The sequence below is a fragment of the Phyllobates terribilis genome, unplaced genomic scaffold (genome assembly GCF_046119375.1).
Source record: "Phyllobates terribilis strain yellow unplaced genomic scaffold, ASM4611937v1 Scaffold_12__6_contigs__length_324123572, whole genome shotgun sequence".
In the NCBI taxonomy this organism is placed as follows: Eukaryota; Metazoa; Chordata; class Amphibia; order Anura; family Dendrobatidae; genus Phyllobates; species Phyllobates terribilis.
Window position 1 is genome coordinate 161,579,680 of NW_027362772.1, and position 72,089 is coordinate 161,651,768.

Here is a 72,089-nt window from a genome sequence, read left to right on the forward strand (position 1 = left end):
GGTTGCCAAGAACGCCAGCTCCGGCGAGCAGCGAGTGCTCCAGAAAGAGATCCGGGCACTGATGCGACGGCAACAGGTGGAACTCTCCGGCGTTCTTTTTAGGAGTCCTTGGTGGATTTACCGGGAATCCTTGTACATAGTTGGAGCGTAACCCAGGATGGACTAAAGACTGTTAAGGACTCGGGGCAGGACAGGCCCCTACCTGGTTACGTCTCCCTGTTTTGGTGAAATGGACACCTTGCTTTTCAAAACTGCACCCGGTTGCGGACACGCCGTAACCATCTTATGTGTTTTTCTTATTGTATTGTTATTGTTATACCTTGTTATGTTTTTCAAAAAAATATGTTTAGTCCCGGAGTACTAAATTTCACTAGGGGGGAATGTGACACCCCAGGGGTCTGGTTGCCACAGTGATAGAGATATTACGTCTGAGAGCAGGTGGGAGGTCCTTTGGTCAGGGATCCTGTGCATGCCACACCTCCTGCCCAGTCTTGGGAGGGGAAGGACTTCCCCTATATAAACCCGGGGCTGAGGCAGAGTTAGTGAGAAAGAAGACAGAACAAGAGTAGAGAAGAGAAGCAGCATAGCAAGAAACATCAGGAGCTCTGTGGGGAGCAGTGTTACAACGAGTCAGGGGCTGGCAGCTGCAGAGCTCGCCCTGACTGAGAAGATTTCTAACCGGACCCGGAGTCCGAGGCTGTGGGGACTAACTCCTACCCAGCAGCAGAAACCGTCCGGCAGAGGATTTCAGGTCCTCTGGCCCAGAAGCCCGAAGGCACGGTCACACGCGTGGGACCAGCACCGCCATCGTGGAGCGGAAGCCATTAGAAGGCCCCGAGTCACCGGCCATACGGGTGAGCACCACACGGTACACTCAGGGACGTGGGCTACTTATTCCCGCCTCTAGCAAGGTAGCCAGAAGAGTACAGTTAGTTGGGAAGGCCTACAACTCCGCCTGGCCAGGGGAAATCCCATCTGCTCAAGGACTGACCAGGCCCCTATCACTAGCAAGTACTCCGGGAGGGTCTTTCTTTGTCACCAGTAAAGACCCTGAACTACACCGCACCGTCTCTGAGTGGTTCCTGCTACCCCCATTATCCACGTCGGCTGCCCTGAGGCCATACCCCTCCCGTTGGGGGTTATACCATCCACGCTGCACCATCCTTCCACCGGCCTCAGCGGTCTGCCCTGCAGCGGCAGCTCCATAGCTGCATTCAACGGGTGGCGTAGTCACCAACCATCTACTGCTAGTACATCGCCGCTCAGTTTGACTCCCTGGGCACGGACCGGGTTGCCGCCACGAGACTACAACCCTCAAGAGATCCGGCTCCGGGTAAGCTCCCGCGTGCGCATCGCAGCGCGACACAGGCCCAGGGGCGCGTCACATACATACATACATACATACATACATACATATGTAGCGCCCCGAGGGTCCGGCCGCTACAGGGGTATTGCACCTCAACCAGAGGTGTGGTATTCCACTCCCAGGTAAGGATGGAGTATGGACCAGGGCTCAGTTAGCTGCATACACCACACACACCCCATTTCCGGGGGACAGCTCTATAGTGCTCCCAGTTATATATTTATGCAGGCACATCTGACTATGACCCTGGCTGGAGTGGGGAGGGGGGAGGAAAACCTAGTAGTGTAGGAGCAGATAGGGTTTGGGTTCTGAGCATAGGTAGGAGCTCATTGGGTGCTGGTCACCTGAGCTCACACACAGAGGAAGAGGTATAAAAGGTGGGCACCATCTTAGTTCAGGAGAGAGAAAGAAGAGAGAAGTTCAGTGGAGAGGTGACAGGGAGCAGAGGCTCTGTAGGAGCTCTGCTTAGAGGCAGGCCTAGAGAAAAGGCCGGGGCCAGAGAGGAGGAAGGAAGGAGAAGTAGGCCTGGAGAAGAGGCCGAGGGAAGGAGGAGAAGAAGGAACAGGAAAGAAGGAGAAGAGTCAGAGAAGTAGAAAGGCTCAGAAACAAGAAGGCAGAAGGGACCCTAAGAACCCACGAGATAACGGGTGAAGGGTCAGGCAGAATAAGGGTACCGGATTCCCAAGTTGGTGGAGGTAAATTATCCCTCAGCCAAAGACCGGAGGTCGTGATCATTTATTGGTGCGAACCACCGCCAAACCTGCTAGGAAGGCACCATATAGGATAGCGGGAAACGGGGCCCACGTTTGCCCGCATAGATCCGCGGCAGCTGCACAGAAGTTTGGTCACTGGTGGGGCATGAGCCAGAGAGAGGACAGAAGGGAGTCCTGTGCCATACTCCTGAATTGCCTGAGGGTTGACCGAGCCCTTCACCTGGTGGACGCAGCACGGCTTGGGCAGTCATTACCTGTACAGAAGTGGCTTGGAGTATACGAACTGTGAGTAAAAGACCCTGGACTGCAACACGTTGTCTTTGTGTTTCTTACCTCGCCAGCACTAACGGTACTGGGACTCCCTGCACCACAACCCCCAACATCTACGCTCACTGCCCTGAGGCTACACTCCTCCTGTGGGGAGTTATACTATTCTCTGCTGCACCCACATCACCAGCCTCAGCGGTCTGCCCTGCAGTGGCGGTTCACTGACCGCAATCCACGGGTGGCATAGTCGGACATTTAAAACCCAACAAATAGACTGCCACAATGTTTGGTCTGACCACCCTGAGCCACGGACCGGGTTGCCACTACTACCCCCATCATTGCCCTGTTGCCCACCTCCGAGTGCCCCACGGCCCAGGGGCGAGTCAGCTTTTGGCATAGTCGGCAGGATTGTGAACAACCCGCCACAAACAGGTATTGCGTGCCTGAAAAGACTGTATACGAACCTTAAAAAGAGATTTCCCGCCATTCGGAGCCATTTCCCGCCATCCGGAGCCGTTTCCCGCCATCTTCAGCCGTTTTCCCGCCATCAGACGCCATCTTTGGGACGCCGCGCAGGAAGAAGAGGGGCATGGACGTCAAAAACGTGCAAAGTCCGAATCCCCACCTCACGCGCTGACGCCGCACAAGGTCCTGGAAGGAGCCCAGCGAGAGCTGACGTTAGCAGCGCGCGACGCCAGGTCCTCAACGTAGACCATCGCCAGCGGAGCCGCGGCCTACAGTAGAGGATCGCCGGAAGGTAGGCCACGGTTAACCAGGGGGGAGGAAGACATCAGGAATGGAGGGCAAGATGGCGGACCGGCAGCAGACTAATCTGCCAAGCATCAGCGGTGCCCCAGCCGTCGCGGGTCCCGACCAGCGCCAGGAGAAGACGCGTGATGCAGGAGCGGTCGCGGGAGCAGGTAAGAGGAGTCTCCCTGTCCCGGACGCTGCCAGCGTCAGCCTGCTCCCGGGCCCCCTGGTGGAGCCGCCGATCCCGGGCGTCATCAACAGCGGCCCTCTCCAGGCCCGGTCGCAAGGCCTGATCTCCCCAGGCGCCTCCCTACCGCGTGCGCCCCTTGTCCCGAAGCCACCACCCCTTGGGACTGACCTGTACGGCCAGCTCGCCGAACCCGGTTATCAAGAGGGCCCGGACGGGTCTGAAGACCACCGCTATGAGGAACAAGGCGCGTATGGAGGGTATCGCTACCAGTGAACAGTAGCATACCATTGTGTATAGTTACCCGACAGGGTATATGGGACTGTTTCAAATTTGAGTGTGGTCCCCGTTGGGACTGTTATAGGACTGTTACCTGTTAAAGTTGTCCCCTTCCCCAAGTTACCTGGCTGAGGACTGAGAACAGCCACTCCCCTCTCCAAACTGGCCGAGGACTGAGAATGGCCACCCCTGTAAATAGTTGCGCTTCCTAAAGCGCCCCCTATTGGTTTTATAAAAAGGACTGCAACGTCTACCTCAGGAGAAGTTTGCTAGACTTTTGCACCTTTAAGAAAAATGGACACCTGGTTGCAAGTTGCACCGCAGTCAGAGCACAAGAAAATGCTTTACTTGAAAATGTTTTATATGAAAAGTTTTATATGCTGCTAAAAGAATAATATGATAGTAAAATGTTTTATATAGTATATGATAAAAGAGTTCCGGTAGTGTTCAAAATATTTTATAAAATCTAGAAAAAGAGAAGTGTTGAAAAGGAGAAAAATGTTTCCCATAAACAGAATTGAATAATGTCGGTCGTTTTCTAAATGTAAAAAGTTATTGAAAAAGTTTTGCATGTCTTGTAAATTAAATGTTTTTGCTCTTTTCCAGCCCGAGGATGTGCTGTGCTTTACCAGGGGGGAATGTAGCGCCCCGAGGGTTCGGTCGCTACAGGGGTATTGCACCTCAACCAGAGGTGTGATATTCCACTCCCAGGTAAGGATGGAGTATGGACCAGGGCTCAGTTAGCTGCATACACCACACACACCCCATTTCCGGGGGACAGCTCTACAGTGCTCCCAGTTATATATTTATGCAGGCACATCTGACTATGTCCCTGGCTGGAGTGGGGAGGGGGGAGGAAAACCTAGTGGTGTAGGAGCAGATAGGGGTTGGGGTCTGAGCATAGGTAGGAGCTCATTGGGTGCTGGTCACCTGAGCTCACACACAGAGGAGGAGGTATAAAAGGTGGGCACCATCTTAGTTCAGGAGAGAGAAAGAAGAGAGAAGTTCAGTGGAGATGTGACAGGGAGCAGAGGCTCTGTAGGAGCTCTGCTCAGAGGCAGGCCTAGAGAAAAGGCCGGGGCCAGAGAGGAGGAAGGAAGGAGAAGTAGGCCTGGAGAAGAGGCCGAGGGAAGGAGGAGAAGAAGGAACAGGAAAGAAGGAGAAGAGACAGAGAAGTAAAAAGACTCAGAAACAAGAAGGCAGAAGGGACCCTAAGAACCCACGAGATAACGGGTGAAGGGTCAGGCAGAATAAGGGTACCGGATTCCCAAGTTGGTGGAGGTAAATTATCCCTCAGCCAAAGACCGGAGGTCATGATCATTTATTGGCGCGAACCACCGCCAAACCTGCTAGGAAGGCACCATATAGGATAGCGGGAAACAGGGCCCACGTTTGCCCGCATAGATCCGCGGCAGCTGGACAGAAGTTTGGTCACTGGTGGGGCATGAGCCAGAGAGAGGACAGAAGGGAGTCCTGTGCCATACTCCTGAATTGCCTGAGGGTTGACCGAGCCCTTCACCTGGTGGACGCAGCACGGCTTGGGCAGTCATTACCTGTACAGAAGTGGCTTGGAGTATACGAACTGTGAGTAAAAGACCCTGGACTGCAACACGTTGTCTTTGTGTTTCTTACCTCGCCAGCACTAACGGTACTGGAACTCCCTGCACCACAACCCCCACCATCTACGCTCACTGCCCTGAGGCTACACTCCTCCTGTGGGGAGTTATACTATTGTCTGCGGCATCCACATCACCAGCCTCAGCGGTCTGCCCTGCAGCGGCGGTTCACTCTGACCGCAATCCACGGGTGGCGTAGTCGGACATTTAAAACCCAACAAATAGACTGCCACAACGTTTGGTCTGACCACCCTGAGCCATGGACCGGGTTGCCACTACTACCCCCATTATTGCCCTGCTGCCAGGCTCCGAGTGCCCCACGGCCCAGGGGGCGAGTCACATACATAAATAGACTTTTCAAAAGCACAGCTTTAATATCAGTATATTACATGATGGTGGCTTGGAGCTCAGTAGATTCACCAGAAAATGGCAAAATGTAGGAGCCTGAGGGGACAAGGAATGACTCTGGGGAGAGCAACAAGCAAGCACAATGCTTTCAGCTTACTAACTCTTAGAGGCCTCATGAATGACATGTGATAGAACGCTGGAAAGCCCAGATTTATATTAACGCAATCTATGATAATTGGTGTCCAGTAGTGATGAGCGAGCACTAAAATGCTCGGATGCTCGATGCTTGGGTCGAGCACATTGAAATACTCGGATGCTCGACCCAAGCAACGAGCCCAATGTAAGTCTATGGGAAACGCGAGCATTTTTCTAGCGGCTCCCCCCAGCGGTCTGCAGAGGGCGTCAAAATTGCCCAAATCAATGGGAACAGTGTTCAAATGATATGGGAACAGCATGGGGAAGACCCCTGGAAGCATTTCTGACTCCCAGGTCACTGCTGTCAACAACGTTGTCAGAGTATTACATCACTTTTACGGACTCACAATAAAACATACAAACACGAAACCAAAATGGATTTTCCTGGGAAATATGTTAAGGAACATCCTTTCCAGGGTAATGACTTGTATATAAGGCAAAATAAATAACCAAAACCAAAAATACTCCTCCACACCTTGGGCTATGTTCACACGTAGCATTTTTGATGCGTTTTTCCAGTTTTGCATTGCTTTCAACAAAGACAAATGCATTCACTGGGAAATGTCATTTTAACATTTTACAACCTTATGTGCCCATGTGGTGTGTGACACATCATCAGACACATGCATACAGTGCTGAAAAGACATGGGAACAGCATGGGGAAGACCTCTGGAAGCATTTCTGACTCCCAGGTCACTGCCTAAAAGTGTGCCCATCATAAGTGATCCTTGGCGCATGCGAAGATGCCTCACGCCATGCACCTGTCATTGCAGACTTGCAACAATCACCGTCCACGTCCTTGTCCTAGTGCAGCGTTCTGTTGTCCCTACACCATTCCTTGGAATGCAAGCGCAAGTGACGCGCCCCCTGGGACATATTCCCTTTTGAGGGGAATACCCGGCACCGGATCAGATGGGGGGTTGTAGTCTCCGAGCCGCTGTGACCCGGTCCCGTGCCCAGGGCGTCAAGCTCAGTGTGATGTGGCAGTTCTACAGATGTTACTAAAGTTCTTTTGTGTCGACTACGCCACCCGTTGTGATGCGGTCACTGTGGCCGCCGCTGCAGCAGGGTCCGCTGAGGCTGATGGTGGGTGCGCAGCTTGGTGGGATAACCCCCAACGGGAGGGGTATAGCCTCAGAGGGGACAGGCGCAGAGGATGGGGGTTGTGGTGGTGTAATGCAGACGGCAGTGAAGACAGAGTCAGGTTGCGCAGTTAAGGGTGTTTACTTACTGCAGATGTTGTACTGGTCACTCCAGCTGCTAGTGACCACCCGAGCCGTGCTGCGTCCACCAGGTCCTGGATCCAGCCAACCCCCAAACAAGTCCGGAGCGTGGCCCTGAGCTCTCCCTCTGTCCTTTCTTCAGCCGTCCCCACCAGTGATCCACCTAGGTCCAGCTCCCTCGGGTCTTCTGTTGGGACACCCTTGGCCCTGGGTTCCCTGACCCTTCATGTGGTGTGCCTTCGGGGTGAATGTGGTGGGTGACCGTGACAGACACTGCCCACGGTCTCCGGTCTCTGGCTGGGGATTGTTTTTACCCCCACCAGCTTGGGTTCCGGTACCCTGATGCTGACTCCTCACCCGGTGCTCTGATTTGGGTTCTTGGGTCCCTTCTCTTCTGTGCTCTGGGTCTTTCTCTTTTCTCCTCTCTCACTCTGGGTCTTGGTCTTTCTGCAGCTGATCCTCTCTGCATCTGACTCTCTGCGTCTGACTCTCTGCGTCTGACCCTGATTCTAGTTGGTGCCCACCTTATATACACCCTCTATGTGTGAGCTCAGGTGACCAGCACCCAATGAGCTCCTATCTTTACCCAGGCTGCTCCCCCTATCTGCCCCTACACTACATGGGATGTACCACCCCCCTCCCACTCCAGCCAGGAACAGGCTCGGTCGTACCTGCACATTTCTAAGTGGGAGTACCGTCGGCCTGCTCCTCTGAAATGGGATGTATGTAGTGCATGCAGTCTACCGAGCTCAGATCCACACTCCATCCTTACCCGGGAGTGGAATATCACACCTCTGGGTTGAGGTGCAATACCCCTGTAGCAGCCGAATCCTCAGGGTGCTACATTCCCCCCTGGTAAATCACAGCACGTCCTCGGGCTGTAAAGACATAAAACACCAAAACATACAAAATTTTCATATAAACATAATAAAACATATAAAACATTATATATATAAAACTTTTCATATAAACATTCTCGTCGTCTCTGGTTTCAGGTTCCTCCTCCGGACACTGTGCAACGTGTGTCCGGGAAAAGTACGACAGTCTCTTAGAAAAACTGGTTTTCTATAAAACCGGTAGGGGGCGCTTTAGGACGCGCAACTATTTACAGGGGAAGTTGGCCGCTCTCAGTCCTCGGCCAGGTAGAGGGAAGGGAATGGCTGCTCACAGTCCTCAGCCTGTAGGATGAAGGGGTTAACGGGTAAACAGTTCACTGGTCCCAACGGGGACTATTTTAGCAGCAACGGTTCACTGTGCCCCGACGGGCAACTATATACAGTCTCTACTCCCGTCCTCAACGACGGCTCCCTCCTGCTTTTTCTTGGTGATATGGTGTTGCTTCAGACCCGTCCGGCCATGTGAGCTGGCTGAACAAGTCCTCCCCCAGGTGTGGCACCCTTGGTTTTACGGGCGCGGGCGCGGTGGTGGTGGCGCCCGGGTTGCCCAGGCCTTGCGGCCAGGCCTGGGGCACCTGGAAGGTGAAGGGCACCGTTAGGACGGCGGCACCCTGGGCTACCTGGCCTTGCGGCCAGGCCGGAGGCTCCGCGGAGGTAGGGGGCGCTGTTGGTGATGCGGCGCCCGGGGGTACTAGGCCTTGCGACCAGGCTGGTGGTACTTCCGGCCTTGTCACGCTCCGGGTCGAGGCGCGTGACGTCACAGGGGTCGCTGCGGCGGCTTCCGGTCGGGGCCTAGTCCATAGCGGTGACATGGCGGCTACGGGCACAGCAGGGGGACTTTCGGGCTCTGCGACGGGGAGCTGGGGCAGGTGGGCGGTTTCACGGCTTGGGGTATAGGCGTCCCCTTTACCTGCCTCCATGCGTTCGGCTCCCTTCTCGGCGCCGTCTCTGGCCTTGGGTCCTCCCGCACCATCCTCAGAGGCGGTTTCCTTCCTCTTCCAGGGTAGCGTGCTCCGTTGACTGGTCTCAGCTTGCTGGGTCATCTCCCGGCTCCACTCCGCCAGTATCTCGCGCTGTACCCGGGCCATCCTCCGTGCGAGGCCCTCCAGGTTAGTCTGTGCACACTCCCGGTCTCGGGGGAGCTGCGCTAAGATCTCCGCTAGACCTAGCGGGGTTGTGGACTCTAGCAGGCTCCTGACCATCGGGTCGGTGCTGCTCTGCTTTTCTTCCGGCAGGCTCCTGGCCAGCGGGCCGGTGCTGCTCTGCCCTCCTTCCTCGGTCTCTAGCAGACTCCTGGCCAGCGGGCCGGTGCTGTTCTGCTTTCTCTCCATCTCCGGGTAAGCTCCTCCGCTACTCCTCGTTAGACCTCTTGCCTCCGGGTGCGCTCGCTCCAGACTGCTCCAGGCGGCACCCATCTTTGCTCTTTTCTTTCGTCTCCTCCCACTTCGAGGGCGGTCCCGGGGCAACTCGGTGACTGTCAGCTCCAGGGGGAGTTCTTTCACGCTGACAGACACCTCCAGCATCACAGTCTCTGTTGGTGGGGGCGGTTTCCACTTTTGGCGCCATTTTCTGTCCTGGCCCACGATGGGAGGTGGCCTCTTGCCCTCCTTTGGCACGCCCATAATGGCGTCCGCTGCTCTTCCAAGGCGGGAAATCTGCGGTTTTGGCGGGAAGCGTCGCCCAGTGGCGGGAAACTCTGCAGATGGCGGGAACAAGCTGGAAATGGCGGACAATCGGCGGGAAACGACTGGTGATGGAGTCCGATGGCGTGGACCCTCCGGAACCGGCGGGAGACTTCTTTCTGAGGTAAACTTGCACTTTTCTTCAGGCACGCAGTACCCGGTTGTTGCGGGCACGTAATCCTGCCGACTACGCCAAAGTTGACGCGCCCCCTGGGACATATTCCCTTTTGAGGGGAATACCCGGCACCGGATCAGATGGGGGGTTGTAGTCTCCGAGCGGCTGTGACCCGGTCCCGTGCCCAGGGCGTCAAGCTCAGTGTGATGTGGCAGTTCTACAGATGTTACTAAAGTTCTTTTGTGTCGACTATGCCACCCGTTGTGATGCGGTCACTGTGGCCGCCGCTGCAGCAGGGTCCGCTGAGGCTGATGGTGGGTGCGCAGCTTGGTGGGATAACCCCCAACGGGAGGGGTATAGCCTCAGAGGGGACAGGCGCAGAGGATGGGGGTTGTGGTGGTGTAATGCAGACGGCAGTGAAGACAGAGTCAGGTTGCGCAGTTAAGGGTGTTTACTTACTGCAGATGTTGTACTGGTCACTCCAGCTGCTAGTGACCACCCGAGCCGTGCTGCGTCCACCAGGTCCTGGATCCAGCCAACCCCCAAACAAGTCCGGAGCGTGGCCCTGAGCTCTCCCTCTGTCCTTTCTTCAGCCGTCCCCACCAGTGATCCACCTAGGTCCAGCTCCCTCGGGTCTTCTGTTGGGACACCCTTGGCCCTGGGTTCCCTGACCCTTCATGTGGTGTGCCTTCGGGGTGAATGTGGTGGGTGACCGTGACAGACACTGCCCACGGTCTCCGGTCTCTGGCTGGGGATTGTTTTTACCCCCACCAGCTTGGGTTCCGGTACCCTGATGCTGACTCCTCACCCGGTGCTCTGATTTGGGTTCTTGGGTCCCTTCTCTTCTGTGCTCTGGGTCTTTCTCTTTTCTCCTCTCTCACTCTGGGTCTTGGTCTTTCTGCAGCTGATCCTCTCTGCATCTGACTCTCTGCGTCTGACTCTCTGCGTCTGACCCTGATTCTAGTTGGTGCCCACCTTATATACACCCTCTATGTGTGAGCTCAGGTGACCAGCACCCAATGAGCTCCTATCTTTACCCAGGCTGCTGCCCCTATCTGCCCCTACACTACATGGGATGTACCACCCCCCTCCCACTCCAGCCAGGAACAGGCTCGGTCGTACCTGCACATTTCTAAGTGGGAGTACCGTCGGCCTGCTCCTCTGAAATGGGATGTATGTAGTGCATGCAGTCTACCGAGCTCAGATCCACACTCCATCCTTACCCGGGAGTGGAATATCACACCTCTGGGTTGAGGTGCAATACCCCTGTAGCAGCCGAATCCTCAGGGTGCTACACAAGTATGCAGCCAGCCACACACCATCCCACAGGCTGCAATATTATACTGCCAAATTTTAACAGCTGCTTACACTTGAAATGTGGCCTTTTAGGCTTGTGGAGATGGAAGCTGTCCACAATCTTATGGCGGCGGCGGCGACCGGGTATCTATTCTCAGTCCCCAGCCGCCACTATTGTCTCCGTCTTCCACAAGCATGGGTCCCACAACATTACCCGTGCCCTCCCCAGTGCACTTACTGGGAAGGACCGCCTAACCACAAACACATGGACAGGTGAATGTGGCCAGGGACGGTACGGAGCCAGTCCACAGCTTTTTTTTGCTGAGTTGCATTTAGCTCAGTGAAAGGACTGGCATAGAGGGAAACCGTATCTACCCTGGGTGTCATTTCTCCCAGGAAGTCCTCTAATGCAGCTTGTTACAGAAGCAATGGCAGCCCATCCAACATCAACTCGCACTTGTCGGTGGTTCTTTGACACACACAAACACACATCTTTGTTTGCGCATTAAAAATCATGACTACAGAGTTGGGCAATGGCCTGATCTGCAATGCGGTTTGAGAAATAGCATGCATAAGCACGTCCAATCCACATTAAAAAAAGCAGCCATAGTGTCTGGGAACCTTCCCTCACACTTTTCTTAGCCAGGGCTGCTTCTCGGCAGGGATGGACAGACCCACCAGAAAACCGGAGACTTCTCCGGTGCGCCTTGGCTTCTCCTTCAGAAGAGTTCATAGTGCCAACGTGAGACCATGATGATGACAGAGTCCACAATCTGCTTAGTTTTCTGTTACTTGGAATGCAAGCACAAGTATGCAGCCAGCCACCCACCTACAGGCCGCAATACTAAACTGCCAGATTTCTGGGCAGCTGCTTGCACTTGAAATATGGCCTTTTAGGCTCGTGGAGGCGGAAGCTTTTCACAAACTCATGCCGGCGGTGGCCGGGTGTCCATACTCGGTCCTCAGCCGCCACTATTTCTCCGGCATCGTCTCCACCTTCCAGAACCACGGGTCCCACAACATTACCCGTGCCCTCCCCAGTGCACTTACTGGGAAGGACCGCCTAACCACAAACACGTGGACAGTGTACCATCGGCGTCTCTGCCCCCTGCCAGGCAGAGACACCGTCCCACTCACCTCCTCGCTCCCCGCGCTCCCCGCTCTGCGTTCTCCAGCGCTCCTCTTCCTGCTGCCGGCACGCGCAGCTCCCCGGGCACTGTGCTTAGGGCGCCCGCTTAAAGGGGCCGCGCGCAGTCCTAAGGAGTCCCCGGCCAATAGCCGAGGGTCCTCCCATATATAAGGCACCTCCTCCAAAATGGAGGTGCCCGAGCAAAGTTGTTGCACAGTGTTTCTTACCTCTGCTTCAGCCCTCAGGTCCCGCTGCTAGCCTGACTACCAGTCCTGCCTGCCAGCCCACTCACCTGGGAGCACTTGCCTGTTGCCTGCCTGTTACCTGCCGTGCCTGCCAGCCCACTCACCTGGGAGCACTTGCCTGTCGCCTGCCTGTTACCTGCCGTGCCTGCCAGCCCGCTCACCTGGGAGCACTTGCCTGTTGCCTGCCTGTTACCTGCCATGCCTGCCAGCCCGCTCACCTGGGAGCACTTGCCTGTGACCTGCCTGTTACCCCCTTGTTACCTGCCGTGCCTACCCGGAGGCTCCTGCCGTCACTTGCTGTGACCGCCTGCCAGACCACCTAGAGACTCCTGCCGTCACTTGCCGTGTCTACCTGATAGCCTACCTGGAGGCTTCTGCTCGCCAGCCTGCCTGCTGTGCCTACCTGCTATTCCGGTCAGTCCCTGCCATCTGTACCGTGGGAGTCACCTGCTCCCTTACAAGGTCGTCCCCAGAGTAGCACCTGGTCCCTCGGCTCGGTCCCTCCCTGGTCACGGAGTCGTTAGCCGCCGTACGACCAGGGTCGGTCCGAGTTGATACTTAGTTACGCCCCTCTGGGTCCCTCCTTGCACCGTAGCACAGAGGTTCCACCTCTCGGACCCGGAACAGACAGGTGAATGTGGCCAGGGACAGTATGGAGCCAGTCCACAGCTTTTTTTGCTGAGCGTTGTATTTAACTCGGAGAAAGGACTGTCATAGAGGGAAACCATATCTACCCTGGGTGTCATTTCTCCCAGGAAGTCCTCTAATGCAACTTGGTGCAGAAGCAATGGCAGCCCATCCAACATCAACTCACACTTGTAGGTGGAGCTTTGACACACAAACATCTTTCTTTGCGCATTTAATTTCATGAATACAGAGTTGGACAATGGCCTGATCTGCAATGCGGTTTGAGAAATAACATGCATAAGCATTAGTGTTGAGCCACCCCCGTAGTGTTCGAGTTCGGTTCGGTTCGTCGAACACCCGTGTGTTCGCCGAACTGTTCGTCGAACTGTTCGTCGAACACCTTCGAACACCGTTAAAACCAATGGCAGGCAAACAAAAACACATAGAAACACATAGAAAACACCTTCAAAGGTGTCCAAAAGCTGACAAACTGCTCAGAAGACACAACTAACACATGGAAAAGTGACAAGTACATATAGTCATGCGAAAAGAAAAGAGGTGGAGGAGTAAAAGGAGGGGGAGACACAGATATAGGCATGTCATGCCCTTCTAAAATCCAAAAAGTGAGAAGCCGAGACGGCCAGTCCGCTCCTGACCGTGCCACCTCCGTGTCGCCGGGTTTGTGCCAGAGCCGCGGTGAACCCTGACGGCCAGCCCCCCTCTCCCAATACTGGTGCCTGTCCGCTGGTGGGTCGAGAGAGCCCCCGTGTGGTGGAGGCAGCTCTAAGCTTTTTAATTTAAATTGTCCCTCTAATTTGAATGAATACACTTTAAATCCATTTACAAGGATCTATTGGAGGGCAAGTCTCATGCCAGCAGCCGCGTAATTCCAGCTCCAGTAGCGTCCACTAAAGCTGCTGCAGTTAAAAAGCTTTTATAAGGATCGAGCTCGGCTGTCCACCGCAAGGCATCCTAGTGCCAGTCCCAGCCCCTATGCCTTAGGGTGCCTCCTGATGCTCTTCACTAAGTATCCCGTGGTCCCGAAGCATTTCCTTTGAAAAAATTAAGTGTCCAAACTACAGGTGGTGTAGCTTGCTTAACAGCCGGGATAATCCGCTGACTAGCAGACACTGCTACTAGGCACAAAGTATTTCCTGGGCTAGATGCAGTTGAAAATTTGTAAGTAGATACTCTCGTTGGATGCTGAGAAAGCATTCCATAGAGTCTCCTGGCACGCCATATATGATTCTCTTAAAAAGCTTGGGGTAGGGGTCTAGGGGACCCTTTTATAGCCAAAATCACGGCCCTGTATCACAATACGTCACCTAGGCTGAAGATAAATGGAACTGTAGCACCGAGGGCTCGGTTGCTACAGACGTATTGCACCTCACCCAGAGGTGTGATATCTCACTCTCAGATAAGGATGGAGTGTGGATCAGGACCCGACACCTGCATGCATTACACCACATTGCCGTGGGGCAGGGCGACCAATATGCCCCTGAGATGGGCACGACAGTCCCTGTCCCTGGCTGGAGTGGGGGGAGGGAACACTGAGGAAGGGGAACCCTGCAGTGCAGGAGCAGGGAGGAAGCAGTTCCTGGGTGCATTGAGAAGGGAGTATAAAAGGTGGGCACCATCTTAGTTCAGTGCAGAGAAGTCTGAGCAGAAGTGGCAGGGAGCAGGGGCTCTGCATGAGCTCTGCTCCGGAGGCGGGCCTAGTAACAGAGGCCCAGGCCTGCAAGAGGGAGAAGGAAGGAAGAGGAGCGGAGAAGGCTCCAGGAACGAGGAATGAAGGGATCCCAGGGGTGCGGACGGGCGAGTCGCCACCGCACGCCCGAATCCACCTGCGTGGAGGGGTCAGGCCAAAGGGGGAGACCGGTCCCCGAACTAGTGGAGGCAGGAAACGACCCTCAGCTAGAAACCGGAGGCTCTGACATTTTATGTGGCGCAGCCCCTTGCTCCACCCGCTAGGAAGGCACCACATAGGGTCAGGGAAACTGGCGCCAAGTTTACCAAGAGGAGGCCCGAGGCAGCCGGACAGAAGTGTTGGTAAGAAAGGCCAGACAAAGGACACACAAAGGGGGTCCTGTGAAGCGCTCCAAAGTTATCTGGGAGTTGTCTGAGCCCCTCACCTGGTGAGCACAGTAAGACGTGGGCAGCCGTTACCTGCAGACGTGGTCTGGATAATAAGAACTGTGAGTAAAGGCCCTGAACTGCATCACTGACTCCGTGTCGTTACTGCTGCTGCCCTGCACCATCACCCCCATCCTCCGCATACACTGCCCTGAGGCTATACTCCTCCCGTGGGGAGTTATGCTACGCTCTGCTGCACCCACAACACCAGCCTTAGCGGTCTGCCCTGTAGCGGCGGTTCACTCTGACCGCAATCCACGGGTGGCGTAGTCGGACATTTAAACATCAAAACCACATAAATAGTTCCGCCACTGGTTTGACCGCCCTGAGCCACGGAACCGGATCGCCGCCACGAAGACTACAACCACCAGCATCCACCAAAAAGGGTCCGGCTCCGGGTGTCCCAAGGCCCAGGGGGTGCGTCAGAACATTTTCATCACCTTTCACAATCACCAATGGGACAAGGCAGGGATGTCCTCTGTCCCCTCTCTTATACATCCTAGTGACGGAGCACCTGCTCTCATCAATTCGCCATAACCCCAATATTAGGTGGATTGAGGTGGGAGGCACCGAGTACAAGTGCTCTCTATTTGCTGATGATGTCCTAGTATATATCACTCAATCACATATATCCATCCCTGCTGTTATGGCTGAAATAGATCACTTTGTTACATGGTAAAATTTTAAAATCAATGCAGCGAAGTCTGAGGCCCTCGATGTCTCCCTCCCTAAATCCATATAGGATTCCATCCAGTCCAACTTTCCCTTTGCCTGGCCCTCACAGGGTATCAAATACTTAGGAATTCCTATTCATAGAGACCTCTCCCATCTATGTTATCTTAATTTTGGGCCCTTTATTGAACAATTCCATACAGACCACGGTTGGCAAGTTAGAACTGTAAGATTCACTACGTGAACCACTGGTGTTTTGTGGAAAAGCACATGTACACCGCGTTCCAAATTATTATGCAAAAAGTGTTTAGGAGTGATAAGGGAAGAATTTGTTTGTTTGTCAGTTAAACTCATTGATGGTGTTGTGTGTCAGGGCTCTTTATATCACTGTAAGCAATTGCAGACACCTGTGCTAATTAGTTTGGCAGGTGTGTCCAATGAAAGGCAAGACTACTTAAGAAGGCTCTCTCACATTATTAAGCAGCCTACATTTTCTGCCAAAATGGGAAAGAAAAAGGATGTGTCGGCTGCTGAGAAGCAACAAATTGTGGAGTGTTTAGGTCAAGGCATGACTACAATCAACATTGTGCGATGATCAGGATGAAGTGTCTTGGCAATCAAGAAGTATGTAGCTGATTCACAGTACACACGTGTGCGTGCTGATAAGGGCAAATTGAGGACTCTTTCCTACAGGCAATTACGTCAGGTTGAAACAGCAGCGGCAAAAAAGCCTTGTCATAGCAGCAGACAAGTTTTTGAAGCTGCTTGTGCCTCCAACGTCCCCCGAACAACAAGATGCAGGGTCCTTCAGAGGTTTGCAGCTGTGCATATGCCATCCTGTCGACCTCCTCTATCCACTTCACACAAGCAGAAACGGCTCCAGTGGGCCAAACATTACATGAAGACTGATTTCAAAACTGTTTTGTTCACGGATGAGTGCCGTGCAGCGCTCGATGGTCCAGATGAATGGAGTGGAGGATGGCTGGTTGATGGACACGCCACGCAAACATGGCTACAGCGCCAACAAGGAGGAGGTGGAGTAATGTTTTGGGCTGGAATCATGGGGAGAGAGATTGTCGGCCCCTTTAGGATCCCTGAAGGCGCTAAAGATGAATTCCATAATGTATGTGGATTTTCTCAAACAGCACTTCCTGCCATGGTTCAAGAAGAAGAACCGTGTATTTCACAGCAAGATCATTTTTCTGCATGATAATGCACCATCTCATGCTGCACATAAAACATCTGCATCTCTGGCTGATATTGGCATAAAAGGGGACAAACTTATGGTGTGACCCCCATGCTCCCCTGACCTCTACCCCATTCAGAACCTTTGGAGCATCATTAAAAGGAGTGTCTATGATGGCGGGAGGCAGTTCACATCTAAGCAACAGCTCTGGGAGGGTATTCTGTCCTCATGCAAAACAATTGAAGCAGAAACCATCCAAAACCTGACAAATTCAATGGACGAGAGAGTTCAGAAGCTCCTTTCGAACAAGGGGTCCTATGTGAAAATGTAACATCACCTAGAATAAAGTTTTGAGTTGAAAACTGTTTGATTTCAGTTTCTAACAACCTGCTAATGCTTATAATTTCAAAAATGACCATTTTTTTGGTCTTTATTAAAATGAAAAGGTTGATCGAAAAGTTTGGGGGATCTAAGAGTGTGGCAACCCAGTAGTCATGATTACTTCGAATTCTGACAATATGAGGGTCATGCTGCAGGTAGTGCAGCAAGAAGGCACTTATGTGTCTTGCGCATCTCGGAGCCCCAAAATTATTTTCCGGGCTAGATGCAGCTAAAAATTATTTTTAATTTTAAATCTGGTGAAGCTTATCATAGATGGCCTAATAGGATCAGTGCTGCACACTGCTACAAAGCCCAAATTATTTTCCAGTCAAGATACAGATAAACATGATTAGTAATTTGAAAGCTTAAAACGGTTGGTAGGGTGATTTTAACCAATCATCAAGCTTTTACTCTCCCCAGGATGACACAGGGGTAGAAAAGTCGTTTCGGATCCATGATTTGTTCATCTTTATGAACGTGAGTCTGTCTACATTATCAGTGGAGAGCCGCGTGCGCTTATCTGTCAGCACACCACCAGCAGCGCTGAACACACGTTCAGACAGAACGCTGGCTGCGGGGCATGACAAGATCTCCAAGGCGTAAGTGGCTAGCTCCGGCCATTTATCCAGATTGGAAGCCCAAAAAGAGCAAGGGTCCAGTGACACAGTCGTGGCTTCAATGTTTACTTGGAGATACTCCTGTACCATCGTCTCTAGGCGTTGACTATGTGTCAGACTTCTTGTCTCCTGTGGCCTTGCAAAGGATGGGCTAAAAAAGTGGTGAAATGATTCCGCAAAATTGATGTTACCAGCAGATACTGTGGTTCTGTTACGGTTTGAGTGCTGAACACTTGACGGTCCCACGGTTGGCAAGTTGGAACTGTGAGATTCACTACGTGCACCACTGGTATTTTGTGGAAAAGCACATGTAAGATTCTGCAACAGTCTCTGCTGATACTCCTGCATGCGTGCATCCCTTTCTATGGCAGGAATAATTTCTGCAAATTTACTTTTGTACCGGGGATCTAACAGTGTGGCAACCCAGTAGTCAGGATTATTTCTAATTCTCACAATTCGAGGGTCATGTTGCAGGTAGTGCAGCAAGAAGGCACTCATGTGTGTTGCGCATCCAGGAGCACCAAGTCCCTGTTGTGTTGGTGGCGAGGTAACAATCATGCTTCCTTCCTCTGTCCTCTCCCCCCAACCTCGCACAACAGAAATGTGATCAAGGTCTCCCTCATCTGATGAGTCTTCCATCAGTTCGTCCTCCACTTCTTCCTGGGCTCCTGCACCTTCCTCACTAGTTTGGCTGCTACCATGCGCCCTGGTAAAACCATCTCCCCCACCCTCACATGCCTGCCGCCTTGGTGCTGCCGACCGTCTGGACCTTGCAGATGTTAGCCCTTCCGCATACAACTCCTCCTCCTCTACTTCCTCCACCTCCTCTTGTGCCACCACCTGACTCCGAATTCTGTTTAACATGTGCTCCAGCATGTAAATCACCGGAATAGTCATGCTGATAATGGCATCGTCAGCACTAAACATCTTCGTCGCCATTTCAAAACTGTGCAGAAGGGTGCATAGGTTCCTGATCTGAGACCACTCCTCCAGCGTGATTTGCCCCACCTCTGAATCTCGTTGGCCCAGGCTATACGTCAGAACGTATTGCACCAGGGCTTGTCGGTGCTGCCACAGTCGCTGCAACATGTGCAGAGTTGAATTCCACCGGGTAGGCACATCGCATTTTAGCCGGTGAAGTGGCAGGCCCAACGACTTCTGTAGAGATGTAAGTCGCTGAGCTGCGGGATGCGAACGGCGGAAGTGAGCACACAGCGACCGTGCCCTCTGCAGAAGGCCATCTAGTCTGGGATAGTGGGCTAAAAATTGCTGGACAACCAGGTTCAACACGTGAGCCATACAAGGCACGTGTGTGACATTGCCCCGGCGAAGGGCCGCACCCAGGTTTGCAGCATTGTCGCACACGGCCTTCCCTGGTTTCAGGTCCAGTGGAGACAACCATTCATGAAATTGGTTCTCCAGAGCTGACCACAACTCCTCAGCTGTGTGACTCACATTTCCCAGACATTTCAATGTAAAAACCGCCTGATGACGTTGAGCCCTACTGCCAGCATAGTAAGGAGGTGTGCAGGATCCCTTCTGCGCAGTTAGAAAGCTTGTGGCATGACCAGACAGGATTTGGGTGCAGGTGGAAGACCGAGAGGAGGTTGAGGAGGCAGAAGCAGTGGAGGAACTTTGACATAAAGAGGATTGACGCACAACTCGTGGGGACGGCAAGACTTGGACAGCAGCCCCTTGTCCTGCTGTCACCATAGTTACCCAGTGCCCAGTCAGCGACATGTAACGCCCCTGTCCATGCCTACTCGTCCAAGTGTCTGTGGTGAAATGCACCCTGTCACACACAGAGTTTCTCAAAGAAGCGGTGATGTTGTGTGCGACATGCTGGTGGAGCGCAGGCACACCTTTCTTTGAGAAGTAGTGCCGACTGGGCATCTGGTACTGGGGCACTGCGACGGACATAAGGTCTCGAAAATCCTCTGTGTCCCCCAGGCGGAAAGGCAGCATTTCTGTAGCCAAGAGCTTGCAGATGGTGAAATTCAACCTCTTAGCTTTCTCATGGCTAGGAGGAAATGGTCTTTTACTTGTCCACATCTGAGGGACCGAGGGCTGGCTATTGTGCTTAGACGGGGTTGATAAGGGTGTCCCCAGCAAACTGCCGGTCTGTGAGGAAGATGCAGGCGGACATGTTAGGTTGCCTTGATCCAAAGGTGGTGCTATCGATGTCGGACAGCGCTCAACACCAGCTGGTGTTACCACCTCCAAAGAAAATGATGACCTGCCAATCACGCTGGCTGTTGAGGGTAAAGAGGTGGCAGGTCTGCGCCCCAAAACAGGTGTGACTGCTGTCCCCCCAGTCACAGAGGATGAAGAGGCCGCGGATGCACAAGATATGGCAGACGGTGATTGGCCCGGCCGGCTAGGCCGCATTGTAGCACACTGAGCTTCCCACTGCAACTTATGCTTCATGTCCATGTGCCGGTTCATGCATGAAGTACTCAAACTATGTATTTTTTGGCCTCTACTTAGCTTTTGCTGACAAATGTTACAGATAACACGAGTTGGGTCATCTTTATCGATCTGAAAAAATGCCCAGGCTATGCAAGGCTTAGCACCCATGCGATCTGAAGAGCCACCACGACTTGTGGTGAGAGGCAGAGTTGTGTTTGAGGATGCAGTTGTTGACGTGCTTCCAGTACTACGTCTCTGTCCAGGAAGGCGCAACCTGACCTCGTCGTCACTAGCATCTTCCTCCACCTCCTCTGCTGACCTCATCTCTTGGCTGACTGTGGGTTGACAGTAAGTGCGATCTCCGACCTCATCATCATCACCCTGTGCGTTATCACACCCGTCGTCCTCAGAGCCAACCTGTTCCTGCCCTGACAAAAAACTAAAGTTGTCGCTCCAATCAGGTATTTGAGTCTTATCATCGTCTTCCTCATTGTCTCCACCAACAGGAGTTACAGTTTGGGAATGAGGGTCTACATTATGGTCAGAACCTTCTGCGTCTGGTCCTGGATCCGACTCATAAAGATTCTGGGCATCAGTGCAGATCATTTCCTCGTCTGGATTCACAGAAGCGCTGGAGTCGACCTCTGATTCCCAGGCTATAGTATGAGTAAACAGCTCTGCAGACTCAACCATCTGTTCTACCTCATACTCAGACGGGCAGCTGGAGATTTGGGAGCTGTGAGGAAGCAAGTGCGATTTGGGTGACACCTTTGAGGACTGGAGTATTTGTGATGTTGAAGTTGATGTGGAGGAGAGCCCACTTAAAGGAGCACTTGATATCCGTTGAAGCACCTGCTGTTTTTGTGCCTCATCTGGAATTTGTAGCGATTGGCGTGGCCGTAAGAAAGGGATCTTATCACATTGTCCGCTAAAAGAAGTAGACATTTTAGTTTGGCTGGAAGATGGTCTTTCTTCTGCACCTACCCCACGGACACAACCTTTTTTCCCCTTCCCAACACGCCTATTCCCCTTTCCACCAGCAGCAGGCCTTTTTCCACTCATTTTGGTGGTTAACTAATTCACAACTCTGGAGTTGTTTGCACAAAAAAACAATGGATGGTAACCGAGCAGAGCTGAGTGGCCAAACTGTGGTATTAGGCCAAAACTATTGGCTGGGCTAGATGCAGAAAAAAATTATTTTTAATTTGCAACCTGATGGAGGTCAGTATAGATGGACTAATAGAACAAGTCCCACACGCTGCTAGAAGCCCAAATATTTTTTCAGAGATAAATGAAGTAAAAAATTATTTTTAATTTGCAACCTGATGGAGGTCAGTATAGATGGACTAATAGACCAAGTCCCACACACTGCTAGAAGCCCAAATATTTTTTCAGAGCTAGATGCAGAAAAAAATTATTTTTAATTTGCAACCTGATGGAGGTCAGTATAGATGGACTAATAGACCAAGTCCCACACACTGCTAGAAGCCCAAATATTTTTTCAGAGCTAGATGCAGAAAAAAATTATTTTTAATTTGCAACCTGATGGAGGTCAGTATAGATGGACTAATAGACCAAGTCCCACACACCGCTAGAAGCCCAAATATTTTTTCAGAGCTAGATGCAGAAAAAAATTATTTTTAATTTGCAACCTGATGGAGGTCAGTATAGATGGACTAATAGACCAAGTCCCACACACTGCTAGAAGCCCAAATATTTTTTCAGAGCAAGATGCAGAAAAAAATTATTTTTAATTTGCAACCTGATGGAGGTCAGTATAGATGGACTAATAGAACAAGTCCCACACGCTGCTAGAAGCCGAAATATTTTTTCAGAGATAAATGAAGAAAAAAATTATTTTTAATTTGCAACCTGATGGAGGTCAGTATAGATGGACTAATAGACCAAGTCCCACACACTGCTAGAAGCCCAAATATTTTTTCAGAGCTAGATGCAGAAAAAAAATATTTTTAATTTGCAACCTGATGGAGGTCAGTATAGATGGACTAATAGACCAAGTCCCACACACTGCTAGAAGCCCAAATATTTTTTCAGAGCTAGATGCAGAAAAAAATTATTTTTAATTTGCAACCTGATGGAGGTCAGTATAGATGGACTAATAGACCAAGTCCCACACACCGCTAGAAGCCCAAATATTTTTTCAGAGCTAGATGCAGAAAATTTTTTTATTCAATTTGCAACCTGATGGAGGTCAGTATAGATGGACTAATAGACCAAGTCCCACACACTGCTAGAAGCCCAAATATTTTTTCAGAGCTAGATGCAGAAATTTTTTTTATTCAATTTGCAACCTGATGGAGGTCAGTATAGATGGACTAATAGACCAAGTCCCACACACTGCTAGAAGCCCAAATATTTTTTCAGAGCTAGATGCAGAAAAAAATTATTTTTAATTTGCAACCTGATGGAGGTCAGTATAGATGGACTAATAGACCAAGTCCCACACACTGCTAGAAGCCCAAATATTTTTTCAGAGCTACATGCAGAAAAAAATTATTTTTAATTTGCAACCTGATGGAGGTCAGTATAGATGGACTAATAGAACAAGTCCCACATGCTGCTAGAAGCCCAAATATTTTTTCAGAGATAAATGAAGAAAAAAATTATTTTTAATTTGCAACCTGATGGAGGTCAGTATAGATGGACTAATAGACCAAGTCCCACACACTGCTAGAAGCCCAAATATTTTTTCAGAGCTAGATGCAGAAAAAAATTATTTTTAATTTGCAACCTGATGGAGGTCAGTATAGATGGACTAATAGACCAAGTCCCACACACTGCTAGAAGCCCAAATATTTTTTCAGAGCTAGATGCAGAAAAAAATTATTTTTAATTTGCAACCTGATGGAGGTCAGTATAGATGGACTAATAGAACAAGTCCCACACGCTGCTAGAAGCCCAAATATTTTTTCAGAGATAAATGAAGAAAAAAATTATTTTTAATTTGCAACCTGATGGAGGTCAGTATAGATGGACTAATAGACCAAGTCCCACACACTGCTAGAAGCCCAAATATTTTTTCAGAGCTAGATGCAGAAAAAAATTATTTTTAATTTGCAACCTGATGGAGGTCAGTATAGATGGACTAATAGACCAAGTCCCACACACTGCTAGAAGCCCAAATATTTTTTCAGAGCTAGATGCAGAAAAAAATTATTTTTAATTTGCAACCTGATGGAGGTCAGTATAGATGGACTAATAGACCAAGTCCCACACACCGCTAGAAGCCCAAATATTTTTTCAGAGCTAGATGCAGAAAAAAATTATATTCAGTTTGCAACCTGATGGAGGTCAGTATAGATGGACTAATAGAATGATGCTATGCCCAAAAGATTTTACTTCACTAGGTGCAGTAAAAAAATTGGTATTCTATACACAGGTGGTATATCTTGCAACACAGATAGGCTACTCCACTGACTAACACACTCTGCAATAGGCCAAAAAGGATTAGCTTTGCTAGATTCAGCCAAATGCTGTGAAAAAAACTTGCACAGCACTGGCACAGACCTGCCTGGCAAAAACTGATAGGAACTGATGTAACCTAGTCCTGAAAAGGACTCCAATTACAATTAGTCTTTACTCCCACAATCTATCTATTTAAGAGCACAGACCTGCCTGATAAAAGTCGTAGGAAATGCTGTAACCTAGTCCTTAAAAGGACTGCAATCACAACTATTCCCTACTCCCAAGCTATCTGTATATTTGTGCGAAAATTGGCTTGAAATTAACAAGGTATAGCGCACACAGCAACAGCGGTGCCGTCTAACACGCAGCTGCAGCAGTGAGAAAATGGTGGCGACGGGGAAAATGGCTTGGTCTTATAGGGCAAGGACATGTGACATACACTGCCAATCACACATGCCCTTGCTTGTGTGAAAAAAAGCACTTCGCTCCGTGTGTGCGCTGCTGATAGGCTGACAGATTGCACCTCCCCACTGCAAATGCGGGAAAGAGAAAAAAAAATGGAGATCTTCATTGTTCCTGCAGAGATCCATCCCCTGCCCCTCCCCCCGCCCCGCTGTACACTCAAACTGCGTATTAACATTAATTTTCATCATTACTGAGAAAAAATCCAGTTATGATTTTGGTGCACGAACAGTTATCGAACATAACCTCGAACAGCCGAATTTTTCTCAAATTGTTCGTGTTCGCCGACCGGCTCGAACACCGCCCAAAACAGCTCGAATTTGAGATTGGCGAACAGTTCGAGTAGAACAACGCTCATCTCTAATAAGCATGTCCGATCCACATTAAAAAAACAGCCATAGAGTGTCTAGGAAACTTCCCCCACACTTTTCTTAGCCAGGACTGCTTCTCGGCAGGGTTGGACAGTCCCACCAGAGAATCCTCTGGTGTGCCCTGGCTGCTACCTCAGGAGAGTTCATGATAGCGCTAACTCTGCAGCTTCTATGGGGCTCTTGAGCGGGGGAGAAAGGTGAGCCCTCAAAATCAAATCCTCTGGTGGGCACAATGCTTTTCAATCTCAAACAGCTTCTCAGTGGGAGTTGTATTTCACCTCAGCCATATTCTTTAGTTCGGTGAAAGGACTGGCATAGAGGGAAACCGTATCTACTCCGGCTGTCATTTCTCCGTCACCAGGTTCCGCCCATTGTCACACACGACTATGCCTGACTGTATGTTCAGCGGTGAGAACCACAGATCAGGCTGCTGTGTTACAGCTTTCAACAACTCTGCAGCGCTGAGCGGTTTGTCACCTAAGAATTAAGCATGTTATCTTCAGCACAGCCTGTTGCTGCTTGGCCAAGCCAGTGCTGCAGTACTGTCAGCTTGTGACTGATGTGGTCATTTCGGAGATGGAGGAGGAGGTGCAGGAGCTGAACAATGTGATTACATTGAGGTTAAATTGGCGGCAATGTTTTTTATACTAAAGAAAGATCCTATTGTTTTGTTTTTTTTACCTTACTTTTTAAGACAAATGCATTCACCCGGAAATGTCATTTTAACATTTTACAACCTTATCTGGCAATGTGGTGTGTGACACATCATCAGACACATCCTGTTTTATTTATGATGGAGGGACTCTGAAAGTCATAAAGCCTATTTTTATAGGGCTATCAGACAGCCCTTACTATTCTTAAAAGGCCAGCAGTCGGCCCTCACTATTGTTAGAGAGCCAACAGACGGCTATGCTTTGTTGTTCCCATTATTAACAAGTGGGTCTCCAATGCTGTTATTGCATATGCAGTGACTGCAAGGGTTGCCAAAAATTTGGACGCAACCCAATACCCCTTTGAAGAGACATAGAGGAGTGTCTCATTAAAAAAAAAAATTCCCATTATAAAGGAGCGGGTCTCCTATAGTGGTAATGCCCATGCTGTGACTGCAAAGGCTGCCAAAATTTGGGAAAAACCCCACTAAGAATTTTGAAGACATATAGAGCAGGGCCACAGTAATGACAAATTCCCATTGGAAAGGAGAGAGTCTGCTACACAGTTATAGGGTATGCAGTGAGTCCAACGGCTGACCAATTTTAGGAAAACCCCACTAAGAATTTAAAGACACATAGAGCAGGGCCACAGTAACGGCAAATTCCCATTAGAAAGGAGAGGCTCTGCTATACAGTTATAGGGTATGTAGTGAGCCCGACGGCTGACTAATTTTAGGAAAATCCCCACTAAGAATTTAAAGACACATAGAGCAGGGCCACAGAAATGACAAATTCCCATTAGAAAGGAGAGAGTCTGCTATACAGTTATAGGGTATGCAGTGAGTCCAATGGCTGACCAATTTTAGGAAAAACCCCAGTAAGAATTTGAAGACACATAGAGCAGGGCCATAGTAACGAAAAATTCCCATTAGAAAGGAGAGAGTCTGCTATACAGTTATAGGGTATGCAGTGAGTTCAACAGCTGACCAATTTTAGGAAAAACCCCACTAAGAATTTAAGGACACATAGAGCAGGGCCACAGTAACAAGTACGAAATGTTCCCATTAGAAAGGAGAGGGTCTGCTATACAGTTATAGGGTATGCAGTGAGTCCAACGGCTGACCAATTTTAGGAAAAACCCCACTAAGAATTTAAAGACACACAGAGCAGGGCCACAGTAACAAGTACGACATGTTCCCATTAGGAAGGAGAGGGTCTGCTATATAGTTATAGGGTATGCAGTGAGTGTGTGACGCCAAACTGCGCTTGGTACCACAGATCCTAGAAGGGTGTATTACTGGAATACTCCACAAGAGGCCCCCATAAACATTCACACATCTCCACCTTCCACCTCAGACCAGCAGAGGGAGCCCGTTAGGGATATAAATAGGGAAGGTTGAGCTAGGCAGTTCAGTCTAGCCAGAACAGAGTTCCTGCTCACAGCCAGAAAGGGACAGAGTTCTCAGTTCGGTTCCTGCAGAAGTCTGTCTGCAGAGGTAGGCCAAGCTAGATTCAAGCAGCTCAAGTAAGTGAGCCCAAGGTGTGCCGACGCCTGTAAGAGCGGTGAAGAGCGGCAAGCTGCCGTTAGTGTGAGTAGCCTAGTGAGGGCCCGAGGGTGGCCGAAGGCGAGTGGAAAGTGAGTAGCAGTGGGGGCAGAGGAGCTTACCCAGCTCACCCCGAAACCCATACCGGACACTGGGTCCGAGCTAACCGGGATCTCTATGACCCAGTAAGGCATAACCGGAATCCCTGGAGAACTACAGGTCCCAGGTTCACCAGAGAGCTGATACGTAACAGAGCCAGGAGACAAATAGGCCCCGTAAGCTGGGAGCGTGCACTCCAAGAGAAGGCCCTACCACAACGTCAGCCGGTGCAGGACAGAGATAAAGTTGGGCCTAGCTTCAGGCAGGTCAGAAACTTACTACGCAGAGGCAAGAAACAGGAGGCCCTACACCCTCTCATTGGGGAGGATCCTGATATGCACCCTTCACCCTACAGTGCTCCGGTATGTGCCTGAATTACCACCAGTAAAAGGTACTGAAGTGACTACTGTGTCCGTCCCTGTTCTTGCTCTGACCCGGCTGGGTCTCGCCTGTCCTGCATCCCCCTCTCCGTACGCTGCCCTGAGGCCTAGCTCCACCTCTGGGGAGCTATACCATTGAGCTGCTTTATCACCGGCCTCAGTGGACTGCCGCAGCGCTGGTGATTCTCACCAGAAACCACAGGTGGCGTCACGAACTTTCATAAAATTTACAAACAATCCCTTTTTAAAAGTTGACCCCAGGGTACGGGCCCGGGAGCCGACCACCGCGACATCCCCAAGGCCAGGCAAAGGCCCGGGAACCAAGTCGTCCCCATCCTCCTGGGCATGTCATCTTTCCTGGCGTCACGAACAGGATCACGTGCCCGCTGCAACGACGGAGTGTTATGCCCGTTGCCACCTGGTACTGTGTGCCTTTAAATAAAAAAACTGTGTACGTTAAACTGTGGTGAAGATTGCCGCCATTGTTGGGCCGCCGAGCGAGAAAAATGGCGTAACCGCGGGAAACTGAGGGGCGTAGCTGCAAAAGAGCGCAAAGCCCAGGACATGCCCCACGCCTTAACGTCAAACCAGGAAGCGTCAGGTCCTGGAAGGAGCGTCGCTGAGCGCTCTGACGTAGGACGCAAGCGACGCAAGGTCCTGAAGACGACCGTCACCTGCGGAGCTGCGGCCTACCGGAAAGAAAGGAAAGTAGGCGACGGTTCGCTAGGGGGGTGCCAGAATGTCCGAGGAACAGCACGACGCCGGAATACCGGTTAACGGCCCTGATGTTCAACCCACGCACGACGCCGGGCAGGAGGAAGCGGCCGCTCCACCAGCAGCGCCTGTAACCCCAGTCATTCCCATAACTCTACCGTACATTCCTGGAGCAAAGTGGCTCCCCCAGTACAACGGCAAACCAGATACCCTGTCTGGATTCAAATGGAAGATATGCGGTATCTTGGACATGTACTCTATGACAGGCAAGCAGAGGGCTGCTGTAGTATTAGGACAACTGACTGGTGCTGCGGAACGGGAAGTAGAAACATGGTCGGCCGCAGACCAGGAGTCAGTGTCCGTAATCTTTAAAAAGCTACAGACTCTTTTTGAGGATCATACTGAGGCGGACCTCCGGATGAGGTTCTACAACTGTCCCCAACAGCCGGAGGACAATGTTCGGGACTATGCCTGGCGTCTACAAGGGGCCCTGGGGGCTCTGAAACAGGTTAGTCCGACCAGCATTGAAAATGAAAACAAAATGCTGAAGGAACAGTTTGTCCGGGGACTGAGGTCTCCAGAGGAGAGCAGGACTGTGCGTTGGTGGTCCTTAGATCATCAAGATGCTACCTTTGACAATCTAAAGGACATGGCTATAAAAGGACTGCAGCCCCTGGAAACAAATGCCATCCAATGTTACCAGGGTGGGGCTACCCCAGTGCCTGCTACACCCACCTTTTCCCCAGTGGCTGCTGAAGCCAAGGTTCCAGCAACGTCCCCTAGAGAGCAGGACAGCCTGCGCTCTGAAGTGCGCCAGTTGCAGCTGCGGACGGAGCCCAAGGAAGGAGGGAAAATCCTGTTAGCCAATAGCCCTGAGGATGTCCCCTGGATGCGAAGGAGGAGAAGGACAACACCACCCTCTACGAGGATCAGTGACCAGCGCCGTCCACAGAAGGACCCTGCCTGCTACCGCTGCCGCAAGACCGGACACACCGCCCAGAATTGTCCTTTAAACGAGAAAACCCTGGGGCCGCGGGCCGACACCCAGGAGTAACTCAGCCAGGCCCATCAGACTGGTACAACAAGTTCGTCGGAGGAAGACCTTTCCTGTCCATTGTGCTGGACAGCATCCCGATGCACGTGTAGCACCCCGAGGGCTCGGCTGCTACAGGGGTATTGCACCTCAAACCAGAGGTGTGATATTCCACTCCCGGGTAAGGATGGAGTGTGGACCAGGACTCGTTTAGCTGCATGCACCACACACACCCCATTTCCGAGGGACAGGTCAACGGTGCTCCCACTAGACAGAAGTGCAGGCACGACAGCATCTGTCCCTGGCTGGAGTGGGGCGGGGGGTGGAATACCCAGTGGTGTAGGAGCAGATAGGGGTGGGTCTCTGGGCATAGGTAGGAGCCCATTGGTTGCTAGTCACCTGGGCTCGGGTGTCAGAAGGAGGTATATAAGGTGGGCACCATCTTAGAGTCAGTGTGTTAAGAGTGAGAGGAGAAGACAGGAAGCAGAGCCTCTGCATGGGCTCTGCTCCGCAGGCAGGCCATGTCAGAAGGCTGGAGCCTGAAAGAGAGAAGAAAGAACAGAAAGGAAAGTAAGAAAGGAACTGGAACAGAGGAGAAAGGAAGCAAGGAACACAGAGAAAGACCCAGAGACACGAGGACAGAAGGAACCCCATATGCCCAGGAGATACAGGGTGAAGGGTTGGCAGAACAGGGTACCGGAACCCAAATTGGTGGAGGCAACAGATTCCTCAGCCAAAGACCGGAGGTTGTTACCACATCTTGGTGCGACCCCTCAATACATCCACCAGGAAAGCATACCGCATAGGGTCAGGGAAACTGGAGATAGGTTCCGCCAAGAGAAGGCCCGAGGGAGCTGGACAAAGGTGGGTCACTGGTGGGAACCGCCAGAGAAAGGAAAGGAAGGGAGCCCTGTGCCACGCTCTGGAATTGCCTGGGAGTTGGTCAAGTCTCTTGCCTGGTGAACGCAGCACGGCTCCGGAGGTCCCTCATGTGCACAAGTGACCAGAATAACAACTGTGAGTAAAGCATTGGAAACTGCACCACAAGTCTCTGTGTTTCATCGCCGCACCAGCACCATCAATACTGGGACGCTCACACCATCACTCCCAACATTCACTCTAGCTGCCCTGAGGCAATACTTCTCCCGTGGGGAGTTATCCCATACTCGGCTGCGCAAACAACATCAGCCTCAGCGGTCTGCAGCGCAGCGGCGGTCCCCACTGACCGCAATCCACGGGTGGCGTAGTCGGACAATTACAATACCAATAGACTGCCACTGGTTTGACCGCCCTGGGCACGGACCGGGTCGCCGCCGCACGGAGACTACAACCCCCAGCATCTTACAGAAGGCCCGGCTCCGGGTATCCCCTGCGCAGCACAGGCCCAGGGGGCGCGTCACATGCTCTGCTGGACACAGGATCTCAGGTAACCATCATGCCTGACGTCCTCTACAAGAGGTTCTGGTCCATGGACGACCTAAGCCCGCCAGCTCCAAATCTTTCTGTTTATGCCTCAAATGGACTCCCCCTTAACCTAATCGGGGTTAAGAATGTGACAGTAAAAGTGGGGAGAGTGGAGCTGAAGGACCAGGGACTAATTGTAGTAGAGACTAATCCTGATGATACCAATCCGTATATGGTACTAGGCACTAACATTGTTGGTAACTGTTTGGGAGAAGTTGTGTTCTTGCTCCAACAGATAGCTGACACTGCCAGACCAGGACAGAGGAGGGCGCAGCAGAAAGAGATCCGAGTCCTGATGTACCAACAGCAAGTAAGGTTAGCAGACGGTGAAATCGGTAATGTGCGGGTGAGGACCCCATACCCATTGTGATCCCCCCAATGAGTGAAATGCTTATCTGGTGTAGAGCCGCCATAGGTCTTAGAGGACAGAGCTACCAGGCGGTAGTAGAACCTCTTTGCTCCGAGCACAGACCCACGCTCTTAACCGCCAGAGGAGTGGTAGATGTACGCAATGGGAGGGTGCCCGTCTGTCTTCTCAACTGTGGGGAAGATGAGGTCAGATTGCCATGTTATGACACTGTTGCCAAATTACATGCTGTAAATAACAACTGCATTCACAAGGCGGAGTCCTTAACCTCACCAGACGAAGTGGAGGATGATAACCCTGCAACCCAGGTGGAGGATTGGTGTCAACAGCTCCATGTTGGGACAGACACCACTTCTGCCCATCAGAAACAGGGTGTACACCGGGTGGTTCAAGAATACGCGCAGGTGTTCAGTAAACATCCACTTGACTTCGGGAGGATTAAGGGGGTTTAACACCATATCCCCACAGGTGACCATCCACCCATCAAAGAACGTTACAGGCCTATACCACCAGCACACTACCAGAAGGCTAAGGAAATGTTGCATGACATGAGAAAGGCGGGGGTAGTAAGGGATAGTTGTAGTCCCTGGGCAGCTCTCCTAGTGCTAGTTAGGAAAAAGGATGGGAGCATGAGAATGTGTGTAGATTACCGACAAGTAAATCGCATTACACATAAAGATGCATACCCTTTACCACGCATAGAGGAGTCCCTAGCTGCCTTAAAGTCTGCAAATTACTTTTCCACCCTTGACCTCACTAGTGGGTACTGGCAAGTAGCTGTGGCTGAGGAGGATCGGGAGAAGACGGCCTTCACTACCCCGATGGGACTCTGCGAGTTCAACAGTATGCCGTTTGGACTCTGCAATGCCCCTGGAACGTTTCAGAGATTGATGGAGTGCTGCCTGGGACACCGCAACTTCGAGACTGTGTTACTATACCTGGATGACGTGATAGTGTACTCCAAAACGTGCGAGGACCACTTGAAGCACCTGGCAGAGATATTTGAATTACTGTCCTGGTACGGGATGAAGTTGAAGCCCTCAAAGTGCCATCTGCTCAAGAGAAAGGTACAGTACCTGGGGCACATTGTCAGTCCGGAAGGGGTAGCACCAGACCCGGAGAAGATCACTGCCATCCAGAAGTGGCCGGAGCCGAAGAACCTCAAGGAGGTGCGTCAGTTTCTGGGACTAGTGGGGTACTACCGGAGGTTGGTAAAGGACTACACTAAGAAAGCAGCTCCTCTGCAAGACCTCCTGGTAGGACAGTCCCCCAAAGGCAGAAATCCCCCATTCCACTGGGGTAAGGAGCAAGCCGAGTCATTTCAGGAGATGAAGGAGATCCTGACAGGCGATGAGATCCTAGCCTACCCTGACTACAGCCAACCGTTCCTGCTGTATACAGATGCCAGCAATGAAGTGCTGGGAGCTGTCTTAAGTCAGAAGCAGAATGGCCAAGAGAAAGTGATCGCATACGCAAGCAGGAAGCTCCGCCCGACCGAAAGGAACCCAGAGAACTATAGCAGCTTTAAGTTGGAGTTCCTGGCTTTGGTCTGGGCCATCACTGAAAGGTTCAAGCACTACCTAGCCTCCAGTAAGTTCACTGCCTTCACTGATAACAACCCCTTGACCAATCTTGAAACAGCTAAGCTAGGAGCACTGGAACAACGATGGATGGCTTGGCTGTCAAATTATCAAATCACAATTAAATACCGGGCGGGCCGCAAGAACGCCAACGCCGATGCCCTGTCCAGGATGCCTCACCAGTCAGACACAGAAGAAGAAGTGAATGACCTGGAAGAGATTGAGCTACCTGCCTTTCACCAGAATGGGATGATCCACGAGCAACGAGCCTCCAGGAGGCAGCGTGGAAAGACGTTAAACCCCCTGCCTCACCACAGCTGGAAAGAGACCCAGGACAGTGACCCGGTTGTAAGACGCATTAAGGAGCTGATAACCCAAGAAGGTTCCTCCCTGGAAAAAGAAGCATCTCTGCAAGCAAAGCAGCTGTGGAATGAGAGAAGCCGGCTGTTTATCTACCGTGAGAAGCTGTGTCGGAGGTACGTCAATCCAAAAACCCATGAGATGGTATGGCAGATAGTGGTCCCCAAGACAGACATCCAAATGGTGTTGGAGGCCTACCACGATCAGGCGGGGCACTTTGGCTGGAAAAAGCTAGAGACCCTGCTGAAGTGTCGATTCTACTGGGTAGGAATGCGCAGCTCCATTGAGCGGTGGTGCCGGGACTGTGGACCCTGTAGCCTCAGAAGAAAAGACTACAGCAGCCAGAAGGCACCCCTGCAACCCATCAAGACGACTCGACCCCTGGAGATCATGGCCCTTGACCATGTCAAGGTGTCCTCCCCCAGCAGGTCAGGGTACTCTTATGCTCTGACCATGGTGGATCACTACTCACGTTTCCTGGTGGTCGCCCCCGTCAAAGACCTGACGGCAGAGACAGCAGCAAAGACGTTCCAAGAGTATTTCTGTAGACCCCATGGTTATCCTGAGCAGGTGCTGACGGACCAAGGCCCGGCCTTTGAGGCTGAGTTGTTCAAGGAGTTCTGCCATCTATACGGGTGTAAGAAGATAAGAACTACACCGTACCACCAACAAACCAATGGTCTCTGTGAGAAGATGAACAACATCATCATCGACCTGCTAAAGACCATACCACTTGAGGAGAGAAATCAGTGGCCAGACCTACTACCTGACCTAGTAGATCTGTACAATCACATACCAGTAAGTTCCACCAACTGTACTCCGGCATATCTCATGCGAGCAAGGCCAGGAAAGCTGCCCATGGACCTCGAGCTTGGTGTTGTAGAACCAGAAGCGGATGTGACCACTGAGGACTGGGACACGGCCAGACAGGAGCAGTACAGAAGAGTACAAGCCTGTGTTGAAGATAGTCTCACTCGGGTGAGGGACAAGCAGGAAGCTCAATACAACAGAGGTGCCCAAGCAGAACCCTTCACACCTGGTGAAGTAGTATTAAAAAGGAAAAGAAGGAACCACAAACTTGCTGACCAGTGGGAGAGAGAACCCTACACTGTGTTAAATTCAAGATTTGATAATAAGAAGACCTGCATAATTAGTAGAGACAGAGGAAGGACGACTGCAACAGTATCCAGGGATCACCTAAAGTTGTGTCCAGATCTGCTAAAACCCCAAGAGGAAGGGCCTCTCGTTATCCTGGAGGAGCCTAAAGAAGCAGTAATACACACTGACTTAGGAGATTTCCCGGCAGATTGGCCCCAACTAGGAGGAGCAGTAATCATCCCTGTAATCACCTTCTACCCAAAGAAAGAAGAGCCTGTAAGTGCTGAAGAGGAGCCAGCTCAAGAAGAATCCCCGGACGAAGGATCCCCAGTAGGAGAAGAGCAAGAAGGCCCAGCCAATGGTGAACTTGTCAGTCCTGTAGAGAGATCAATGCAGCCTTGTAGCCCCTCCACACCTAGTACTGACACATTGGGAGGTAGAGCACCTATTAGTGCCTCACGCATTCCAGTACCACGCAGGTCCACGCGTAGTACTAAAGGTCAACCCCCTGTCAGGTATAATCAGTAAGATAGCTAAACTCTGAAAAATATAGATAGTTACCCCTGGGGTATTGTATAGCATTGAATTAAATTGAATTATATTGTGTGTTTTCGTGCATATGTATATTATTTTGTGCTTTGCTTTATTACTGAACAGTTTAAGTGATATGGACACTTTGCCTAATGACTTCCTTATTTATCTAAGAACTTTGAGGCTGAGGACTATGTGCAGCACAAAAATTATTTCTTGTATATAATTGCGCTCCCTGGAGTGCCCCTTTAGGTGACCTCAGAAGTAAAACCTGTCTGGAGTGGCTCTACTGGAGGTCCAACTCGGGATCTTCATGCCCTGCAGCCACCCCAGGGCCTACGTTGAGGGTTTGGGATAGGTCCCTCAAACCATCAAGTACTCTACCCTGTTAGATGGACATCCTGTCTGGGAACCTCACCATAAGAGACTTGAATTCTGAGGACGCTTTGTACCTGTGTATGTTATTATGCAATGTTTATGAAATGTGCCTCCCATAAAGGGAAGAGTTATTGCATTATTAATGTTTACTATTGTTGTTTTAAAATATACTTCAGCCCGGGAGTGCTGAGCTTTGCTAGGGGGGAATTTGTGCCCAGCTGCGCTTGGTACCACAGATCCTAGAAGGGTGTATTACTGGAATACTCCACAAGAGGCCCCCATAAACATTCACACATCTCCACCTTCCACCTCAGACCAGCAGAGGGAGTCCGTTAGGGATATAAATAGGGAAGGTGGAGCTAGGCAGTTCAGTCTAGCCAGAACAGAGTTCCTGCTCACAGCCAGAGAGGGACAGAGTTCTCAGTTCGGTTCCTGCAGAAGTCTGTCTGCAGAGGTAGGCCAAGCTAGATTCAAGCAGCTCAAGTAAGTGAGCCCAAGGTGTGCCGACGCCTGTAAGAGCGGTGAAGAGCGGCAAGCTGCCGTTAGTGTGAGTAGCCTAGTGAGGGCCCGAGCATGGCCGAAGGCGAGTGGAAAGTGAGTAGCAGTGGGGGCAGAGGAGCTTACCCAGCTCACCCAGAAACCCATACCGGACACCGGGTCCGAGCTAACCGGGATCTCTATGACCCAGTAAGGCATAACCGGAATCCCTGGAGAACTACAGGTCCCAGGTTCACCAGAGAGCTGATACGTAACAGAGCCAGGAGACACATAGGCCCCGTAAGCTGGGAGCATGCACTCCAAGAGAAGGCCCTACCACAACGTCAGCCAGTGCAGGACAGAGATAAAGTTAGGCCTAGCTTCAGGCAGGTCAGAAACTTACTACGCAGAGGCAAGAACCAGGAGGCCCTACACCTGTTCATTGGGGAGGATCCTGACATGCACCCTTCACCCTAAAGTGCTCCGGGATGTGCCTGAATTACAACCAGTAAAAGGTACTGAAGTGACTACTGTGTCCATCCCCGTAATTGCTGTGACCCAGCTGGGTCTCGCCTGTCCTGCATCCCCCTCTCCGTACGCTGCCCTGAGGCCTAGCTCCACCTGTGGGGAGCTATACCATCGAGCTGCCTTATCACCAGCCTCAGTGGACTGCCGCAGCGCTGGTGATTCTCACCAGAAACCACAGGTGGCATCACGAACTTTCATAAAATTAACAAACAATCACCTTTTAAAAGCTGACCCCAGGGTACGGACCCGGGAGCCGACCATCGCGACATCCCCAAGGCCAGGCAAAGGCCCGGGTACCGAGTCATCCCCATCCCCCTGGGCGTGTCAAGTCCATTGGCTGACCAATTTTAGGAAAAACCCCACTAAGAATTTGAAGACACATAGAGTAGGGCCACAGTAACGACAAATTCCCATTAGAAAGGAGAGAGTCTGCTATACAGTTATAGGGTATGCAGTGAGTCCAACGACTGACCAATTTTAGTAAAAACCCCACTAAGAATTTAAAGACACATAGAGTAGGGCCACAGTAAAGACAAATTCTCATTAGAAAGGAAAGGGTCTCCCATAGTGTTGGCTTATGAGGTGAATGTAAGGGCTGCCAAAAATTGGGGGGCACTCCAATGCCCCTTGGAAGAGACTTAGAGGGCCTCATAAAAAAATGTTCCCATTAGAAAGGAGTGGGTCTCCGATACTTTTAATGCCCATGCACTAAGTGTATGGGCTGACAAACATTTACCCCTGGGGGGCTATACATGAACATACTGTATATCCAGTACAGACCAAAAGTTTGGACACACATTCTCATTTAAAGATTTTTCTGTATTTTCTTGACTATGGAAATTGTACATTCAAACTGAAGGCATCAAAACTATGAATTAACACATGTGGAATTATATACTTAACAAAAAAGTGCAAAACAACTGAAAATATGTCTTATATTCTAGGTTCTTCAATGTAGCCACCTTTTGCTTTGATGACTGCTTTGCACACTCTTGGCATTCTCTTGATGAGCTTCAAGAAGTAGTTACCGGAAATGGTTTTCACTTCACAGGTGTGCCCTGTCAGGTTTAATAAGTGAGATTTCTTGCCTTATAAATGGGATTGGGAACGTCAGCTGTGTTGTGCAGAAGTCTGTTGGATATGTGTAACCCTGGCCTGGATGCCACAAGTGTAATTAAAGCTGTGTCTGAGAGCTAGGGGGAGGTTCTCTAGTCAGGGGAACATTAGCATGCAATGCCTCCTGTCTCAGGCCAGTAGGGGGAGCTGGCTGCCCCTATAAAAGCTGGTACTGGGGGCAGGGTTAGGGAGAACTTGATGGCCTGTCTCAGCACTGAGACTTGTCCCAGAGCAGAGCAGGGACAGACAGTTGCACTGCACCTAAGAGAAAGTGTGGCAGGAGGAGAGCCACAAGCCAGAGACAAGAGGCGAAGAGAGCCTGTCTTGGCAGAAAGAGGACTTAATTTAATTTACCAGACTTTGGTGTCTGAGGCTGGAAGGATTCCACATCCCCCAGCAGATAACCAGTCCGCAAGGGACTGTATATTCCTTGGCCTAAGAAGCCTGGAGGCCCTGCCACAACAGAAGGGACCAGCAAAGCCGTACAAGGCTGGGAGCAGAAAGGAACCCACGTCGCAGGCCATACAGGCGAGAATACACGGAAAGCTCGGAAACATGGGCTGTTACCCTATAACGAGGAGATAGCCAGAAGGAGCGCAGAAAGCACGGTAGACCTACACCCTCACCCTGACCAGGGCCAATTTCCCCGTTGCTCTCAGACATCCAGGCCCCTCCTAGCTGGGACTGTTTATGGGTCAGTTTACCTGTTTCAGTACAGACCCTGGACTGCAACTTGTTGTCTGTGTGTTCCTTGCTCCTCCAGCACTCTCAGCACCGGGACTCTCACTACCATCATTCCCACCATCCACCACACTGCCCTGGGGCCGCACTCTTCCCGTGGGGAGTCACACCATCCCAGCTGCATATATCATCAGCCCCAGCGGTCTGCCCTGCAGCGGCGGTTCCTAATGACCGCAAATCCACGGGTGGCGTAGTCGGACATAATCAATAGCACATAACGGATAGAGATGAGTGTTGTTCTACTCGAACTGTTCGCCAATCTCAAATTCGAGCTGTTTTGGGCGGTGTTCGAGCCGTTCGGCGAACACGAACAATTTGAGAAAAATTCGGCTGTTCGAGGTTATGTTCGATAACTGTTCGTGCACCAAAATCATAACTGGATTTTTTCTCAGTAATGATGAAAATTAATGTTAATACGCAGTTTGAGTGTACAGCGGGGTGGGGGGAGGGGCAGGGGATGGATCTCTGCAGGAACAATGAAGATCTCCATTTTTTTTTTCTCTTTCCCGCATTTACAGTGGGGAGGTGCAATCTGTCAGCCTATCAGCAGCGCACACACGGAGCGAAGTGCTTTTTTTCACACAAGCAAGGGCATGTGTCATTGGCAGTGTATGTCACATGTCCTTGCCCTATAAGACCAAGCCATTTTCCCCGTCGCCACCATTTTCTCACTGCTGCAGCTGCGTGTTAGACGGCACCGCTGTTGCTGTGTGCGCTATACCTTGTTAATTTCAAGCCAATTTTCGCACAAATCTACAGATAGCTTGGGAGTAGGGAATAGTTGTGATTGCAGTCCTTTTAAGGACTAGGTTACAGCATTTCCTACGACTTTTATCAGGCAGGTCTGTGCTCTTAAATAGATAGATTGTGGGAGTAAAGACTAATTGTAATTGGAGTCCTTTTCAGGACTAGGTTACATCAGTTCCTATCAGTTTTTGCCAGGCAGGTCTGTGCCAGTGCTGTGCAAGTTTTTTCACAGCATTTGGCTGAATCTAGCAAAGCTAATCCTTTTTGGCCTATTGCAGAGTGTGTTAGTCAGTGGAGTAGCCTATCTGTGTTGCAAGATATACCACCTGTGTATAGAATACCAATTTTTTTACTGCACCTAGTGAAGTAAAATCTTTTGGGCATAGCATCATTCTATTAGTCCATCTATACTGACCTCCATCAGGTTGCAAATTGAATATAATTTTTTTCTGCATCTAGCTCTGAAAAAATATTGGGCTTCTAGCTGTGTGTGGGACTTGTTGTATTAGTCCATCTATACTGACCTCCATCAGGTTGCAAACTGCATATATTTTTTTCTTCATCTACCTCTGAAAAAATATTGGGCTTCTAGCTGTGTGTGGGACTTGTTCTATTAATCCATCTATAAAGACCTCCATCAGGTTGCAAACTGAATATATTTTTTTCTGCATCTACCTCTGAAAAAATATTGGGCTTCTAGCTGTGTGTGGGACTTGTTGTATTAGTCCATCTATACTGACCTCCATCAGGTTGCAAACTGAATATATTTTTTTCTGCATCTACCTCTGAAAAAATATTTGGCCTTCTAGCAGTGTGTGGGACTTGTTCTATTAATCCATCTATACAGACCTCCATCAGGTTGCAAACTGAATATATTTTTTTCTGCATCTACCTCTGAAAAAATATTGGGCTTCTAGCTGAGTGTGGGACTTGTTGTATTAGTCCATCTATACTGACCTCCATCAGGTTGCAAACTGAATATATTTTTTTCTGCATCTACCTCTGAAAAAATATTGGGCTTCTAGCTGTGTGTGGGACTTGTTGTATTAGTCCATCTATACAGACCTCCATCAGGTTGCAAACTGAATATATTTTTTTCTGCATCTACCTCTGAAAAAATATTGGGCTTCTAGCTGTGTGTGGGACTTGTTGTATTAGTCCATCTATACTGACCTCCATCAGGTTGCAAACTGAATATATTTTTTTCTGCATCTACCTCTGAAAAAATATTGGGCTTCTAGCTGTGTGTGGGACTTGTTCTATTAATCCATCTATACAGACCTCCATCAGGTTGCAAACTGAATATATTTTTTTCTGCATCTACCTCTGAAAAAATATTGGGCTTCTAGCTGTGTGTGGGACTTGTTGTATTAGTCCATTTATACTGACCTCCATCAGGTTGCAAACTGAATATATTTTTTTCTGCATCTACCTCTGAAAAAATATTGGGCTTCTAGCTGTGTGTGGGACTTGTTCTATTAATCCATCTATACAGACCTCCATCAGGTTGCAAACTGAATATATTTTTTTCTGCATCTACCTCTGAAAAAATATTGGGCTTCTAGCTGTGTGTGGGACTTGTTGTATTAGTCCATCTATACTGACCTCCATCAGGTTGCAAACTGAATATATTTTTTTCTGCATCTACCTCTGAAAAAATATTGAGCTTCTAGCTGTGTGTGGGACTTGTTCTATTAATCCATCTATACAGACCTCCATCAGGTTGCAAACTGAATATATTTTTTTCTGCATCTACCTCTGAAAAAATATTGGGCTTCTAGCTGTGTGTGGGACTTGTTCTATTAATCCATCTATACAGACCTCCATCAGGTTGCAAACTGAATATATTTTTTTCTGCATCTAGCTCTGAAAAAATATTTGGCCTTCTAGCAGTGTGTGGGACTTTCTCTATTAGTCCATCTATACTGACCTCCATCAGGTTGCAAATTGAATATAATTTTTTTCTGCATCTAACCCAGCCAATAGTTTTGGCCTAATACCACAGTTTGGCCACTCAGCTCTGCTCGGTTCCCATCCATTGTTTTTTTGTGCAAACAACTCCAGAGTTGTTAATTAGTTAACCACCAAAATGAGTGGAAAAAGGCCTGCTGCTGGTGGAAAGGGGAATAGGCGTGTTGGGAAGGGGAAAAAAGGTTGTGTCCGTGGGGTAGGTGTTAAAGCAACAGTAACATCTGCAGAAGAAAGACCATCTTCCAGCCAAACTAAAATGTCTACTTCTTTTAGCGGACAATGTGATAAGATCCCTTTCTTACGGCCACGCCAATCGCTACAAATTCCAGATGAGGCACAAAAACAGCAGGTGCTTCAACGGATATCAAGTGCTCCTTTAAGTGGGCTCTCCTCCACATCAACTTCAACATCACAAATACTCCAGTCCTCAAAGGTGTCACCCCAATCGCACTTGCTTCCTCACAGCTCCCAAATCTCCAGCTGCCCGTCTGAGTATGAGGTAGAACAGATGGTTGAGTCTGCAGAGCTGTTTACTCATACTATAGCCTGGGAATCAGAGGTCGACTCCAGCGCTTCTGTGAATCCAGACGAGGAAATGATCTGCACTGATGCCCAGAATCTTTATGAGTCGGATCCAGGACCAGATGCAGAAGGTTCTGACCATAATGTAGACCCTCATTCCCAAACTGTAACTCCTGTTGGTGGAGACAATGAGGAAGACGATGATAAGACTCAAATACCTGATTGGAGCGACAACTTTAGTTTTTTGTCAGGGCAGGAACAGGTTGGCTCTGAGGACGACGGGTATGATAACGCACAGGGTGATGATGATGAGGTTGGAGATCCCACTTACTGTCAACCCACAGTCAGCCAAGAGATGAGGTCAGCAGAGGAGGTGGAGGAAGATGCTAGTGACGACGAGGTCAGGTTGCGCCTTCCTGGACAGAGACATAGTACTGGAAGCACGTCAACAACTGCATCCTCAAACACAACTCTGCCTCTCACCACAAGTCGTGGTGGCTCTTCAGGTCGCATGGGTGCTAAGCCTTGCATAGCCTGGGCATTTTTTCAGATCGATAAAGATGACCCAACTCGTGTTATCTGTAACATTTGTCAGCAAAAGCTAAGTAGAGGCCAAAAAATACATAGTTTGAGTACTTCATGCATGAACGGGCACATGGACATGAAGCATAAGTTGCAGTGGGAAGCTCAGTGTGCTACAATGCGGCCTAGCCGGCCGGGCCAACCACCGTCTGCCATATCTTGTGCATCCGCGGCCTCTTCATCCTCTGTGACTGGGGGGACAGCAGTCACACCTGTTTTGGGGCGCAGACCTGCCACCTCTTTACCCGCAACAGCCAGCGTGATTGGCAGGTCATCATTTTCTTTGGAGGTGGTAACACCAGCTGGTGTTGAGCGCTGTCCGACATCGATAGCACCACCTTTGGATCAAGGCAACCTAACATGTCCGCCTGCATCTTCCTCACAGACCGGCAGTTTGCCGGGGACACCCTTATCAACCCCATCTAAGCACAATAGCCAGCCCTCGGTCCCTCAGTCTTGCCGTCCCCACGAGTTGTGCGTCAATCCTCTTTATGTCAAAGTTCCTCCACTGCTTCTGCCTCCTCAACCTCCTCTCGGTCTTCCACCTGCACCCAAAGCCTGTCTGGTCATGCCACAAGCTTTCTAACTGCGCAGAAGGGATCCTGCACACCTCCTTACTATGCTGGCAGTAGGGCTCAACGTCATCAGGCGGTTTTTACATTGAAATGTCTGGGAAATGTGAGTCACACAGCTGAGGAGTTGTGGTCAGCTCTGGAGAACCAATTTCATGAATGGTTGTCTCCACTGGACCTGAAACCAGGGAAGGCCGTGTGCGACAATGCTGCAAACCTGGGTGCGGCCCTTCGCCGGGGCAATGTCACACACGTGCCTTGTATGGCTCACGTGTTGAACCTGGTTATCCAGCAATTTTTAGCCCACTATCCCAGACTAGATGGCCTTCTGCAGAGGGCACGGTCGCTGTGTGCTCACTTTCGCCGTTCGCATCCTGCAGCTCAGCGACTTACATCTCTACAGAAGTCGTTAGGCCTGCCACTTCACCGGCTAAAATGCGATGTGCCTACCCGGTGGAATTAAACTCTGCACATGTTGCAGCGACTGTGGCAGCACCGACAAGCCCTGGTGCAATACGTTCTGACGTATAGCCTGGGCCAACGAGATCCAGAGGTGGGGCAAATCACGCTGGAGGAGTGGTCTCAGATCAGGGACCTATGCACCCTTCTGCACAGTTTTGAAATGGCGACGAAGATGTTTAGTGCTGACGATGCCATTATCAGCATGACTATTCCGGTGATTTACATGCTGGAGCACATATTAAACAGAATTCGGAGTCAGGTGGTGGCACAAGAGGAGGTGGAGGAAGTAGAGGAGGAGGAGTTGTATGCGGAAGGGCTAACATCTGCAAGGTCCAGACGGTCGGCAGCACCAAGGCGGCAGGCATGTGAGGGTGGGGGAGATGGTTTTACCAGGGCGCATGGTAGCAGCCAAACTAGTGAGGAAGGTGCAGGAGCCCAGGAAGAAGTGGAGGACAAACTGATGGAAGACTCATCAGATGAGGGAGACCTTGATCACATTTCTGTTGTGCGAGGTTGGGGGGAGAGGACAGAGGAAGGAAGCATGATTGTTACCTCGCCACCAACACAACAGGGACTTGGTGCTCCTGGATGCGCAACACACATGAGTGCCTTCTTGCTGCACTACCTGCAACATGACCCTCGAATTGTGAGAATTAGAAATAATCCTGACTACTGGGTTGCCACACTGTTAGATCCCCGGTACAAAAGTAAATTTGCAGAAATTATTCCTGCCATAGAAAGGGATGCACGCATGCAGGAGTATCAGCAGAGACTGTTGCAGAATCTTACATGTGCTTTTCCACAAAATACCAGTGGTGCACGTAGTGAATCTCACAGTTCCAACTTGCCAACCGTGGGACCGTCAAGTGTTCAGCACTCAAACCGTAACAGAACCACAGTATCTGCTGGTAACATCAATTTTGCGGAATCATTTCACCACTTTTTTAGCCCATCCTTTGCAAGGCCACAGGAGACAAGAAGTCTGACACATAGTCAACGCCTAGAGACGATGGTACAGGAGTATCTCCAAGTAAACATTGAAGCCACGACTGTGTCACTGGACCCTTGCTCTTTTTGGGCTTCCAATCTGGATAAATGGCCGGAGCTAGCCACTTACGCCTTGGAGATCTTGTCATGCCCCGCAGCCAGCGTTCTGTCTGAACGTGTGTTCAGCGCTGCTGGTGGTGTGCTGACAGATAAGCGCACGCGGCTCTCCACTGATAATGTAGACAGACTCATGTTCATAAAGATGAACAAATCATGGATCCGAAACGACTTTTCTACCCCTGTGTCATCCTGGGGAGAATAAAAGCTTGATGATTGGTTAAAATCACCCTACCAACCGTTTTAAGCTTTCAAATTACTAATCATGTTTATCTGTATCTTGGCTGGAAAATAATTTGGGCTTTGTAGCAGCGTGCAGCACTGATTCTATTAGGCCATCTATAATAAGCTCCACCAGATTTAAAATTACTAATCATGTTTATCTGTATCTTGACTGGAAAATAATTTGGGCTTTGTAGCAGTGTGCAGCACTGATCCTATTAGGCCATCTATACTAAAGCTTCACCAGATTTAAAATTAATAATAATTTTTAGCTGCATCTAGCCCGGAAAATAATTTTGGGGCTCCGAGATGCGCAAGACACATAAGTGCCTTCTTGCTGCACTACCTGCAGCATGACCCTCATATTGTCAGAATTCGAAGTAATCATGACTACTGGGTTGCCACACTCTTAGATCCCCCAAACTTTTCGATCAACCTTTTCATTTTAATAAAGACCAAAAAAATGGTCATTTTTGAAATTATAAGCATTAGCAGGTTGTTAGAGACTGAAATCAAACAGTTTTCAACTCAAAACCTTATTCTAGGTGATGTTACATTTTCACATAGGACCCCTTGTTCGAAAGGAGCTTCGGAACTCTCTCGTCCATTGAATTTGTCAGGTTTTGGATGGTTTCTGCTTCAATTGTTTTGCATGAGGACAGAATACCCTCCCAGAGCTGTTGCTTAGATGTGAACTGCCTCCCGCCATCATAGACACTCCTTTTAATGATGCTCCAAAGGTTCTGAATGGGGTAGAGGTCAGGGGAGCATGGGCGTCACACCATAAGTTTGTCCCCTTTTATGCCCATATCAGCCAGAGATGCAGATGTTTTATGTGCAGCATGAGATGGTGCATTATCATGCAGAAAAATGATCTTGCTGTGAAATACACGATTCTTCTTCTTGAACCATGGCAGGAAGTGCTGTTTGAGAAAATCCACATACATTATGGAGTTCATCTTTAGCGCCTTCAGGGATCCTAAAGGGGCCGACAATCTCTCTCCCCATGATTCCAGCCCAAAACATTACTCCACCTCCTCCTTGTTGGCGCTGTAGCCGTGTTTGCGTGGGGTGTCCATCAACCAGCCATCCTCCACTCCATCCATCTGGACCATCGAGCGCTGCACGGCACTCATCCGTGAACAAAACAGTTTTGAAATCAGTCTTCATGTAATGTTTGGCCCACTGGAGCCGTTTCTGCTTGTGTGAAGTGGATAGAGGAGGTCGACAGGATGGCATATGCACAGCTGCAAACCTCTGAAGGACCCTGCATCTTGTTGTTCGGGGGACGTTGGAGGCACAAGCAGCTTCAAAAACTTGTCTGCTGCTATGACAAGGCATTTTTGCCGCTGCTCTTTTAACCTGACGCAATTGCCTGTAGGAAAGAGTCCTCAATTTGCCCTTATCAGCACGCACACGTGTGTACTGTGAATCAGCTACGTACTTCTTGATTGCCAAGACACTTCATCCTGATCATCGCACAATGTTGATTGTAGTCATGCCTTGACCTAAACACTCCACAATTTGTTGCTTCTCAGCAGCCGACACATCCTTTTTCTTTCCCATTTTGGCAGAAAATGTAGGCTGCTTAATAATGTGAGACAGCCTTCTTAAGTAGTCTTGCCTTTCATTGGACACACCTGCCAAACTAATTAGCACAGGTGTCTGCAATTGCTTACAGTGATATAAAGAGCCCTGACACACAACACCATCAATGAGTTTAACTGACAAACAAACAAATTCTTCCCTTATCACTCCTAAACACTTTTTGCATAATAATTTGGAACACAGTGTACATGTGCTTTTCCACAAAACACCAGTGGTTCACGTAGTGAATCTTACAGTTCTAAGTTGCCAACCGTGGTCTGTATGGAGTTGTTCAATAAAGGGCCCAAAATTAAGATAACATAGATGGGAGAGGTCTCTATGAATAGGAATTCCTAAGTATTTGATACCCTGTGAGGGCCAGGCAACGGGAAAGTTGGACTGGATGGAATCCTATATGGATTTGGGGAGGGAGACATCGAGGGCCTCAGACTTCGCTGCATTGATTTTAAAATTTGACCATGTAACAAAGTGATCTATTTCAGCCATAACAGCATGGATGGATATATGTGATTGAGTGATATATACTAGGACATCATCAGCAAATAGAGAGCACTTGTACTCGGTGCCTCCCACCTCAATCCACCTAATATTGGGGTTATGGCGAAATGATGAGAGCAGGTGCTCCGTCACTAGGATGTATAAGAGAGGGGACAGAGAACATCCCTGCCTTGTCCCATTGGTGATTGTGAAAGGTGATGAAAATGTTCTGACGCGCCCCCTGGGCCTTGGGACACCCGGAGCCGGACCCTTTTTGGTGGATGCTGGTGGTTGTAGTCTCCGTGGCGGCAACCCGGTTCCGTGGCTCAGGGCGGTCAAACCAGTGGCGGAACTATTTATGTGGTTTTGATGTTTAAATGTCCGACTACGCCACCCGTGGATTGCGGTCAGAGTGAACCGCCGCTCCAAGGCAGACCGCTGAGGCTGGTGTTGTGGGTGCAGCAGAGCGTAGCATAACTCCCCACGGGAGGAGTATAGCCTCAGGGCAGTGTATGCGGAGGATGGGGGTGATGGTGCAGGGCAGCAGCAGTAATGACACGGAGTCAGTGATGCAGTCCAGGGCCTTTACTCACAGTTCTTATTATCCAGACCACGTCTGCAGGTAACGGCTGCCCACGTCGTACTGTGCTCACCAGGTGAGGGGCTCAGACAACTCCCATATAACTTTGGAGTGCTTCACAGGACCCCCTTTGTGTGTCCTTTGTCTGGCCTTTCTTACCAACCCTTCTGTCCGGCTGCCTCGGGCCTCCTCTTGGTAAACTTGGCGCCAGTTTCCCTGACCCTATGTGGTGCCTTCCTAGCGGGTGTAGCGAGGGGCTGCGCCACATAAAATGTCACAGCCTCTTGTTTCTAGCTGAGGGTCCTTTCCTGCCTCCACTAGTTTCGGGGACCGGTCTCCCCCTTTGGCCTGACCCCTCCACGCAGGTGGATTCGGGCGTGCGGTGGCGACTCGCCCGTCCGCACCCCTGAGATCCCTTCGTTCCTCGTTCCTGGAGCCTTCTCCGCTCCTCTTCCTTCCGTCTCCCTCTTCCAGGCCTGGGCCTCTGTTACTAGGCCCGCCTCCGGAGCAGAGCTCATGCAGAGCCCCTGCTCCCTGCCACTTCTGCTCAGACTTCTCTGCACTGAACTAAGATGGTGCCCACCTTTTATACTCCCTTCTCAATGCACCCAGGAACTGCTTCCTCCCTGCTCCTGCACTACAGGGTTCCCCTTCCTCAGTGTTCCCTCCCCCCACTCCAGCCAGGGACAGGGACTGTCGTGCCCATCTCAGGGGCATATTGGTCGCCCTGCCCCACGGCAATGTGGTGTAATGCATGCAGGTGTCGGGTCCTGATCCACACCACATCCTTACCTGAGAGTGAGATATCACACCTCTGGGTGAGGTGCAATACCTCTGTAGCAACCGAGCCCTCAGGGTGCTACAGTTCCATTTATCTTCAGCCTAGGTGATGTATTGCGATACAGGGCCGTGATTTGGGCTATAAAAGGGTCCCCTAGACCCCTACCCCAAGCTTTTTAAGAGAATCATATATGGCGTGCCAGGAGACTCTATGGAATGCTTTCTCAGCATCCAACGAGAGTATCTAATTACAAATTTTTAACTGCATCTAGCCCAGGAAATACTTTGTGCCTAGTAGCAGTGTCTGCTAGTCAGCGGATTATCCCGGCTGTTAAGCAAGCTACACCACCTGTAGTTTGGACACTTCATTTTTTCAAAGGAAATGCTTCGGGACCACGGGATACTCAGTGAAGAGCATCAGGAGGCACCCCAAGGCATAGGGGCTCGGACTGGCAGTAGGATGCCTTGCGGTGGACAGCCGAGCTCGATCCTTATAAAAGCTTTTTAACTGCAGCAGCTTTAGTGGACGCTACTGGAGCTGGAATTACGCGGCTGCTGGCATGAGACTTGCCCTCCAATAGATCCTTGTAAATGGATTTAAAGTGTATTTATTCAAATTAGAGAGACAATTTAAATTAAAAAGCTTAGAGCTACCTCCACCACAGGGGGGCTCGCTCGACCCACCAGCGGACAGGCACCAGTATTGGGAGAGGGGGGCTGGCCGTCAGGGTTCACCGCGGCTCTGGCACAAACCCGGCGACACGGAGGTGGCACGGGCAGGAGCGGACTGAACGTGTCGGCTTCTCACTTTTTGGATTTTAGAAGGGCATGACATGCCTATATCTGTGTCTCCCCCTCCTTTTACTCCTCCACTTCTTTTCTTTTCGCATGACTATATGTACTTGTCACTTTTCCATGTGTTAGTTGTGTCTTCTGAGCAGTTTGTCAGCTTTTGGACACCTTTGAAGGTGTTTTCTATGTGTTTCTATGTGTTTTTGTTTGCCTGCCATTGGTTTTAACGGTGTTCGAAGGTGTTCGACGAACAGTTCGACGAACAGTTCGGCGAACACACGGGTGTTCGACGAACCGAACCGAACTCGAACACTACGGGGGTGGCTCAACACTAATAACGGACTACCACTGGCCTGACCACCCTGAGCCACGGAACCGGGTTGCCACTACTACTCCCACCGTTTCCCTAATTGCCCGGATCCGAGTGCCCCACGGCCCAGGGAGTGAGTCAGATACACAGCTGATAGTCCTACTGAATAGACTGTTATTAATTGTATTATGGCAAGAAAAAAGCAGCTAAGTAAAGAAAAACGAGTGGCCATCATTACTTTAAGAAATGAAGGTCAGTCAGTCTGAAAAATTGGGAAAACTTTGAAAGTGTCCCCAAGTGCAGTTGCAAAAACCATCAAGCTCTACAAAGAAACTGGCTCACATGAGGACCGCCCCAGGAAAGGAAGACCAAGAGTCACCTCTGCTTCTGCGTATAAGTTTATCTGAGTCACCAGTCTCAGAAATCGCAGGTTAACAGCAGCTCAGATTAGAGACCAGGTCAATGCCACACAGAGTTCTAGCAGCAGACACATCTCTTCAACAGCTGTTAAGAGGGGACTTTGTGCAGCAGGCCTTCATGGTAAAATAACTGCTAGGAAGCCACTGCTAAGGACAGGCAAGAAGCAGAAGAGACTTGTTTGTGCTAAAGAACACAAGGAATGGACATTAGACCAGTCTGATGAGTCCAAATTTGAGATCTTTGGTTCCAACCACCGTGTCTTTGTGCGACGCAGAAAAGGTGAACGGATGGACTCTACATGTCTGGTTCCCACCGTGAAGCATGGAGGAGGAGGTGTTATGGTGTGGGGGTGCTTTGCTGGTGACACTGTTGGGGATTTATTCAAAATTGAAGGCATACTGAACCAGCATGGCTACCACAGCATCTTGCAGCTGCATGCTATTTAATCCGGTTTGCGTTTAGTTGGACCATCATTTATTTTTCAACAGGACAATGACCCCAAACATACCTCCAGGCTGTGCAAGGGCTATTTGACCAAGAAGGAGAGTGATGGGGTGCTACGCCAGATGACCTGGCCTCCACAGTCACCAGACCTGAACCCAATCAAGATGGTTTGGGGTGAGCTGGACCGCAGAGTGAAGGCAAAAGGGCCAACAAGTGCTAAGCAATTCTGGGAACTCCTTCAAGATTGTTGGAAGACCATTTCCAGTAACTACCTCTTGAAGCTCATCAAGAGAATGCCAAGAGTGTGCAAAGCAGTCATCAAAGCAAAAGGTAGCTACTTTGAAGAACCTAGAATATAAGACATATTTTCAGTTGTTCCACACTTTTTTGTTAAGTATATAATTCCACTTGTGTTAATTCATAGTTTTGATGCCTTCAGTGTGAATGTACAATTTCCATAGTCAAGAAAATACAGAAAAATCTTTAAATGAGAATGTGTGTCCAAACTTTTGGTCTGTACTGTATATGTAGATTTTTATGGGCATCATAAACACCCTTTAAAAAAAATTATGTGGGTGTTGCATCACGGACCATGGTGATATGGTGGTGGAGGATGAGGAGAAGGAGGAGGACAAGAGCAAATAGCCAAAATCAGGAAGCGTATACCCATGTGTGGGTGTGAAGAGGTGCATGGGAATACACCTCCCAAAAAAACCCACTGGATTTGAGTTTATGTTACGCTGCTATCATTTGGTGGTGTTGAGAAGTCTGGCCCAATCCAGCCCTTGTTCATTTTTATAAGAGTCAGCCTGTCAGCATTTTCAGTTGACAGGCGGATGCACTTATCAGTTATAATTAGTGTTGAGCGATACCTTCCGATATCGGGAAATATCGGATCGGATTGGATCGGACCGATACCCAAAAAATATCGGATATCGCCTATTCCGATACCGGAAACCAATGCAAGTCAATAGGACACAAATATCGGAATGAAAATAAACCCTTTCTTTCCTTGTAGGTTAATTCTACATGAAGGAAAACAACTAAGAATAATGTAGAATGTATTACATGAAAAGCTGGCAATTCAGCAGCGGCATACACCGGTACCCGATAATTTAGAACAGAAAGAATAGAGCATCACACATAGATTAGATAGATAGAAACATGTCAGTCACATATATAAGAAGTACAGTGACAGTGTTGCTTACTGTACTTGTCATTTAGTGTTAAAGGATTTCTTAAAAAAAATAATAGTGTTTTCATGCACAGTCTCTTTAAAAAAGCTGGCCAGCAATTCAGCATCGGTACCGGACAATTTAGAACCGAAAGAATAGAGCATCACACATAGATTAGATATATAGAAACATGTCAGTCACATATATAAGAAGTACAGTGATAGTGTTGATTACTGTACTTGTCATTTAGTGTTAAAATAAAGGATTTATTAAAAAAAAAATTGGCGTGTGGTTCCCCGTAATTTTAGTCTCTAGTGGAGGTTAAGCAGACGACTGGGGCAGATGTTTGAAGCCTGGGAAGGGGGTAATACCCACGGAACTTCCCAGGCTACTAGTATCAGCCCCCAGCTGAATACCTAGCCTTTACTAGCTATTAAAATGGGGGACCCCCAAAAAAATGACGTGGGGTCCCCCCATTTTAATAGCTAGCAAAGGCTAGGCAGACAGCTGGGGGCTGATATTAATAGCCCAGGAAGGGTGCCATGAATATTGGCCCCCTCTCAGGCTCGAAACACCAGCCGTCAGCCGCCCCAGAAATGGCGCATCCACAGGATGCGCCAATTCTGGCACTTAGCCTCGCTCTTCCCACTGCTCTGTAGCGGTGGCAGTGGGGTAATAGGGTTGGGGTTGATGTCAGCTTATAATGCCAGCTGACATCAAGCCCAGGTTAGTAATGGAGAGGCGTCTATAAGACACCCCCATTACTAACCCCATAGTGAAAGTTAAAAAAAACACAAACACCCAGAATAAAGTCCTTTAATTGAAATAAACACACAATTCTTTATTGTTCTAAATTAAACCATACTTACCATCACGCCCATTCCAGCTGAAGCCAATGTCTTCTGCAATAAAAGTAAAATAATAAAGCAACCTCATCCTTACCTTTCCATGGTTCCCAGGAGAGCTTCAGCTCTGCTACATTCACATGACAGGCTGGATCGCAGCCGAAAGCTGCCATCCAACTTGCCATGCCGCAGACACTGAGAAGCGCAGGCATGCTTGCGCTCCTCAGTGGCTGGCTGTGACGGCATAAAGATGAGCCAAGGTCATGTCCAATGAACTCAGCTCACCTCATGCACGTCACTGACAGCGTGGGAAAATTCTCCTGCGCTCAGCGCTTCAGCAGGAGAATTCTCCCACGCTGGGATGGCATTGAGATGACAGGCTGGATTGCAGCTGAGCACTGCCATCCAGCTTTTCATCCTTCAGAGACACTGCAGAGCGCAAGCATGCCTGCGCTCTGCAGTGTCTATGAAGGATGGCATGCTGGATGGCAGCGCTCAGCTGCGATCCAGCCTGTCATCTCAATGCCATCCCAGCATGGGAGAATTCTCCTGCTCAAGCGCTGAGCGCAGGAGAATTCTCCCACGCTGTCAATGATGTGCATGAGGTGAGCTGAGTTCATTGGACATGAGCTCACCTCATGCTCGTCACTGACAGCGTGGGAGAATTCTCCTGCGCTCACCGCATGCGCAGTAGAATTCTCCCACGCTGTCAGTGACGTGCATGAGGTGAGCTGAGTTCATTGGACATGAACTCGGCTCATCTGGATGCCTTCACAGCCTGACACTGGGGAGCGCAAGCATGCCTGCGCTTCTCAGTGTCTGCGGCATGGCAAGCTGGATGGCAACTTTCGGCTGCGATCCAGCCTGTCATGTGAATGTAGCAGAGCTGAAGCTGTCCTGGGAACCATGGAAAGGTAAGGATGAGGTTGCTTCATTATTTTACTTTTATTGCAGAAGACATTGGCTTCAGCTGGAATGGGCGTGATGGTAAGTATGGTTTAATTTAGAACATTAAAAAATTGTGTGTTTATTTCAATTAAAGGACTTTATTCTGGGTGTTGTGTTTTTTTAAATACTTTACTAGAAATTCATGGCGGTCATGTCTAATATTGGCATGACCCCATGAATTTCGGGCTTAGGGCCAGCTGATAATGCCAAGCTGGCCCTAACCCCTTTATTACCCAGTGAGCCACCACACCAGGGCCCTGGATGAGTTGGGTACAACGCCAGAAGATGGCGCTTCTATGAACGCGCCATTTTCTGGGGTGGCTGCAGACTGCAATTTGCAGCGGTATGGGCCCAGAAAGCTTGGGCCTCCCTGCGCTGCGGATTCCAGCCCCCAGCTGCCTAGTTGTACCTGGCTGGACACAAAAATAGGGCGAAGCCCCGCGTATTTTTTTTAAATTATTTAATGAAATAATTAAAAAAAGGGCTTCCCTGTATTTTTGTTTCCAGCCAGGTACAAATAGGCATCTGGGGGTTGGGGGCAGCCCGTTCCTGCCTGCTGTACCTGGCTGGACACAACAATAGGGCGAAGCCCCACGTATTTTTTTTTTTAAATAATTTCGTGAAATTCATGAAATAATAAAAAAAAAAAAAAGGGCTTCCCTATATTGTTGTGTCCGGCCAGGTACAAATAGGCATCTGGTGGTTGGGGGCAGCCCGTTCCTGGATGCTGTACCTGGCTGGCATACAAAAATATGGCGAAGCCCACGTCAAAATTTTTGGGAAAAATTAATTAAAAAATAATAAAAAATAATAATAATTTAGGGACTGCATCTTTATTAACCCCTCACGTGGAGGGGTTAATAAAGATGCAGTCCCTAAATGTGTTTTTTTTACAAATTTTATTGAATTTTTCACCAAAAATTTGACGTGGCCTTCGCCATATTTTTGTGTCCAGCCAGGTACAGCAGGCAGGAACGGGCTGCCCCCAACCTCCAGATGCCTATTTGTACCTGGCTGGAGACAAAAATACAGGGAAGCCCTTTTTTTAATTATTTCATAAAATAATTTAAAAAAAATTGCCGTGGGGCTTCGCCCTATTTTTGTGTCCAGCCAGGTACAGCAGGCAGGAACGGGCTGCCCCCAACCACCAGCTGCCTATTTGTACCTGGCCGGACACAACAATATAGGGAAGCCCTTTTTTTAAAAAATTATTTCATGAAATAATTAAAAAAAAAAATACGTGGGGCTTCGCCCTATTTTTGTGTCCAGCCAGGTACAACTAGGCAGCTGGGGTCTGGAATCCGCAGCGCAGGGAGGCCCAAGCTTTCTGGGCCCCTCCCTCTGCAAATTGCAGTCCGCAGCCACCCCAGAAAATGGTGCATTCATAGAAGCGACATCTTCTGGTGCTGTACCCAACTCATCCAGGGCCCTGGTGCGGTGGCTCACTGGGTAATAAAGGGGTTAGGGCCAGCTTGGCATTATCAGCTGGCCCTAAGCCCGAAATTCATGGGGTCACGCCAATATTAGACATGACCGCCATGAATTTCTAGTAAAGTATTTAAAAAAACACAACACCCAGAATAAAGTCCTTTAATTGAAATAAGCACACAATTTTTTAATGTTCTAAATTAAACCATACTCACCATCACGCCCATTCCAGCTGAAGCCAATGTCTTCTGCAATAAAAGTAAAATAATGAAGCAACATCATCCTTACCTTTTCATGGTTCCCAGGACAGCTCCAGCTCTGCTACATTCACATGACAGGCTGGATCGCAGCCGAAAGCTGCCATCCAGCTTGCCATGCCGCAGACACAGAGAAGCGCAGGCATGCTTGCGCTCCTTAGTGTCTCTGAAGGATGACAAGCTGGATGGCAGCACTCAGCTGCGATCCAGCCTGTCATCTCAATGCCATCCCAGCGTGGGAGAATTCTCCTGCTGAAGCGTTGAGCGCAGGAGAATTTTCCCACGCTGTCAGTGACGTGCATGAGGTGAGCTGAGTTCATTTGACATGACCTCGGCTCATCTTTATGCCGTCACAGCCAGACACTGAGGAGCGCAAGCATGCCTGCGCTTCTCAGTGTCTGCGGCATGGCAAGCTGGATGGCAGCGTTCTGTTGCAATCCAGCCTGTCATGTGAATGTAGCAGAGCTGAAGCTGTCCTGGGAACCATGGAAAGGTAAGGATGAGGTTGCTTTATTATTTTTCTTTTATTGCAGAAGACATTGGCTTCAGCTGGAATGGGCGTGATGGTAAGTATGGTTTAATTTAGAACAACAAAGAATTGTGTGTTTATTTCAATTAAAGGACTTTATTCTGGGTGTTTGTGTTTTTTTTTAACTTTCACTATGGGGTTAGTAATGGGGGTGTCTTATAGACGCCTCTCCATTACTAACCTGGGCTTGATGTCAGCTGGCATTATAAGCTGACATCAACCCCAGCCCTATTACCCCACTGCCACCGCTACAGAGCAGTGGGAAGAGCGAGGCTAAGTGCCAGAATTGGCGCATCCTATGGATGCGCCATTTCTGGGGCGGCTGACGGCTGGTGTTTCGAGCCTGGGAGGGGGACAATATTCATGCCACCCTTCCTGAGCTATTAATATCAGCCCCCAGCTGTCTGCCTAGCCTTTGCTAGCTATTAAAATAGGGGGGACGCCACGTCATTTTTTTTGGGGTCCCCTATTTTAATAGCTAGTAAAGGCTAGGTATTTAGCTGGGGGCTGATATTAGTAGCCTGGGAAGCTCTGTGGGTACTACCCCTTCCCAGGCTTCAAATATCTGCCCCAGCCGTCTGCTTAACCTCCGCTAGAGACTAAAATTACGGGGAACTCCAAGCCAATTTTTTTTTTAATAAATCCTTTATTTTAACACTAAATGACAAGTACAGTAACCAACACTATCACTGTACTTCTTATATATGTGACTGACATGTTTCTATCTATCTAATCTATGTGTGATGCTCTATTCTTTCTACTCTAAATGGTCGGGTGCCGATTAGAGATGAGCGTTGTTCTACTCGAACTGTTCGCCAATCTCAAATTCGAGCTGTTTTGGGCGGTGTTCGAGCCGTTCGGCGAACACGAACGATTTGAGAAAAATTCGGCTGTTCGAGGTTATGTTCGATAACTGTTCGTGCACCAAAATCATAACTGGATTTTTTCTCAGTAATGATGAAAATTAATGTTAATACGCAGTTTGAGTGTACAGCGGGGTGGGGGGAGGGGCAGGGGATGGATCTCTGCAGAAATAAAGAAGATCTCCATTTTTTTTTCTCTTTCCCGCATTTACAGTGGGGAGGTGCAATCTGTCAGCCTATCAGCAGCGCACACACGGAGCGAAGTGCTTTTTTCACACAAGCAAGGGCATGTGTCATTGGCAGTGTATGTCACATGTCCTTGCCCTATAAGACCAAGCCATTTTCCCCGTCGCCACCATTTTCTCACTGCTGCAGCTGCGTGTTAGACGGCACCGCTGTTGCTGTGTGCGCTATACCTTGTTAATTTCAAGCCAATTTTCGCACAAATCTACAGATAGCTTGGGAGTAGGGAATAGTTGTGATTGCAGTCCTTTTAAGGACTAGGTTACAGCATTTCCTACGACTTTTATCAGGCAGGTCTGTGCTCTTAAATAGATAGATTGTGGGAGTAAAGACTAATTGTAATTGCAGTCCTTTTCAGGACTAGGTTACATTAGTTCCTATCAGTTTTTGCCAGGCAGGTCTGTGCCAGTGCTGTGCAAGTTTTTTTCACAGCATTTGGCTGAATCTAGCAAAGCTAATCCTTTTTGGCCTATTGCAGAGTGTGTTAGTCAGTGGAGTAGCCTATCTGTGTTGCAAGATATACCACCTGTGTATAGAATACCAATTTTTTTTACTGCACCTAGTGAAGTAAAATCTTTTGGGCATAGCATCATTCTATTAGTCCATCTATACTGACCTCCATCAGGTTGCAAATTGAATATAATTTTTTTCTGCATCTAGCTCTGAAAAAATATTTGGGCTTCTAGCAGTGTGTGGGACTTGTTCTATTAGTCCATCTATACTGACCTCCATCAGGTTGCAAACTGAATATAATTTTTTTCTGCATCTAGCTCTGAAAAAATATTTGGCCTTCTAGCAGTGTGTGGGACTTTCTCTATTAGTCCATCTATACTGACCTCCATCAGGTTGCAAACTGAATATATTTTTTTTCTGCATCTACCTCTGAAAAAATATTGGGCTTCTAGCTGTGTGTGGGACTTGTTCTATTAATCCATCCATACAGACCTCCATCAGGTTGAAAACTGAATATAATTTTTTTCTGCATCTACCTCTGAAAAAATATTTGGGCTTCTAGCTGTATGTGGGACTTGTTCTATTAGTCCATCTATACTGACCTCCATCAGGTTGCAAATTAAAAATAATTTTTATCTGCATCTACCTCTGAAAAAATATTTGGGCTTCTAGCTGTGTGTGGGACTTGTTCTATTAGTCCATCTATACTGACCTCCATCAGGTTGCAAACTGAATATAATTTTTTTCTGCATCTAGCTCTGAAAAAATATTTGGCCTTCTAGCAGTGTGTGGGACTTTCTCTATTAGTCCATCTATACTGACCTCCATCAGGTTGCAAATTAAAAATAATTTTTATCTGCATCCAGCTCTGAAAAAATATTTGGCCTTCTAGCAGTGTGTGGGACTTTCTCTATTAGTCCATCTATACTGACCTCCATCAGGTTGCAAATTAAAAATAATTTTTATCTGCATCCAGCTCTGAAAAAATATTTGGCCTTCTAGCAGTGTGTGGGACTTTCTCTATTAGTCCATCTATACTGACCTCCATCAGGTTGCAAATTAAAAATAATTTTTTGTCTGCATCTAGCTCTGAAAAAATATTTGGCCTTCTAGCAGTATGTGGGACTTTCTCTATTAGTCCATCTATACTGACCTCCATCAGGTTGCAAACTGAATATATTTTTTTTCTGCATCTACCTCTGAAAAAATATTGGGTTTCTAGCTGTGTGTGGGACTTTCTCTATTAGTCCATCTATACTGACCTCCATCAGGTTGCAAACTGAATATAATTTTTTTCTGCATCTACCTCTGAAAAAATATTTGGGCTTCTAGCTGTGTGTGGGACTTGTTCTATTAGTCCATCTATACTGACCTCCATCAGGTTGCAAACTGAATATAATTTTTTTCTGCATCTAGCTCTGAAAAAATATTTGGGCTTCTAGCTGTGTGTGGGACTTTCTCTATTAGTCCATCTATACAGACCTCCATCAGGTTGCAAATTAAAAATAATTTTTTGTCTGCATCTAGCTCTGAAAAAATATTTGGCCTTCTAGCATTGTGTGGGACTTTCTCTATTAGTCCATCTATACTGACCTCCATCAGGTTGCAAATTAAAAATAATTTTTATCTGCATCTACCTCTGAAAAAATATTTGGGCTTCTAGCTGTGTGTGGGACTTGTTCTATTAGTCCATCTATACTGACCTCCATCAGGTTGCAAACTGAATATAATTTTTTTCTGCATCTAGCTCTGAAAAAATATTTGGCCTTCTAGCAGTGTGTGGGACTTTCTCTATTAGTCCATCTATACTGACCTCCATCAGGTTGCAAACTGAATATATTTTTTTTCTGCATCTACCTCTGAAAAATTATTGGGCTTCTAGCTGTGTGTGGGACTTGTTCTATTAATCCATCCATACAGACCTCCATCAGGTTGAAAACTGAATATAATTTTTTTCTGCATCTACCTCTGAAAAAATATTTGGGCTTCTAGCTGTGTGTGGGACTTGTTCTATTAGTCCATCTATACTGACCTCCATCAGGTTGCAAATTAAAAATAATTTTTATCTGCATCTACCTCTGAAAAAATATTTGGGCTTCTAGCTGTGTGTGGGACTTGTTCTATTAGTCCATCTATACTGACCTCCATCAGGTTGCAAACTGAATATAATTTTTTTCTGCATCTAGCTCTGAAAAAATATTTGGCCTTCTAGCAGTGTGTGGGGCTTTCTCTATTAGTCCATCTATACTGACCTCCATCAGGTTGCAAATTAAAAATAATTTTTATCTGCATCCAGCTCTGAAAAAATATTTGGCCTTCTAGCAGTGTGTGGGACTTTCTCTATTAGTCCATCTATACTGACCTCCATCAGGTTGCAAATTAAAAATAATTTTTTGTCTGCATCTAGCTCTGAAAAAATATTTGGCCTTCTAGCAGTGTGTGGGACTTTCTCTATTAGTCCATCTATACTGACCTCCATCAGGTTGCAAACTGAATATATTTTTTTTCTGCATCTACCTCTGAAAAAATATTGGGCTTCTAGCTGTGTGTGGGACTTTCTCTATTAGTCCATCTATACTGACCTCCATCAGGTTGCAAACTGAATATAATTTTTTTCTGCATCTACCTCTGAAAAAATATTTGGGCTTCTAGCTGTGTGTGGGACTTGTTCTATTAGTCCATCTATACTGACCTCCATCAGGTTGCAAACTGAATATAATTTTTTTCTGCATCTAGCTCTGAAAAAATATTTGGGCTTCTAGCTGTGTGTGGGACTTTCTCTATTAGTCCATCTATACAGACCTCCATCAGGTTGCAAATTAAAAATATTTTTTTGTCTGCATCTAGCTCTGAAAAAATATTTGGCCTTCTAGCAGTGTGTGGGACTTTCTCTATTAGTCCATCTATACTGACCTCCATCAGGTTGCAAATTAAAAATAATTTTTATCTGCATCTACCTCTGAAAAAATATTTGGGCTTCTAGCTGTGTGTGGGACTTGTTCTATTAGTCCATCTATACTAACCTCCATCAGGTTACAAACTGAAAATAATTTTTTGTCTGCATCTAGCTCTGAAAAAATATTTGGCCTTCTAGCAGTGTGTGGGACTTTCTCTATTAGTCCATCTATACTGACCTCCATCAGGTTGCAAATTAAAAATAATTTTTATCTGCATCTACCTCTGAAAAAATATTTGGGCTTCTAGCTGTGTGTGGGACTTGTTCTATTAGTCCATCTATACTGACTTCCATCAGGTTGCAAACTAAATATAATTTTTTTCTGCATCTACCTCTGAAAAAATATTTGGCCTTCTAGCAGTGTGTGGGACTTTCTCTATTAGTCCATCTATACTGACCTCCATCAGGTTGCAAACTGAATATATTTTTTTTCTGCATCTACCTCTGAAAAAATATTTGGGCTTCTAGCTGTGTGTGGGACTTTCTCTATTAGTCCATCTATACTGACCTCCATCAGGTTGCAAATTGAATATAATTTTTTTCTGCATCTAACCCAGCCAATAGTTTTGGCCTAATACCACAGTTTGGCCACTCAGCTCTGCTCGGTTCCCATCCATTGTTTTTTTGTGCAAACAACTCCAGAGTTGTGAATTAGTTAACCACCAAAATGAGTGGAGAAAGGCCTGCTGCTGGTGGAAAGGGGAATAGGCGTGTTGGGAAGGGGAAAAAAGGTTGTGTCCGTGGAGTAGGTGTTAAAGCAACAGTAACATCTGCAGAAGAAAGACCATCTTCCAGCCAAACTAAAATGTCTACTTCTTTTAGCGGACAATGTGATAAGATCCCTTTCTTACGGCCACGCCAATCGCTACAAATTCCAGATGAGGCACAAAAACAGCAGGTGCTTCAATGGATATCAAGTGCTCCTTTAAGTGGGCTCTCCTCCACATCAACTTCAACATCACAAATACTCCAGTCCTCAAAGGTGTCACCCCAATCGCACTTGCTTCCTCACAGCTCCCAAATCTCCAGCTGCCCGTCTGAGTATGAGGTAGAACAGATGGTTGAGTCTGCAGAGCTCCTTACTCATACTATAGCCTGGGAATCAGAGGTCGACTCCAGCGCTTCTGTGAATCCAGACGAGGAAATGATCTGCACTGATGCCCAGAATCTTTATGAATCGGATCCAGGACCAGACGCAGAAGGTTCTGACCATAATGTAGACCCTCATTCCCAAACTGTAACTCCTGTTGGTGGAGACAATGAGAAAGACGATGATGAGACTCAAATACCTGATTGGAGCGACAACTTTAGTTTTTTGTCAGGGCAGGAACAGGTTGGCTCTGAGGACGACGGGTGTGATAACGCACAGGGTGATGATGATGAGGTTGGAGATCCCACTTACTGTCAACCCACAGTCAGCCAAGAGATGAGGTCAGCAGAGGAGGTGGAGGAAGATGCTAGTGACGACGAGGTCAGGTTGTGCCTTCCTGGACAGAGACGTAGTACTGGAAGCACGTCAACAACTGCATCCTCAAACACAACTCTGCCTCTCACCACAAGTTGTGGTGGCTCTTCAGGTCGCATGGGTGCTAAGCCTTGCATAGCCTGGGCATTTTTTCAGATCGATAAAGATGACCCAACTCATGTTATCTGTAACATTTGTCAGCAAAAGCTAAGTAGAGGCCAAAAAATACATAGTTTGAGTACTTCATGCATGAACGGGCACATGGACATGAAGCATAAGTTGCAGTGGGAAGCTCAGTGTGCTACAATGCGGCCTAGCCGGCCGGGCCAACCACCGTCTGCCATATCTTGTGCATCCGCGGCCTCTTCATCCTCTGTGACTGGGGGGACAGCAGTCACACCTGTTTTGGGGCGCAGACCTGCCACCTCTTTACCCGCAACAACCAGCGTGATTGGCAGGTCATCATTTTCTTTGGAGGTGGTAACACCAGCTGGTGTTGAGCGCTGTCCGACATCGATAGCACCACCTTTGGATCAAGGCAACCTAACATGTCCGCCTGCATCTTCCTCACAGACCGGCAGTTTGCCGGGGACACCCTTATCAACCCCGTCTAAGCACAATAGCTAGCCCTCGGTCCCTCAGATGTGGACAAGTAAAAGACCATTTCCTCCTAGCCATGAGAAAGCTAAGAGGTTGAATTTCACCATCTGCAAGCTCTTGGCTACAGAAATGCTGCCTTTCCGCCTGGTGGACACAGAGGATTTTCGAGACCTTATGTCCGTCGCAGTGCCCCAGTACCAGATGCCCAGTCGGCACTACTTCTCAAAGAAAGGTGTGCCTGCGCTCCACCAGCATGTCGCACACAACATCACCGCTTCTTTGAGAAACTCTGTGTGTGACAGGGTGCATTTCACCACAGACACTTGGACGAGTAGGCATGGACAGGGGCGTTACATGTCGCTGACTGGGCACTGGGTAACTATGGTGACAGCAGGACAAGGGGCTGCTGTCCAAGTCTTGCCTTCCCCACGAGTTGTGCGTCAATCCTCTTTATGTCAAAGTTCCTCCACTGCTTCTGACTCCTCAACCTCCTCTCGGTCTTCCACCTACACCCAAAGCCTGTCTGGTCATGCCACAAGCTTTCTAACTGCGCAGAAGGGATCCTGCACACCTCCTTACTATGCTGGCAGTAGGGCTCAACATCATCAGGCGGTTTTTACTTTGAAATGTCTGGGAAATGTGAGTCACACAGCTGAGGAGTTGTGGTCAGCTCTGGAGAACCAATTTCATGAATGGTTGTCTCCACTGGACCTGAAACCAGGGAAGGCCGTGTGCGACAATGCTGCAAACCTGGGTGCGGCCCTTCGCCGGGGCAATGTCACACACGTGCCTTGTATGGCTCACGTGTTGAACCTGGTTGTCCAGCAATTTTTAGCCCACTATCCCAGACTAGATGGCCTTCTGCAGAGGGCAGGGTCACTGTGTGCTCACTTCCGCCGTTCGCATCCCGCAGCTCAGCGACTTACATCTCTACAGAAGTCGTTGGGCCTGCCACTTCACCGGCTAAAATGCGATGTGCCTACCCGGTGGAATTCAACTCTGCACATGTTGCATCGACTGTGGCAGCACCGACAAGCCCTGGTGCAATACGTTCTGACGTATAGCCTGGGCCAACGAGATCCAGAGGTGGGGCAAATCACGCTGGAGGAGTGGTCTCAGATCAGGGACCTATGCACCCTTCTGCACAGTTTTGAAATGGCGACGAAGATGTTTAGTGCTGACGATGCCATTATCAGCATGACTATTCCGGTGATTTACATGCTGGAGCACATGTTAAACAGAATTCGGAGTCAGGTGGTGGCACAAGAGGAGGTGGAGGAAGTAGAGGAGGAGGAGTTGTATGCGGAAGGGCTAACATCTGCAAGGTCCAGACAGTCGGCAGCACCAAGGCGGCAGGCATGTGAGGGTGGGGGAGATGGTTTTACCAGGGCGCATGGTAGCAGCCAAACTAGTGAGGAAGGTGCAGGAGCCCAGGAAGAAGTGGAGGACGAACTGATGGAAGACTCATCAGATGAGGGAGACCTTGATCACATTTCTGTTGTGCGAGGTTGGGGGGAGAGGACAGAGGAAGGAAGTATGATTGTTACCTCGCCACCAACACAACAGGGACTTGATGCTCCTGGATGCGCAACACACATGAGTGCCTTCTTGCTGCACTACCTGCAACATGACCCTCGAATTGTGAGAATTAGAAATAATCCTGAACACTGGGTTGCCACACTGTTAGATCAACGGTACAAAAGTAAATTTGCAGAAATTATTCCTGCCATAGAATGGGATGCACGCATGCAGGAGTATCAGCAGAGACTGTTGCAGAATCTTACATGTGCTTTTCCACAAAACACTAGTGGTGCACGTAGTGAATCTCACAGTTCCAACTTGCCAACCGTGGGACCGTCGAGTGTTCAGCACTCAAACCGTAACAGAACCACAGTATCTGCTGGTAACATCAATTTTGCGGAATCATTTCACCACTTTTTTAGCCCATCCTTTGCAAGGCCACAGGAGACAATAAGTCTGACACATAGTCAACGCCTAGAGACGATGGTACAGGAGTATCTCCAAGTAAACATTGAAGCCATGACTGTGTCACTGGACCCTTGCTCTTTTTGGGCTTCCAATCTGGATAAATGGCCGGAGCTAGCCACTTACGCCTTGGAGATCTTGTCATGCCCCGCAGCCAGCGTTCTGTCTGAACGTGTGTTCAGCGCTGCTGGTGGTGTGCTGACAGATAAGCGCACGCGGCTCTCCACTGATAATGTAGACAGACTCACGTTCATAAAGATGAAGAAATCATGGATCCGAAACAACTTTTCTACCCCTGTGTCATCCTGGGGAGAGTAAAAGCTTGATGATTGGTTAAAATCACCCTACCAACCGTTTTAAGCTTTCAAATTACTAATCATGTTTATCTGTATCTTGACTGGAAAATAATTTGGGCTTTGTAGCAGTGTGCAGCACTGATTCTATTAGGCCATCTATAATAAGCTCCACCAGATTTAAAATTACTAATCATGTTTATCTGTATCTTGACTGGAAAATAATTTGGGCTTTGTAGCAGTTTGCAGCAATGATCCTATTAGGCCATCTATACTAAGCTCCACCAGATTTAAAATTAATAATAATTTTTAGCTGCATCTAGCCCGGAAAATAATTTTGGGGCTCCGAGATGCGCAAGACACATAAGTGCCTTCTTGCTGCACTACCTGCAACATGACCGTCATATTGTCAGAATTCGAAGTAATCATGACTACTGGGTTGCCACACTCTTAGATCCCCCAAACTTTTCGATCAACCTTTTCATTTTAATAAAGACCAAAAAAATGGTCATTTTTGAAATTATAAGCATTAGCAGGTTATTAGAAACTGAAATCAAACAGTTTTCAACTCAAAACTTTATTCTAGATGATGTTACATTTTCACATAGGACCCCTTGTTAGAAAGGAGCTTCGGAACTCTCTCGTCCATTGAATTTGTCAGGTTTTGGATGGTTTCTGCTTCAATTGTTTTGCATGAGGACAGAATACCCTCCCAGAGCTGTTGCTTAGATGTGAACTGCCTCCCGCCATCATAGACACTCCTTTTGATGATGCTCCAGAGGTTCTGAATGGGGTAGAGGTCAGGGGAGCATGGGGGTCACACCATAAGTTTGTCCCCTTTTATGCCCATATCAGCCAGAGATGCAGATGTTTTATGTGCAGCATGAGATGGTGCATTATCATGCAAAAAAAATGATCTTGCTGTGAAATACATGGTTCTTCTTCTTGAACCATGGCAGGAAGTGCTGTTTGAGAAAATCCACATCTTTAGCGCCTTCAGGGATCCTAAAGGGGCCGACAATCTCTCTCCCCATGATTCCAGCCCAAAACATTACTCCACCTCCTCCTTGTTGGCGCTGTAGCCGTGTTTGCGTGGGGTGTCCATCAACCAGCCATCCTCCACTCCATCCATCTGGACCATCGAGCGCTGCACGGCACTCATCCATGAACAAAACAGTTTTGAAATCAGTCTTCATGTAATGTTTGGCCCACTGGAGCCGTTTCTGCTTGTGTGAAGTGGATAGAGGAGGTTGACAGGATGGCATATGCACAGCTGCAAACCTCTGAAGGACCCTGCATCTTGTTGTTCGGGGGACGTTGGAGGCACCAGCAGCTTCAAAAACTTGTCTGCTGCTATGACAAGGCTTTTTTGCCGCTGCTCTTTTAACCTGACGTAATTGCCTGTAGGAAAGAGTCCTCAATTTGCCCTTATCAGCACGCACACGTGTGTACTGTGAATCAGCTACATACTTCTTGATTGCCAAGACACTTCATCCTGATCATCGCACAATGTTGATTGTAGTCATGCCTTGAGCTAAACACTCCACAATTTGTTGCTTCTCAGCAGCCGACACATCCTTTTTCTTTCCCATTTTGGCAGAAAATGTAGGCTGCTTAATAATGTGAGACAGCCTTCTTAAGTAGTCTTGCCTTTCATTGGACACACCTGCCAAACTAATTAGCACAGGTGTCTGCAATTGCTTACAGTGATATAAAGAGCTCTGACACACATCACCGTCAATGAGTTTAACTGACAAACAAACAAATTCTTCCCTTATCACTCCTAAACACTTTTTGCATAATAATTTGGAACACAGTGTACATGTGCTTTTCCACAAAACACCAGTGGTTCACGTAGTGAATCTTACAGTTCTAAGTTGCCAACCGTGGTCTGTATGGAGTTGTTCAATAAAGGGCCCAAAATTAAGATAACATAGATGGGAGAGGTCTCTATGAATAGGAATTCCTAAGTATTTGATACCCTGTGAGGGCCAGGCAAAGGGAAAGTTGGACTGGATGGAATCCTATATGGATTTGGGGAGGGAGACATCGAGGGCCTCAGACTTCGCTGCATTGATTTTAAAATTTGACCATGTAACAAAGTGATCTATTTCAGCCATAACAGCATGAATGGATATATGTGATTGAGTGATATATACTAGTACATCATCAGCAAATAGAGAGCACTTGTACTCGGTGCCTCCCACCTCAATCCACCTAATATTGGGGTTATGGCGAATTGATGAGAGCAGGTGCTCCGTCACTAGGATGTATAAGAGAGGGGACAGAGGACATCCCTGCCTTGTCCCATTGGTGATTGTGAAAGGTGATGAAAATGTTCTGATGCACCCCCTGGGCCTTGGGACACCCGGAGCCGGACCCTTTTTGGTGGATGCTGGTGGTTGTAGTCTTCGTGGCGGCGACCCGGTTCCGTGGCTCAGGGTGGTCAAACCAGTGGTGGAACTATTTATGTGGTTTTGATGTTTAAATATTCGACTACGCCACCCGTGGATTGCGGTCAGAGTGAACCGCCGCTGCAGGGCAGACCGCTGAGGCTGGTGTTGTGGGTGCAGCAGAGCGTAGCATAACTCCCCACAGGAGGAGTATAGCCTCAGGGCAGTGTATGCGGAGGATGGGGGTGATGGTGCAGGGCAGCAGCAGTAACGACACGGAGTCAGTGATGCAGTCCAGGGCCTTTACTCACAGTTCTTATTATCCAGACCACGTCTGCAGGTAACGGCTGCCCATGTCGTACTGTGCTCACCAGGTGAGGGGCTCAGACAACTCCCAGATAACTTTGGAGCACTTCACAGGACCCCCTTTGTGTGTCCTTTGTCTGGCCTTTCTTACCAATCCTTCTGTCCGGCTGCCTCGGGCCTCCTCTTGGTAAACTTGGCGCCAGTTTCCCTGACCCTATGTGCTGCCCTCCTAGCGGGTGTAGCGAGAGGCTGCGCCACATAAAATGTCACAGCCTCCGGTTTCTAGCTGAGGGTCGTTTCCTGCCTCCACTAGTTTCGGGGACCGGTCTCCCCCTTTGACCTGAACCCTCCATGCAGGTGGATTCGGGCGTGCGGTGGCGACTCGCCCGTCCGCACCCCTGGGATCCCTTCGTTCCTCGTTCCTGGAGCCTTCTCCGCTCCTCTTCCTTCCTTCTCCCTCTTCCAGGCCTGGGCCTCTGTTACTAGGCCCGCCTCCGGAGCAGAGCTCATGCAGAGCCCCTGCTCCCTGCCACTTCTGCTCAGACTTCTCTGCACTGAACTAAGATGGTGCCCACCTTTTATACTCCCTTCTCAATGCACCCAGGAACTGCTTCCTCCCTGCTCCTGCACTACAGGGTTCCCCTTCCTCAGTGTTCCCTCCCCCCACTCCAGCCAGGGACAGGGACTGTCGTGCCCATCTCAGGGGCGTATTGGTCGCCCTGCCCCACGGCAATGTGGTGTAATGCATGCAGGTGTCGGTTCCTGATCCACACTCCATCCTTACCTGAGAGTGAGATATCACACCTCTGGGTGAGGTGCAATACCTCTGTAGCAACCGAGCCCTCAGGGTGCTACAGTTCCATTTATCTTCAGCCTAGGTGACGTATTGCGATACAGGGCCGTGATTTTGGCTATAAAAGGGTCCCCTAGACCCCTACCCCAAGCTTTTTAAGAGAATCATATATGGCGTGCCAGGAGACTCTATGGAATGCTTTCTCAGCATCCAATGAGAGTATCTAATTACAAATTTTTAACTGCATCTAGCCCAGGAAATACTTTGTGCCTAGTAGCAGTGTCTGCTAGTCAGCGGATTATCCCGGCTGTTAAGCAAGCTACACCACCTGTAGTTTGGACACTTAATTTTTTCAAAGGAAATGCTTCGGGACCACGGGATACTCAGTGAAGAGCATCAGGAGGCACCCCAAGGCATAGGGGCTGGGACTGGCAGTAGGATGCCTTGCGGTGGACAGTCGAGCTCGATCCTTATAAAAGCTTTTTAACTGCAGCAGCTTTAGTGGACGCTACTGGAGCTGGAATTACGCGGCTGCTGGCATGAGACTTGCCCTCCATTAGATCCTTGTAAATGGATTTAAAGTGTATTCATTCAAATTAGAGAGACAATTTAAATTAAAAAGCTTAGAGCTGCCTCCACCACAGGGGGGCTCGCTCGACCCACCAGCGGACAGGCACCAGTATTGGGAGAGGGGGGCTGGCCGTCAGGGTTCACCGTGGCTCTGGCACAAACCCGGCGACACGGAGGTGGCACGGACAGGAGCGGACTGAACGTGTCGGCTTCTCACTTTTTGGATTTTAGAAGGGCATGACATGCCTATATCTGTGTCTCCCCCTCCTTTTACTCCTCCACCTCTTTTCTTTTCTCATGACTATATGTACTTGTCACTTTTCCATGTGTTAGTTGTGTCTTCTGAGCAGTTTGTCAGCTTTTGGACACCTTTGAAGATGTTTTCTATGTGTTTCTATGTGTTTTTGTTTGCCTGCCATTGGTTTTAACGGTGTTCGAAGGTGTTCGACGAACAGTTCGACGAACACACGGGTGTTCGACGAACCGAACCGAACTCGAACACTACGGGGGTGGCTCAACACTAGTGCCGATGCTGAATTGCCGGCCGGCTTTTTTAAAGAGACGGGTGCATGAAAACACTATTATTTTTTTTAATAAATCTTTTAACACTAAATGACAAGTACAGTAAGCTGAGCGCTGTCATCCAGCTTGTCATCCTTCAGAGACACTGCAGAGCGCAGGCATTATGGGAACTTCCGATTCCGGTATTCGATATTCTAAAAGTATCGGAACTCAGTATCGGAACTCCGATACCGCGAATATCGGTCGATACCCGATATTTCAGTATTGGAATGCTCAACGCTAGTTATAATTCCACCAGTGGCACTAAAAACCTGATAAAACGCTAGCAGCAGGGCAGCCCAGGACCTCCAAGGCATAGAGAGCCAGTTCATTCCATGTATCCAGCTTGGATACCCAATATTTAAAAGGCACAGAGGAATCACGGAGGACGTTGTTACGGTCGGCAAGGTACTCTCTCAGCATCTTCCCAAACTTTGCACTCCTTGTGAGAGTACCCCGCACTTCAGGGCCTGTGCAATGGGAGGGACTGAGAAAACTGTCCCAGAACTTTGACAGTGTTCCCCTGCCTCTGCTGGATTGCATTTGTGTCTCTCTCACCTTCACTCCTTGGTTGTCCAACGAACTGTGACCTCTGCCGCCAGCGTTTTCAGATGGGAATTTTTTTAATAGTTCAGCAACAAGGACCTTCTGGTACTGCCCCATTTTTGTAGACCTGTCCGCTTCAGGAATAAGAGATATAAAGTTCTCCTTGTAGTGTGGGTCCAGAAGTGTCACCAACCAGTAATGACTGTCACCCAAAATTTTGAGAACGAAAGGGTCATGGGAAAGGCAGCGCAACATAAACTCAGCCATGCGTGCCAGACTGCTAACAGGCAAGACTTCCGAGTCCTCACCAAGAGGATGACAGACCATGCTGTCCTCCTCCTCCACATCTCTGTCCTCTGGCCATCCACACTGAACAGACGGTATGACAGTTGTGCAGGTAGTACCGTCTATAGCGCATGAAATTAGCTCCTGTTCTTCCTCCTCCTCCTCCTCTTCCTCATTGTCACCCAATCCGCGTTGGGATGAGATGAGGCTGGGCTGTGTGTAATCACCCTGTATGGTTCCTTGCTCCATCTCATCGTGCTCCGCCTGCAATGCATCTTCTTTGATTGTGAGCAGAGAGCATTTCAGAAGACAGAGAAGCGGGATGGTGATGCTAATTATGGCGTCATCGCCGCTCACCATCTTGCTGGAGTCCTCAAAGTTTTGGAGGATGGTACATATGTTTGACATTCATGTCCACTCCTGAGGTCTTATGTGTGGAGTCTGAACTGAATACCGACGGCCTTGTTGATGCTGGTACTCAACAACTGCCATCTTCTACTCACAAATCCTTCCCAACATCTGCAGTTTAGAGACATAACATACCAGTCTGTGAGCCGGAAGCTGCAAACGGTGCTGAAACGCGGTAAGGGCGGCGGAAGCTGTAGGTGACTTTCTAAAATGGGCACACAGGCGGAGTACTTTAACAAGCATATATGGCAGTTCCGGGTAGGATTTGAGAAACCGCTGAACCACGAGGTTAAGCACATGGGCCAGGCATGGTACGTGTCTGAGCTCGCCTCACCTCAGAGCCGCCACCAGGTTTCGGCCATTGTCATACACGACCATGCCTGGCTGTAGGTTCAGCGGTGTGAGCCACAGATCTGCCTGCTCTTTCTGAGCTGTCCACAACACTTCAGCATTGTGCGGTTTGTCACCTAAGCATATTAGCTTCAGCACAGCCTGTTGCCGCTTGGCCGAGGCAGTGCTGCAGTGCTTCCAGCTTGTGACTGATGTGGTCATTTCGGAGATGGAGGCTGAAGAGGAGGAGGAGGCTGAGGAGGATGAGATGCAGGAGCTTTAGACTGTGAGGGCAACCCTGATTGACCTAAGGCCTGCAATCCTCGGCGTCGGGATGACAAGTTCCGTCCCAAGGTCCGACTGGGTCCTGGCTTCCACTATGTTAACCCAGTGTGCCGTCAGCGAGATGTACTGTCCCTGCCCACAAGCACTTGTCCACGTGTCTGTGGTTAGGTGGACTTTCCCGGTAACTTTGTTGTTAAGGGCACGGCTAATGTTTTGGGACAACTGCTAGTGTAATGCGGGGATGGCACACCGGGAGAAATAGTGACGGCTGGGGACCGAGTACCGAGGGACGGCCGCCACCATCAGGTTGCGGAATGCTTCCGTCTCCACGAGCCTAAAAGGCAACATTTTAAGTCCAAGCAGCCTTGAAATGTGGGAACTTAGTAGTGTGGCCTGTGGGGCGTTGGCTGCGTATTTGCGGTTGCGTTCCAAGGACTGGGGTATGGACAACTGAACACTGCGCTGGGACAAGGACGTGGACGTGCTTCCTGATGCTGCTACATTAGAGTGTGCAACGACAGGTGCAGGGCAGGAGGCATCTTTGCATGCACCATGGAGAGGGGATTGGCTTGCATGCACAACAGCGGAAGAAGCAATGGTGCCACCCGCAGACACTGTTCCTGGACCCTGGGGTTCAGCCCACAAAGTCGGGTGCATTGCTGCCATGTGCCTGATCATGCTGGTGGTGGTCAGGCTGGTCGTTTTGCCACCCCTGCTGATGCTGGCCTGGCAGGTGGTGCAAATGACCTTTTTGGAGTTATCGGCAGAGTCTTTAAAAAACAACCAGACTCGGGAAGACCTAACAGTTGTATTGGAAACTTCCTTCGTGTTGGTGTTATGGGGAACAGTTGCCTGCCTTCTTTCTACGGCCACCACACTGCTTCTTCCTGCCTGTTGGGGTTCTCTGCCTCCCTCCCCCTGTGTGCTGCTGTCCTCGCTCTGCATGTCCTCCTGCCAGGTTGGGTCAGTTACTATATCATCCACCACCTCATCTTCCACTTCCGCACCCTGGTCCTCCTCCTGACTTTCTGGGAATTGTGTCTCATCATCGTTCACCTCTTGGGACACTTTCCCACCGTCGCCTTCGTGTGACCGTGGCTACTCAAATATTTGGGCCTCTCTACATGCGATCTCCTCTTGCCGCGCTTCAAGTAGACCGGCCAAGAGGCCCGAATCTATAAATGGGAAAGTAAACCGCTCTTTGGAGTGTCCAAGTGTGGGATCAGTTGTCTCTGGGCACATTGTGGGAGGAAGGAGGTTTAGGGTGAGGAATATGCGGTACAGATTCACAGCTACTAAGACTTGACCGTGTGGAAGACAAGGTGGTGGTGGTGGTGGCTAAGTGACTGGAAACATTATCTGCTATCCAACCAAAACCTTTTGACACTGCTCTGTGTTCAATAGTGGTGTTCTGCGGTCCCCTATTAATTGGGATAGGAAGGTCGAGCGAGAAGATGTGGGTGTTTGTTGTGGCACAATTTCAGCTTGCCCACGGCCTCGGCCTCTGCATGCACCATCATCACCATCACATCCAGTTCCCCGTCCCTTGCCACGTGCCTTGCCCATTTTAAATGGAGGACAATATCTTCCACGCTCACTACAAATGACTGAATTTGGAGCGAACTTATATGTAATTCGTGTGACGGAGAAAACACAGTTTTAAATACCTGGCCTGTAGGTAACTGTTTCGAACAGCAAACCGGTGTCAAAAACTTTGCTGACACACTGAAAAAAAAATTAATGGAGGCCAGAAATGGCAATATTTTCTGAAAACGCATATCTGATCCGTGTGACGGAGAAAACACAGTTTTAAATACCTGGCCTGTAGGTAACTATTTTGAACAGAAATCTGGTGTCAATTGCTTCGCTGACACACTGAAACAAATTTTTAATGGAGGCCAGAAATGGCAGTATTTTCTGAAAACGTATATGTGATCCGTATGACGCAGAAAACACAGTTTTAAATACCTGGCCTGTAGGTAACTGTTTTGAACAGCAATCTGGTGTCAATTGCTTCACTGACACACTGAAACAAATTTTTAATGAAGATCCGAAATGGCAGTATTTTCTGAAAACTTATTTGTTATCGGTGTGACGGAGAAAACACAGTTTTCAATACCTGGCCTTTAGGTAACTATTTTAAACAGCAATCTGGTGTCAATTGCTTCACTGACACACTGAAACAAACACAGAGAGAAAACACAGTTTTAAATAGCTGGATTTTTACCGCTGTAATATGGAAAGGACCTGGCTGTATTCTGCAGTGCCAACAAGCAAATGGCGCAGAAAAACTGTGTTCTCTGGATTGCTTTTTAATCAAATAGTGAGGA